Source organism: Eptesicus fuscus, chromosome 1 (genome assembly GCF_027574615.1).
Source record: "Eptesicus fuscus isolate TK198812 chromosome 1, DD_ASM_mEF_20220401, whole genome shotgun sequence".
In the NCBI taxonomy this organism is placed as follows: domain Eukaryota; kingdom Metazoa; phylum Chordata; class Mammalia; order Chiroptera; family Vespertilionidae; genus Eptesicus; species Eptesicus fuscus.
In genome coordinates this window covers 77,468,171-77,540,259 of record NC_072473.1, presented here as the reverse complement: position 1 = coordinate 77,540,259, position 72,089 = coordinate 77,468,171, and the positions used below count along the sequence as shown (strand labels likewise).

General features: G+C 39.8%; 3 protein-coding genes across 6 annotated transcripts in view; 1 reads left to right on the top strand and 2 right to left on the bottom strand.

Moving 5' to 3' along the window:
- The window catches only part of ATG4A (autophagy related 4A cysteine peptidase), a 78,608-nt gene extending 78,303 nt beyond the window's left edge, over window positions 1-305 (bottom strand). Inside the window, exon 1 of one of the 2 annotated variants that reach the window (XM_054722984.1) lies at window positions 253-305. The gene's annotated coding sequence lies outside the window, so the exon portion shown is untranslated. The remainder of the gene's footprint in view (window positions 1-252) is intronic. The other variant, XM_054722935.1, reaches the window with a different exon arrangement.
- Window positions 306-503: 198 nt separating this feature from the next.
- Window positions 504-7,890, top strand: PSMD10 (proteasome 26S subunit, non-ATPase 10). Of its 2 annotated transcripts, none has more exons than XM_008156304.3 (5): window positions 504-669; window positions 3,094-3,192; window positions 4,346-4,492; window positions 4,587-4,753; window positions 6,946-7,890. In XM_008156304.3, the coding sequence occupies exons 1-5, from the start codon at window positions 556-558 to the stop codon at window positions 7,097-7,099; spliced, it is 681 nt and encodes a 226-aa protein (XP_008154526.1). In that variant the 5' UTR covers window positions 504-555; the 3' UTR covers window positions 7,100-7,890. The 2 variants fall into 2 exon arrangements, with proteins under 2 accessions (XP_008154526.1, XP_054579037.1); XM_054723062.1 differs by having other exon boundaries at window positions 4,566-4,753.
- A 7,905-nt stretch (window positions 7,891-15,795) lies between these two features.
- VSIG1 (V-set and immunoglobulin domain containing 1) lies at window positions 15,796-53,052 on the bottom strand. Of its 2 annotated transcripts, XM_054717016.1 has the most exons (8): window positions 52,929-53,052; window positions 37,711-37,874; window positions 33,949-34,056; window positions 28,325-28,523; window positions 21,872-22,027; window positions 21,394-21,513; window positions 17,654-17,801; window positions 15,796-16,385 (listed from the first exon to the last, which is right to left on the bottom strand). In XM_054717016.1, exons 1-8 carry the CDS (start codon window positions 52,975-52,977, stop codon window positions 16,094-16,096), a joined length of 1,236 nt encoding a protein of 411 aa, XP_054572991.1. In that variant the 5' UTR covers window positions 52,978-53,052; the 3' UTR covers window positions 15,796-16,093. The 2 variants fall into 2 exon arrangements, with proteins under 2 accessions (XP_054572991.1, XP_027988148.1); XM_028132347.1 differs by lacking the exon at window positions 33,949-34,056.
- Between the last annotated feature and the right edge of the window lie 19,037 nt (window positions 53,053-72,089).

Sequence of the window (72,089 nt, the reverse complement as noted above, 5' to 3'; positions counted from 1 at the left end):
CACTTCTTTCCAGTCCTGTGCTAGCGGCAGGGAGGGGGAGGGTGGCCAAAGCCACCAGTAAGAGCTCAGGAGATAATACTCAGCTCCTACTGTTGTCCCTTCCGCCTGCCACTGCAGGTCAGGCTCCCCGTCCGACAGGACCTCTAGGCTCCCATAACTCTCTTGCCATGATTCTGCACCCGTTTCGCGCAGCCAACTCAATGCCCCACAGCGACCACCCACCCCGGTTCCCCACGAAGCGGGTCCCAGTACCTGACTCCATTCTCCAGCTGTCATCCTGGGCCAATTCCACTGGCCACTTGACTGTGGTGGCCGCAAGGGACCCTGGGACTTGTAGTTTTGTGCTGCTAGGGGCAGAGTTGATAAGAGCGGCAAAGGCGCCTCCCAGCCTGGAATCGAGCTCAAACTGCAACTCCCAGAGGCGCCCTGCGACGGGGAAAGGAGCGACGGAACGAGGTCGGTGATTGGTGGAGCTCTGTCAGTTCTTTTGATTGGCAATAGGAGGCGGCTACGTGAGGTCTAGGTCCTACTTTACGGAGATCCTGGGAAAACGAAATGGAGGGGTTTGTGTCTAACCTAATGGTCTGCAATCTGGCCTACAGCGGAAAGCTGCAGGAGTTGAAGGAGAAGATCCTGGCCGATAAATCCCTGGCTACTAGAACTGACCAGGTAAAGCAGCGCTGGGGCCTTTTCGCCGGCGGCAGCGGTGACGTAGAGACCAACGTGGCTGCCTGGCGCGGCCCAAGCGGAGGCAGATTTCCTGAGGGCCAGATCCCCGCCCCTGTCGCCCCATCCTCACCCTGGGTCACCTCAGGACTCAGAATCGGGCGGTTGGAACTAGTCCCGCAATCCTCAGATTTCTTTTCTTTTCTTTTATTTTTAGCCCAGTACTTAGCTCCCTGAATTTTGGATATTTCTAGAACGTTTACTGTGTTTCTCAGAAATGCCAAATCTTTTGAGATGTCCCTGAGGAGGAAAGCTTTAAAAATATATGGGTGCCTTTACTTTTACAAGTGATTTTATTCAACGAAACACGAGTAACCGAACGCCTCTTCAGTGCTAGACAGTTTGCTTAGAGTTGGGGAGACAGTGGAGTGGAAGAAGCGGAGATGCATATAGTACTCCCAAATCAAATGTCCAATTACAAATTGAGGTTAAAAACTCGGGAGAGAAGTTTACGTAGAACTTTCAGAACATGTAATGGGAGAACCTGCTTTAATCTCCCTTAGAAAAGCCGAACGTTGTAATTGAAAAGGCTTTGCAAAGGTTGTGAGGCCTTGCAGGATGAGTGGGATTTCCTTGGAGGATGAAATGGGCATTCTAGGCAGAGGCAGAACAAAAGTGAATGGACTTTGGGAAGTGTTTCTTTCTGCCCTCCTGCTCAAAGGATCCTCATGCATTCACCCTGAGTTTCCAAGCAAGATTCACAGTGCCCTTAGTAAGCCAATAATATTTATAGATTGCCTCCTATTTGACAGGCACCATGCTAAGCACTAGTGAGACAGTGTCACGTACTTAGAGATCTCTCCTTTTTGTGTCTTTGGGAAGAGAATTAGTAGTCAGGAGACCTTTTTCTCCTGGAACTTTCCTTTATTGCTTAACCTGAAAATGGTTTTACCTTTGTCTAATTTATCTTCATATGGTCTGGCAATATTTAATATTTTAACTTAATTTAATAATATTAAATTAAGGTCAAATAATACTTCCAACCATTTTCATCAAGTCAGTGGCATAAAAAGGGGGAAGCTATTCAAGATCAAGAGACCTAAGAAACATAGCCAAATGCAACTTGTGGACCTTGTATGGATCCTGATTGCAACAAGCCAACTTTGAAAAGACATTTGGGGGCCCTAGTCGGTTTGCTCAGTGGATAGAGCATTGGCATGCAGACCAAAGGGTCCCGGGATTCAGGTCAAGGGCACATATCTCGGTTGCAGGCTCCTCCCAGGCCTGGCCCTGGTCGGGGCACTTGCAGGAGGCAACCAATTGATGTGTTTCTCTCACATTGATATTTCTCTGTCTTTCCCTCTCTCTTCCACTTTCTCTAAAAATCAATGGAAAAACATCCTCGAGTGAGGATTAACAACAACAACAAAAAAAAGACATTTGGGGGACAATTGAATACAGACTGGGTATTGCATGTTATAAAGGAGTTAGTGTTAATTTTTTAATTTTTTAGAGTTAGTGCTAATTTTAATAGGTATAATAACGGTCTCAGAGCTATGTAGGAAAGTATCTGTTTTTTAGATATTGAAATACTTAGGGATGAAAAATTATGATATTTAGGATTTTTTTTTTAAATAGCAAGGAAAACATTTGATGACGCAAATATGGCAAAATATTAAATCTAGGTGATAGGCATATGGGTTGCTATTATATTCCCTCTATTTTTATGTATTGGAACTTCTTGCTATAAAGTTTAAAATACCATTATATTTTACCTAGGGCTAAAAAATATAGCAGTCAATGCAAAAAGGGATTCCCTTACAAAAATATGACTATCAACTTATTATTTTTTTTGAAAAAATAAATTCTGTGTGTGGTGTGTGTTTTTAGATGGATATGCAGAAAACCTCAACTATTTATTAACATTTCTTCCCCACAAGATACATTTGTTCTTTCTAGAAAATCTAGAAATTTCAGATTCAGACAGCAATTTGTATCCCACTTTCACCATTTACTAGCTGTGTGACCTTGGATTAGTTGCTTACCCTGAGGAGTCTTAGTTTCTTCATCTGTAAAATGGGGATAATATCCACTGTATAGGATCGTGAGGATTAAATGAGACATGTACATCTAGCAGTGTCTGACATAAAAGTGTACATAAATGATTAAATAGTAAACAGCCAAAGCTCTATTTCTGCCACAAGCATTCAAATCAGTTTCTCCCCATGTTAACTAAAAACTTGGTCTCTCTTATATTAGTAATAATATGGTTTAAGGTTACCTACCTGAGGATCCAGTGATCTCCACTTCTAGTTTCCAAACTATAGATTTGCTGGGCCCAATCTTACCGTTTTCTGCTTTCTTACCTTAATTCTTCTATTTCTCTTCAAGAATGTTGATCTTATTGCTTCTCTCTTTCCCATGTAGGATAGCAGAACTGCATTGCATTGGGCATGCTCAGCGGGACATACAGAAATTGTTGAATTCTTGCTGCAACTTGAAGTGCCAGTGAATGATAAAGATGATGTGAGTACTAGATAGAGTTGGTAAATTCCCAGTTATCTGTAGACTTCAGACTATTGTTTACTGAAGCCTGAGTATTAAGCTTACAAACAAAATTGTAACCTTTGTTACTAGAAAATTACAATATGGCCCTGGTGACTAAGCACAGGACTGGTAGTTGCATTATTTTAAAATATTAGTTTTGCTACTAATACCCTGTAATTTAAGGTAAACATGCAGATCAAGGCTTATTACAATGACTTCTAATAGACTACAGACCGTTTTTATTATGTTGGGAATTTCTGGGGGGTAAATATTGCCTGAATTATGAGGACCTAGATATCTTTTTTGTTATGTAGAGATTTATGTAATGATTTTGGTTATCTATATGTATATATAAAAGCCAAGCGACTGGAACAACTGGAATGACCGGTCACTATGATGCGCACTTCGGCCGGCCAACCAGCCCAATGGGGACAGGGATGGCCAACCTTCCATGGCCCCTCCCCCTGGCCGGCTGGCCCCAATTGGGGTGAGCTGGCCAGATCCCACCTATGCACAAATTCGTGTACCAGGCCTGATATTAGGATAAGACTTGTGAATAATAAGGATGCAAGCTTTTTTGTAGGCAGAAATTCCTTTTCAAGGATGCTACCTGAAGTAATTCTTATATTAGCAAAGAAATAAGAACAATTTAATAAAGGAACAGTTGGATGCTGTAGGTATGTCCATATGATAAAATAATATGTAACCAATAAAGTTATGATTCTAAAGAATGACAGAAAAATTCTCACAACAAAATGATAAGTGGAAATTTTGGAAAATGCAACTCACAGAACTTGATATTCTATGATCCCAATTTGAAAATACATTATAATTATTGAGTATCATCACCTCTATATTATGGGATTATGGGTGGTTTTTCTTTTTTTGTGTGTGTGTGTGTACATCTGCTTTCCACATTTTCTACAGTGCTTAATGAGGGGAAAAGGAAGAATGTTATTGTTTGCTTGTTTGTTTTTTGTCATTACATGGTTGTTTTATTAAATTAATTTGGGTTTATCCCACCCATAATTTTTTTATATTGTCTTTCAGCTCTTTGTAAACCCTGCCCAAATGTTAGTATTAATCCTTGTGCCTTTCTCCCCTGGTTTTGTATGGCCCACCTCTTTTACAGGCTGGTTGGTCTCCTCTTCATATTGCCGCTTCTGCTGGCCGGGATGAGATTGTAAGAGCCCTTCTGGGAAGAGGTGCTCAAGTGAATGCTGTCAATCAAAATGGCTGTACTCCCCTACATTATGCAGCTTCCAAAAACAGGCACGAGGTAGGGTTTTGTTCCTAGGCAACTTCTTTTGAGTTCTGAACCTCTATGCAAACACAAATATATCTCTGCATAGTTTTCTTCTCCTTCTTTCCAGATCGCTGTCATGTTACTGGAAGGGGGGGCTAATCCAGATGCTAAGGACCATTATGAGGCTACAGCTATGCACCGGGCGGCAGCCAAGGGTAACTTGAAGATGATTCATATCCTTCTGTACTACAAAGCATCCACAAACATCCAAGACACTGAGGGTAACACTCCTCTGTAAGTAACAAGTAACAATCATTTGTATTCTACCTGATATTAGCCCTCTTGCACTAATTATTACACATCGTTTCCTTTTATTTATTGTGTTTGTAAATGTAATACATGTTTATGGCAAAAACATTTGAAAGTACACAAAAATATAAAGATAAGATTTAAAAATGCCTATCATCTTGCCACCCAGAATCCACCACTGATAACATTTTTATGTATTTCCACCCAGTCTTTTATATGCAATTGCATATTTTACTTTTTTTTTTCATTGGGATCATACTGTGCATGTAATTTTATATCTTGTTCTTTTCACCTAATGTTATTAAGTATTTTTAAAACATGTTTGAATGACTATGTACAGTTCAATTTTATGGATGTTCATAACTTAATCATTCCTATATTACTGTATATTTAAAGGGTGTTTTTTTTTAGTTTTCCACTGTTATAAATAATGCTACATTGACCAACTATATACAAAAGTTTTTGGCCATATTGCTGATTATTGCCTTAGTATAGACTCCTAGAAGTATAATTTCTGGGTCAACAAATACATAAGTTTTAAGATTATTGCTATATATTGCTAAATTGCTTCCAGAGGAATATCATTGTACCTTCCCAATAGCAGGTTGAGAGTGCCTATTACCCCCTCACCAACACTGAAAATATCCTTTTTTTGTATGAAAAATGGTGTTTCATTGTTTACAAACTCAGCCACTTACCAATTATATTAAATACATTTTTATTAACAGTGAATAGAAACATTTTTAATGCCTACAACTAATGCCATTTCTCTTATAAGTTATAACTTTGTGTCCCTTTTTATTTCCTTTTGGGGAATTAAATTTTTTTACTGGTTTTTTTAAGTACCTTTGACTTGACATAGTAAAAATATGCCTTCTCTGCCATGTTAGTTGAAAATATTTTTCCAGTTTGTCTTTTCATGTTGTTCATGATTTTTTTTAAATAACAGAAGTCACTATGTAGTCAAACCTATTTATCTTTCCTCATGACTAGAAAGTCTTTCCTCACCCTGAAATTAGTTAAATATTCACCTGTATTTTATTGTACCATAGGTTGTAGTTGATATTTATTGTCACTGTTTTTCATTTAACTCAAATCCATTTGGAACTGATTTATGTTTAAGGCCTGAAGCCATCATCTACCTTGATATTTTTTTCTGCATTCTTGTCCATTTTTCTTCTTCTTTATTGAATGGTGACTTTTTTTGAACCAGAAATGTCCTATTTTTAGTCCAAAGTGAGACTCAACCTTTTCAAATTTGACTTTAAAGCAACTTATAAAAAATAATGTTTTCTTAACTCTTAGTTTTAAAAATATTTTCTGTAGTTCTGAGTGACTCCATTTAGAAATACTTGCATATAGCTCTTTTCTCCATAACTAGAAAGGCACAGTGGCCTGGAGAAATCTAGAAGTCAAGCAGTATAGGGTCTGGGAACAGCCTAGGATTTACAAACACGGCCACTTACCAGCTATATTAAATACTTATATTAAGTAACTTCAAGTAGTTACTTAACCTTCCTGAGTCTTTAACTTCCTCATCTATAATATGAGGATAATAATTCCTTTCTCAGTAGATTGTTGTGAGGTTTAAATAAAATAACATGTAAAGTGTCTAATACCCTGCCTGGCAAACTATAAATGCCAAGAAAAGTTCTTTCAGTTACTCCTCAGTCATGTCATCATAGGCAAGGACTTTAACTACTATCACAATTCAACTGTAAAATGTTAATAGTAATACCAAGGTAGTTATAAGGATCAAATGAGATAAACTCTTTCAAAATGCTTTTCCAAAATATAAACCATATGAAATCCTTTTAAGAAGATTATGAATGGGGACTTTTCTAAATTCCAACCATGAATGTGATTGCATGTGTTTGATGAAAATTACTTCTAATCTCAGTAGAATAAGGAAGTTGTTTCTTAGGCTGGCATTTAGATCCCTTCTTTTATTGCCTTAGGACCAGAATTATGATTTATGATCTGGTATTCTAAGGCCATTTTACTCTATTTTAACTTATAAACACTCTTCCCCATGCAAGTTGATTTTGCTTTCCTGATTAAATAGCTTCCTAATATCATACTACCTAATAATATGCGCTATAGAATACCCATCAGCAAGCCCTAGCATTATGTAGAAGTAGTAGTGATTTATCAGTCTTTGTGGTCCTCAATTTCAGACACTTAGCCTGTGATGAGGAGAGAGTGGAAGAAGCAAAACTGCTGGTGTCCCATGGAGCAAGTATTTACATTGAGAATAAAGAAGAAAAGACACCCCTGCAAGTGGCCAAAGGTGGGCTGGGTTTAACACTCAAGGGAATGGTTGAAGGTTAAACAGCTTGGATTTATTCTTACTTTGTATGTTTTGTGGTTGTCCCCAGTGTCCTGGCAACAAATGTTCTTTGTGCATAAGACATCATCTATGAATGATGACTTTTTTTCACCTTCAAAGTCTTATAAACATTTTGAATATTGTTCCTGCTGAGATATTTGTTCTTCTGAGTTTACAATTTGCTTTCCAGGCATTTAATAACTGTTGAAATTGTTCTACTGTTGTTGTATAGTCTATATAGAATTTTGGTTAATTTTGAGTAAGTGATTCTGTGGCTATTGTGAGACTTTAGCACTATCACGTGCACCCTCTGTCCCCCTCTGAGGCAGAACAACCCCAGTAGCCTCAGGCCAGTTGTTCTGCCAAATGTTTTAAGGTGGATTCTAGAATGTTCCTTCTGTCCAGTTGAAACACATCGTAACTTGTTTTGCAAGCTCACTCAGAGGCCTATACCAAAAATTGCTGTTTTTTCAGCAGTACGTTTAATTTATTTTTGTTATGGGAGAATACTTATATATTTTAGAGGACCAAATTTTCAGTTGGAGGACCTGTTATTCCAAGTTTGGTATTCAGAAGCACTAAAATAATAAAATGGTAGCTTGTGTACCCATGTATCTTTTAATAAACTGTTTCCCTCCTTAAAATGTGTTATTTTTAAAAAGGAAGTTTTAAAGTACCTATATTAAGTCATCCTGTATTGAAAAGAATGTAAAGCTTGTTAACATGCTTTGTTACAAAAAATGTACTTTGATTTGTATTTCAGAAACTAAAAAAATAAAATGTTGAGAGAATCTCCCAATTTTCTTTCAAATCAGTTAAACATCCACTAAAACCTTAAAGTCCTTCATAAAAAACATTTCTCAGTTTTTGGTAGCTCTAAAGTTAATAAAATTAGTGAAGCTTGAACTGAGGCATTTTAAAATCTTTAAAAAACAGTAATTTTCTGAATTGCTAATTAAATGTGGAGTCAAAGGAAATTAATAAGTGTAAACTTAATCTCAATTTAGGGAAATGCTTTTAAATTATTACTAGTCATAAAATCTAATGACCTCCAAGTGACTCTTCAAATTATTTTTTTAATTTTGAACTTTGTGCTTCAAATATTGCTTAAAGTAAGTGAGCCCACAAACTTACATTAATTTGGGGTCATAGACTTCATGACCAGTAGCTAAAATGACTTTTATAAACACAAACTGTTGTTAATTTGCAAACCCTTTTTACATAAATATTTTGAGTGCTAATCTTTACAAATATTAATCAGAGAAGCATCTTCTTCATGGAAGTAAACTTTGTTGAATACCAGGGATAGAATTGATGATAGGGGAAGTAATTTCTTTCCAATATTTTTTAGCATGATTAAAGTTGTACCTAATACAGCCTGTTAGGACTGAAGGAAATTACTCTTCATAAATATAGTCAAACCTCAGTTCTCGAATGTCTCCCATCTTGCAGAACTTGTTTCTGGACTAAGTTGTTCAAGAGAAAAAAATGTCTTGGTTGTCAAACAAAACTTCAGTTATTGAGCCTACAACCCTTTCACGCTGATACCTGTATGAACAGTCAGACATCTCTCAGGTGACAAAAGAGAGAATGCATGAGTATGAGTTTACTGCTAAACTTCACATTGTTCATTTAATATCTTAGGAACTTGTGCTGTGAATATTTTTGTGTGTTTTTGCTTTTGTTGTTGCTTATTATTATTAAACTAGAAGCCCGGTGCACAAAAATTTGTGCACTGGGCGGGGGGGGGGCGGGGGGTCCCTCAGCCGGGCTTGCGCCCTCTCGCAGTCTGGGACTCCTCAGGGGATGTCTACCTGCTGGTTTAGGCCTGCTCCCTGGGGGATCGGGCCTAAGCTGGCAGTCAGATATCCCTCTGGTAGCCCAGGAGCCCTCGGGGGATGTCCAACTAATGGGGAGTTAGCCTAACCCGCAGTTGGACATCCTTAGCGCTGCCTCGGAGGCAGGAGAGGCTTCCGCCACTGCCACTGTGCTCACAGCACCCTACTTGTGGCTGAGCGGAGCTCCCCTTGTGGGAGCACACTGACCACCAAGGGGTAGCTCTTGTATTGAGCGTCTGCCCCCTGGTGGTCAGTGCACGTCATAGTGACCAGTCATTCCCAGTTGTTCTGCTGTTAGGGTCAATTTGCATATTACCCTTTTATCATATAGGATACATACAGTAAGTCATCATGGGTTAGTGATAGCAGCAAAGTGAAAAGAAAAGTTGTGAGAACGATAGAGCTTTAAAAATAAATAATTGCAAAATATAATAGAGGTGGTCTGGCTACCGAGTATGGCATGGCGAAATGTACAATTAGCTCAATTTTAAAACATAAAGAGGCCATCAAGAGTGCTGATATTGCTAATGGTGTGAAAGTGCTCACAAAACAATGATCACAGGCAATTGAAGAGGTAGAAAAAATGTTGATTTGGATAAACAAAAAGCAGTTAGTTGGTGATAGCATTTCGGAGGCAATGATATGTGAAAAAGTTAAAATGCTGCATCTGACCTAAAAGACACCCTGGAATGAGTGATGAGAGTGATTTACTGTACATTTCATTTCCTTGTTGTTATATTTTCATTTACATTTTATGTCCTTTTTGTTTTTAAAATGTTTACAGATTAAACAGTGCATTAGACATGTACTGTATATAAGAAAGGTAAAAACAGAGTCATTTGGGGGTCTGGAACAGATTAATTCAATTTACATTATTTCTAGTGAGAAAAAATGTTTGGGTTTTTGAACAAATCACTTCTCGAACAGCATTCCAGGACAAAGTTTGAGAACCAAGGTTCCACTATATTAAGTTCATTGTCTGTAGTAAAAGAAAATTCATCCTAGTTCTTTAATAAGCAATACAGCTGGAACTAAACCTCAGACAATTTGTAGGCCATTGCCATTTTAAATGAAGTGGCTTGTTAACAACATGTAAATCACTGATATGTATAAACTAATAATATTGATGACCTTGAATATTGATCAGATTGCCTTCATTATCATCTCTGAATTCTTTGTTTTTAAACCAAAGCTTCAAAGACAAGTGGGATTATTGAGTCTTTATTGATTGGTTTGAACGTTTTATAAGACCTGTTTTCCAGCACATAGACATTGTAAAACAACTATTTATTACTAAAAGTTGGGTTTGTTTCATTGGAATTAGTAGTTTGGTGCAGTTGAAAGAACATTACACTGGGAATCAGAATTTGGGGTCTAGTCTTGACTTTACATAATCTCAGGCAAATTATTTTATCTCTCTTCACTCAGAGATTCTCCTCTGGAGATTGGCTGGATGTATTTAGTCGTGACCTAGCTTTTTAAAACTACATTTACCCCTTCCTGTCTCCCCCACCAAGAATGTAATTCTGCATTTTCTCCTGCTTCCACCCCATCATTTTCAGGAGTGAGCCAATGTGTATGTTATCACCCTCAGGTGCTCTGGGTTTGGAATAGGTTGAGTACTGTTGATATCAAATCTCCCTTCAAGCTCTTTTAGCTCTTTTTACTGGAAGTTCATCAAACTTGAGTTACACACAGGCCCGTATAAGAACTGCAAATTTTAACTTCTCAACTTACAATATTGAGAGGATAGGTCACCTGGTACTCTAAAAGGACATAGGAGCTATCAATATACAGGGGTGGGCAAAAGTAAGTTTACAGTTGTTCATATAGAAAATAATGCAATAATAATAATACAAGAATATATTCTGTTTAATGTACTCACAACTATAAACCTACTTTTGCTCACACCTGTACATTGTTTCTTAGCCCGAGCATTACTATGTTTTAGTCCTTTTTCATTACAAATCACTATGATTTGCAGTACAAATCCAGCCTTTCTCCCCTAGAGTCAACACACCACTGTTGATAACATACAAGAACTTGTTACAGCAAAGCCTTTTTAAACGTATATATTTTATTGTTCAAAGAGAAAGGGAGAGGGGGAGAGAGAGAAACATCAATGATGAGAGAGAATCATCCATCAGCTGCCTCCTGCACCCCTCTCACCGGGGATTGAGTCCCCAACCTGGGCATATGCCCTGACCAGGAATCGAACCCTGACCTCCTGGTTCATAGGTCAATGCTCAACCACTGAGCCACCCCAGCTAGGCAACATAGCAAAGCTTTATATGTACTAGAGCTAGCTCTGAATTTGCTCACCATTGTATCACTAGCCATAATACCTAGTTCATAGTAGCCATTCAATAAATATCCCATGGGTGACTAAATAAAAAGATGAATTTAGGAGAATAGGGACCTACAGCCAAGAAGCTTTTCTGTTGACTTTAGCATATCCTAGTTGCTAAATGCAGAAACAAAGAGAGGAGAGAAGTTTGGGGAAATATTTTTGGGTGGTAAGAAGTGAATAATTAAGAAGCCCAAGGCTGGTTTTTAATTTGGTTGGGACTGCTCACTTAAACTTTAACTACCTATGGCAAAATAAATCAGGTAGTACCTTCTCTGAATAAGAATTATGCTGACATAATTTGGTTGAAGTTTAATCAGAATATTCAAGTAATGACCTATTCCATTACTTATTTTCTGAGCCACTGATAAGCAGAAAAAAATGTTCACGTATTGCAAGGCTCTTTTAACATGAGTCCATTTTCTGTCCAAGTTAAGATTTAGTGAAAATGTTACTATTACATATATTATAGGGTCTCAGGACTCATTGAAAACATAAATATATGGTATATTATGGATATACTAAACAGAAGGCTAAGGAGACTGAGATGAAAGTCACACTGACCCAGGGTGGCCTTGTGGTAAAGTAGATTGTAACCCATGTGGTTTGACTTGGAAGGGGCTGAGAAGTCTCCTTTTCCCAAAAATAACCCCCCTCTGGATTTTTCCAATTCTTGAAAACCACCATTTAGACTCTGGATTAAGGAATTGTCTGTGTTCCAGAGTCAGTCCTCTGTTTAAAGGTAAATACACCTAAGAGAGCTAAGTCCTTAACAACCTGAATGACATCACTGGATGATGAAAAATCATGTTCACTGGACAAAACCAGGTTACAGAATGGCTACCTTTTGAAAAGATGGCAAGGGTCCTGAGCACTGAATCCTGTCTGAGGAATGCAGACCTGAGTGTGTCACTGAACTAAAAGACACATGAGAATCCTGGATGTTTGGAAAATAAGACACCAGAAAGCCAGGAAGGGCACTGAGAGATCCAAAAATACCACTTTGGATTAACATTACCTACTTTCCAACCTTGCCCAGGTAGGGTTTCTGCATGGGCAACATGTACTCTATTTTTAAATGCAGACCTCTCCTTCTAGTCTTGTTAAATTCATTATGTTATTTTCAGCTCAGCTTCCAGGCTATCAAGATCATTTTTGTCATGATTCATACAACATAATAGTCATTCCCTCTAGGGATTGCACAAAGGGGTATAAGAAAAGTTTTGGGATGATGTAAATGCTCTAGATTGTTGTGGTGGTGTCCTGGGTATATACATATGTCAAAACACATAGATTTATTGTGTGCCTTCCATGTTTTTATCAAAGTCATTGGTTCTTAATCTTGGGTTCAGGCTGTGTGTAATTTATCTAAAACTGTATATAACATTTTTTGTGTATAAGAATTTCTCTATAGAGAAGAGGGGTCCAGAGTTTTTAGCAGGTTCTCAAGGTGATCCATAACCTCAAAAAAGGTTAAAAAACACTGATCCAACTATTTAATATTTTGAACAGAACAGTGCTAATAAGACAGAGTTCTGTAAGATCACCAAGAGTGCTTTTCATCTTGTTTGGCACTGATCCACCAGAAATTTTGAGGTGTAGTGGTTGACTATTACATATCAGTCTCTTGTGATTTGCCTTTGTCATAAAAGTGGAAGGGAGAAGTGAATTCCACCTACTTTGGCATTCTGATTGTTGAAATTTTCATACTGCTGGTATTTAGTTTTTAATCTCTAAATATTAGGTCATTCTTAAGACCATCATTTGCTTCTTATACACATAAGGCACCATATATCATAATATATTTAGCCTGAATATAATTATAGATACTTCAAGAACCCATGTGATTAGCTAAAATTAACACACATCAAATAAAATACATAAGTTATAGCTTGCTATCTGTTCTCTACATGGCTCTGAACAAGTATAATGTGAATTCAATGTCAATCTATCTTAAAACCTAGGGTCTCAGTTATTGTACAGGAAGAATATATAGAGAAAGGGTTCCACAGTTTAAGAAAATCCTCTACATGAAAATCTGGATATTATTAGTAGATATTCATTACTTCACTTAAAAAGGATTCAAAAGGGAACCCTAGTACACTGCTGATGAGAATGCAGATTGGTGCAGCCACTATGGAAAACAGTATGGCGTTTCCTCAAAAAATTAAAAATGGAACTTCCATTTGACCCACTTATCCCACTTCTAGGAAGAATATATCCTAAGAAACCTGAAACACCAATCAGAAAGAATATATGTGCCTCTATGTTCATAGAAGCATTATCTACAATAGCTAAGATCTGGAAACAGCCCAAGTGCCCATCAGTAGATGAGTGGATAAAAAAAGATGTGTATATTTACACATTGGAATTCTATGCAGCTGTAAAAAAGAAGGATCTCTTACCCTTTGAGACAGCATAGAGGGACCTGGAGCTTATTATGCTAAGTGAAATAAGCCAGTCAGAGAAAGGTAAGTATCACATGATCTCACTCATATGTGGAATCTAATGAACCAAATAAACTGATGGACAAAAATAGATCCAGAGACTCAGAAGCATGAACAAACTGTTGACCCTCAGGGGGAAGGCAGGGAGGGTGGGTAGGAAGAGATCAACCAATGAACTTCTAATCATACATCCATAACCCATGGACACAGACAATAGTGAGATGAAGGCAGAAAAGGGGTAGAGAGGGTCAATGCGGGGTGGGAGAGAAAGGGATGTCTGTAATAATTTCAACAATAAATATAAATTTAAAAAAAAGAAAAATAACTCAACTTGGAAGGAAGTCAGACACAAAAATTCCTATTGAATGATCCCATTTACTAGTATATGAAGGTCAGGAAGAGGCAAAGTTAATCTCTAGGTTATGGAAAACAAATTACTGATAGTCTAGGTCCAGGATGTTGGTGGGATTGCACAAAGGGGTATAAGAAAAGTTTTGGGATGATGGAAATGCTCTAGATTGTTGTGGTGGTGTCCTGGGTATATACATATGTCAAAACACATCAACATATCAAACTGTATACTTGAAATAGGTGCAGTTTATTCTACATAAAGTAAATGTCAGTAAAGTTTCTTATAGAAGACTAGAGGCCCGATGCATGAAATTTGTGCACTGGGTGGTGGGTATTCCTCAGCCCAGCCTGCACCTTCTCCAATCTGGGACCCCTCGGGGGATGTCCAACTAAACCAGCACTTGGACATCCCTCTCACAATCCGGGACTGCAGGCTCCCAACTGCTCACCTGTCTGCCAGCCTGATCACCCCCTAACCGCTCCCCTGCCAGCCTGATCGATGCCTAACTGCTCCCCTGCCAACCCGATTGCCCCCAACTGCCCTCCCCTGCTGGCCTGTCACCCCTAACTGCCCTACCCTGCCGACCTGGTTGCCCCTAACTGCCCTCCCCTACAGGCCTGGTTGCCCCAACTGCCCTCCCCTGTCAGCCCGGTCGCCTCTAATTGCCCTCCCCTGCTGGCCTGGTCGCCCCCAACTGCCCTCCCCTGCTGGTCTGATTGCCCACAACTACCCTCCCCTGCCAGCCATCTTGTGGCAGCCATCTTTGACCACATGGGGGCGGCCATCTTGTGCGAGGGAGTGAGGGTCAATTTTCATATTACCTCTTTATTATATAAGATTATTATATAGTATTTACCTTATGATCATTAAAATAAGATGTTGAATATTATTTATTGAACCTTAAAATATGATTCATTACACAACTGAAAAAGTCTACCTGTAAATTTCTTCAAGGTGGGATGTAGGTGAAATATAATCAATGGACAAGCTTTTTAACTGGTGAAGAGGTGATATCAATGCATTTTAGTTACTATTTAACATACAAGAATGATATCTCCATTAATGTGGAATACCCCAACAATAAAACAATTTAAATAATTAGTTTGAATTATCTAAAATTGATTTTGAGTGTTCATTTAGAGCAGTTTCCTAAACTGGCCTTTCCAAAGTAGATAGCGTGAGACATAGTGATAGCACAATAGCTCATTTAAAGCTACATGTTACATCACCTATGATATCAACATTTTGTATACACTAAAGGAACATTGTATTGGGAATTGTTTGCCTCTACATTACTTTACATTTAAAAATTGGGTTATTTTTAAAAAATGCTATGCTCAGATAGTGAATAACAGTGTGGTTCCTTTGGAAATCTAATATGATAAATGAAGCATTAATTTTAAGACCTAGTTTTAAATGCTATGTACCAATCAATATGAACCCTTTAAATAATCTTCTCTGGAATTTTTTAAGATTATTTTCCCTATCTGGGATATGGTAATGGTGAATTCTTTTCTTAGTGGTTAATGTGAAGATGGGAAGCATTGAACTAATCCTAGAAATAATATTGAATCCAATTAAAGCCACCTTGTCATGTGTGCATGTGAAATGTAACAAAGAGTAGCTAAAAATACAGAAATAAGATTTTCTGAAATACTACACAAGTGTTAGTTGTATATACAGATGTCAAAACATATCAACACATCAAACTGTATACTTGAAATAGGTGCAGTTTATTCAACTGAATTAGAAATCACTTGCTTTTATAATTAGTTAGGTTTATGTGTTAGTAAAATTTTAAGTACATTTTACTGGTAAGGCAGGAACCCTTGCATTTATTTAGTAGTTATCTTGACCTGTTTATTTTGGATTGATAGTAGGAGCACCTTGTTAGAAGAGGGTTGGTCAGAATGGAGGGAGGTAGTGGGTGATCGGTTAGGTCAACTGAATTCTAAGTGCCAGTAGTGGGTTCCTTAGTGATAAACACTGCAGTTAGGCTACCAGCCTATGACTTATTCTGGTTTTTCCTCATCACACAAGGCTTCAATTGCAATCCCGGGCTCTGGCTTTGGCTCGGGTTTGGGCTCGGGTTCCAGCTGGATCTCAAGCTCAGGCACCGGGGCAGGCTCAGGTCCTGGAGCAGGCTCCAGGGAAGGCTCAGGAATAGTGATAGGCCCATGATCTGCCCCCAGGATGGTATCGGGTTCAGTCTCAGGGACGGAAGTTGGTGTTGCTTCCAGTTGAATAACATCTTCAGATGGCATTGTCTCGAACTCTGTAACTCTGTTTGTCGTTGTCATTGGTCTGCAGGAAGAAGGCCCAGAGAAGACCAAATTAGGGTTTGACATTTCATGTGGAGCCACAGGTTTCAGTGACCATAGGTCCCAGTCTGTTTAAGACCTCTGTGATTTCTGATATTCTGATTCACTCTTAGACCACGTGTCTCAATTTTGGGTGCAGAAAGGTTATGTCTCAACAATATCATTAGAGTTCAAGAGAGAAAAACCAGTGTTCCAAATGTGGGAAAACATCAAGGTGAAAGGATCTATTCATCTAGTGCAGTGGTCGGCAAACTCATTAGTCAACAGAGCCAAATATCAACAGTACAACGATTGAAATTTCTTTTGAGAGCCAAATTTTTTAAACTTAAACTTCTTCTAACGCCACTTCTTCAAAATAGACTCTCCCAGGCCGTGGTATTTTGTGGAAGAGCCACACTCAAGGGGCCAAAGAGCCGCATGTGGCTCACGAGTCGCAGTTTGCTGACCACGGATCTAGTAAAGTCTTTGAGGGCCAAATCCATGCCTCGGGTGTATCTCTAGCTCACACTTCATCTAGCATAATACTTGGCATCTGGTTGGTGCCCAATACACAGTTGTGGAAGCATAGAAATGGCAAGATGAACAAATGAACGAGTGTGATATACATTCAAGAAGAAATGGCAGAGTGGTCAAGAGCATAGCCAGTGATGGGCAACCTTTTGAGCTTGGTGTGTCAAACTTCGCCAAAAAACTGAGTATAACTCACGTGCTTACTTTAAGGAAAAAACATTATTTCGCAAATGTTTCATCCTCAGGAGCAGCAAATGTTTCATCCTCGGCATGCGGCCGCCTCAGCGGCTGTGTGTCATCAGAAATGGCTACGCGTGTCAGTGCTGACACGCGTGTCATAGGTTCGCCATCACTGGCATAAGCTGTGGGCCCAGTCACATTGTGACTTCTGTAGGCCATACGCACTTATGCCTTAGTGGGCCCCTTGTTCCAAAAAAATATTGAAAATTATATTTTATGACTGTTTGGTAGAAAGACAAGTATACTAATATGATAAATCATTTTCTTAGACCTAAAATGGTTATTGTGGTTAAATAAGTTGATATAAAGTGCTCAGAACACTCTGAAACACAGCACTCAGTAAACAGTACCCAACATGATTCTTTTATACAAGTCGTGAGAATGAACAGAAAGATACCCCTGATATCTTATGCTAAAAGGAGTGCTTAGGAAGAGCTGACTGAAAGAGATATGCCAGAGAAATGAATATATTCAAGTAAAGACAACAAATTAAGGTCTTACTCAAGTTCTGTGGTAGTTTTAGAATTTCTCTTCCTTTCCTTCCCCTTTGCCTTTGCCTTGCTCCTTGCGAAGCACACAGCAAAGGTGATAATGGCAGCACCCACTAGGGTACCCACCAAGGCCCCAACAATGATTCCAACTTCTGGATCTAGAGGATACAAGCAGCTGGTTAGTAAAGTGGAATATATTGTCTCTGCCTCATACATGTACTTTTGTGACGGGGGGAATATTTGGGGCATTCATAGATTGGGAAATATTGGACTTGCAAAGGCTGGGAGTATGATCCCCTAGAACTCTGCCAGTTGGACTCAGGGGGGAAGAATGATGGCTGGTTCAACTATGTAGCTTACCCATTCACATCTACACACATAAATAAAAAAATATGCCAACTTGGGGGAGGTGGCATCGCTTTCAAAATGGGGCATCATACTATGCACCAAGAGGTCGCTGGTTTGATTCCTGGTCAGGGCACATGCCCTGGTTGCAGGCTCGATCCTCAGTAGGAGGCATGCAGGAGGCAGCCAATCATTTTTTCTCTCATTAATGTTTCAATCTCTCTCTTTCCCTCTCCCTTCCTCTCTCTAAAATCAATAAAAACATATTTTTTAAACTTTATATTTTAAAAATGGAGTTTATAGGAGTCATCAATGTGCATTTGCTTGGTGAGTGAAAGAGACAACATGGAGCTGCACTCTGGTGACCAGAGAAATGACCTCTCTTACAGGCAGGTACATTTCAGCAGGTTTTCCCAGAGAATAGGTCAAGTGGGTCCCTACATTCTTTCTCATAGTTTCCATGCTCACTGTGGAGTCTCATGCATTCTGGCTACTGGAAAGGGATATGCCCATTCCATAAACTGGTTTATTAGATCAGTCTATAGAGAAACTTATTGTGTGGATGATTCAGCTGAGCATGAGACTTTATTGTCCCCAAGAGGCCATGTCTGTGTTCCAGGAAGGCTCATGCCCATCCACCTCCCTTCAAATAAGAATGGACATCTTATATTTTGAGATTAAAGGCTAGTTGAATTGCTGGATTATTCCTTCAACATTTTATGATTAAAGGAATACATGTGCATAATTTAGAAAGTCAAACATTTCCACTAGGCATCTAACAAAAACAAACCAAAACAAAAATCACCAGTCCCCCATCTCTCAGTCCCATTCACTAGAAACAATCATTTTTAAGTATTTTGTAATCTTCTAAAATGTGCCCCCATGTTTCTATTATGCTTGTTCTAATATGTTATACTTTTTCCAATTTTGGTTATTTTCTATTGACTTCCTACTCTGGAAGTTGAAGTTTTAACTCTCTTATACCATTCCCCTCACACCCTACCACATTCTCCTTATATATTTATAGCACAAGTTGTAGTTACTAGTAAATCCAAGTTTGCAATATTATGACTATGTAAATATTGTCCACAGCTGCAGAACATAGTATTAGTATGATTGTCTCTTGTACATTTTAAAATTTTCTGAGGTAAATAATTGCCTCATTTGGTGATTTTTAAAAATGTATTATTGCTAATCCCCCAAATTTCCAGTAAAACTATTGAACTCCTTTCAATAGATTCAAACACATAGAATAATCTATATGTTTCTTATGTTGTTGTTTTATTTTCTTCAGAGACATCCTTGCTGGAATCCTCCATCCTCCTCCCCCAGCATGGACTGGCTGTTCTCCTGCTCTATTGTCATGCTTCAACCTCTTTTCACCTTTATCCTTATTTTATAGATAAAGAAAGTTCCTTAAAGATACAGCTCAAATAGCACTTTATTGGTAAAGCTGGCCCTGGTTGTATAAGCATAATTAATTATTTCTTCTTTAATGTCCTATAGACCCTGTGCAGACCTTTATTATAGCATTTAACACATTTTAGTATCTGTTTGTCTCTCTAGCTAAACTGTGAGCTCTTTGATTGTAAGACACATACCTTATTAATCTATGTTTCTCCATCATCTAGGACAGTCCCTGTCATATAGTAGCTATTCAGTGAATATTTGAGGAAGGCAGAGAGGCAGGTAGGCAGGAAAGAAGGAAAGGAGGAAGGGAGGAAGGGAAGAAGGAAAAAGGAAGGAAGAGATGGAGGGAGGGAGGGAGGGAGGGAGGAAGGAAGGAAGGAAGGAAGGAAGGAAGGAAGGAAGGAAGGAAGGAAGGAAGGAAGGAAGGAAGGAAGGAAGGAAGAAAGGAAGGAAGGAAGGAATCCAAGTGTCAACATCACTGGAAAGAGGATTCAAAAGGAAGAGAGGTTCAAGTATAAATCCTAGGTGTCTCTACATCTGCTGTATGACTTTACCTCTGGAAAGGTAAAATGGGATTGGGGAAGATCCAGAGAAAAACAGTAGAAATGGATCAAGGGATTGGGGTAGAATGGTACCACAGAAAGGACAGACCAAAAAGATGAATTTTCTTCACTTTGAATAAAAATAGCTGAAAGTGATATAAGAATGAAGGGGTATCCAGGAGTTGGAAAAATGTTTGGATCAGGGCAAATAAAAGGAAGAAAGCTCAGCTTCATAGGAAAGTAATGGAACTGGCCACCTGTATATTGTATGTATTAAAACCACAGATTCAAAGTAAGTTAGGAAAAAGGAATAGATGACATGATCCTAAGTGTTAAGTGATCTTTGAAAGGTATAGCAAGATATCCTTTATGGAGGCTTGCCATTGATGGGTCCAATTTGACAATTCCAAGCCCTCAAATCTATGATTAGTAACTAAGCACCTTTGAACTGGAAAGTTGAGGTTTAGAGGCATCCAGACACTGCCAGTTACTAACTGGATTACCTTGGGCATATAACTTACCTCCCTGAACTTCAGTTCTTTCAGTAAAATGAGACTAACATACCCTGCCTCCTAGATAGGGTATTTGGAGGACTGAGTGAAGTAATGCTCACAGTACCTGGCTGTGTGTCTGGCACATAATTTGTGCTCCACAAATGGTAGCTACTGTGACTGTAGGTGTGAGTGTTCTTATTACTATTATTATCAGGGGCATATCCTAACAAATTAGTTAAGAACTGGAAAGTTTGTGAGCTCCATGTTTCACATAGATTGCTACAGTTTCACCTTGATTTACCAACAGCACAACAAAAAAAATTTAGCCTAGTACTATCAATGAGGCTGTTGTTCTATTTATTAAATAATAATTCCTACTTTCTAGAGATTTTGTGAGGGTTAAACAAATTTATTTTTATAAACATTTTAGGGCAGTGTGCGGTGCCTATTAGGTATTGTGTGAACAGTAGATATTATGATAGTAATGCATCATATTCTATATAATAAAAGGGTAATATGCAAATAGACCAAACAGTCTCTATGACGCGCACTGACCACCATGGAACAGACGCTCAGCGCAGGAGCTGTTCCCTGGTGGTCAGTGCGCTCCCACAGCGGGAGCACTGCTCAGCCACACACCTGCTGACAGCTGGTGAACGCAGTGGTGGTGGCGGGAGCCTCTCCTGCCTCCACAGCAGCACTAAGAATGTCCAACTAAGCCGTCAGTCGGACATCCCCCACAGGCTCCTGGACTGCGAAAGGGTGCATGCCCGGCTGAGGACACCCCCCACACACACACAAGTGCACGAATGTCGTGCACAGGGCCTCTAGTTAACCTATAAAGCAACAAATCTCCAGAGAAACAGGAAGGACTAACCAGGACTAATTAATTTACTTGATTGTCAGCCCCAGGATACTTGACTTAAGGAGAAACTGTTAAAGTTGTATGATCAACTCACGTGAAATAGTTAGATCGATTTCACAGGAGCTATTTCCAAGGTTGTTGATTGCGGTGCACTTGTAATAACCTTGTTCAAAATTGGTCAGATTTCCAATAACCAAAGTCCCGGTGGCTGGGTCTGTCAAAACCAGGAAATAGACTTTTGAAATCTCTTATGTAGGTAGATCATTCAATGCCAACCCACTCCCTCACATTAGCCTCCCTTTCTTGAGGTGTGCAGGGTCCAACTAGACCCCTTCAGACTATTCCAAAGGTAGCCCCATCCCACCACCTCTGAGCCCAAACCAGGTTTGATTTCTAGAAGTTGGGGATAAGAACAGACCACAATCATTTTGTTAGAAGATAGATGTTCTTTTTACACCCCCTCCCAGAAAAATAGAAGATTGATCTGGAAGATGAACAGTCAGCCACACACACAAACTATCAGCTACCACACACACCATACCTTGCCAGGGGCTGCTGAGGGATATACTTACTAAAGCTTTCTTTCACTGGGATTATGTCTTTTCCTTCAAGTTTATACCAGTGGTACACAGGGGAAGGCATTCCAAGCACCGAATGGCAAGAAAGAGATATTGGTCGGCCAGTTTCTGCTATTCCTTGAATGCTGCAAAAGGGCTTAGAAGGTTTGACTGTAAAGTAATGACAAACAGTAAAAATCCTGTTGAATGAATGACAGTCTATAACAATTACAGTCACTTCCTCACTTTCATTTTGTGGAACGTCTGTTGCTTTTTTTTAATCTTTAAAACTTATTTTGACACTTTTCTATTTATACCACCAGGTGGGAGTAGAGCACCTCAGATGCAAGAACCTTTCAGTCTTCTAATTAGCACATCTTCCATTTGCCTCTTTCCCAGATCTATAACCAGGAATTTCCACTTTGTGTGTTAAAATATGGCTTTATTAAAACTACCAAATGTAAGCAAACACTGAACAACTAGGAGTATAGTTTATACTCTTGAAGCACAGTTTCAAAGGAAAATATAACCCTTAAATACTTTGAGATAACCTATTATTTTTCTTTTAAAATTGTTATATTAATGCCATATTTTAATTTTTCCTTTTACTTCATGAGTTATTTTTGGCATTTATTTTTCTTGGGTGGCACAAAATGGTTGGAGGGTTTGAATTTGCCTGTGTCACTCATTGGTAAAGGAAGCCCATTTTTGGGGGGTGGTGCTACAGACTGTTGAAATCTTTATTCATTTTTCACTCCATAAGCCAATACTTGAGGGCCTTCTGACACAGTTCTGAAGTGGGGTGGGGAGAGTAGTGAAAGAGGGCTTTGTATTTCATGTATTTTGTACTGAGAGCAGGAGGACCACGGGAGGAATTTAAGTAGGGGAGGGATGATGGTCATTTTTAAATTTTACTTAAATCACTCTTACTCTTGGGTGCCTGAACCAAGGGAGAGGAGGAGACAAATTCAAGAGGTACTACAAGTCAACAGGATTTGATGACCAAGTGGATATGGGGCATGAGGAAGAAGGTGGGGTCAGTGATGTCTCCCAGATTTCTGATTTGAATATCTGGGTACATGAGCTTGCCATCATCCCCTGAGATAAAGAACACAGGAGGAGGCTCAAGTTTTCAGGTAAAGAGTGGGAAGGAGGGAGGGTTGAGGATGAGGTCAGTTGGGGACATACTGAATTTTAGCTGCTTATGAAACACCTCAATGGAGAAGTCCTGTGGGAAATTGAAAATCTGAATCTCCTCACTCATCTTATAGCTCACAGCTTTTCCTAACCTTAGTCTGACAGAAAGATAAGTGCCTGAATGTGGAAACTTTCCAACTCATCTTCCTTATCTTAATTTGGATTTAAAGTCCTCCAAAGACGTAGGTTCTCTACCTTAGGCTAGTCAGACCTTAATGCTCCAGACTTCCCAGCTTTCTGCTCTTGCTTGAAAGGTAGCAGTTAAGAATAGAGCTCTGGATCGACACAGAATACTGGCTCTGCAACTTTACCCTAGATGTGTTTAGGAAAGTAACCTAACATAGCCAAACCTCAGTTGACTCATCTGTAAAATGTAAACAAGTGATTATCTGAGCTCTGGCTAATCCGAATATATTGTATTTATATAAATGAAGCCATATTTATAGAGCCTAGCACACGGAATTGCTGTTGGCCTCGAGCAGAACTAATTCCAGCAGCTGCACTTTATAGCTTGCTACTGAAGTTAATCTTCCAATCTTAGATTCTAACCCACTGTACACATGAGCAAGTAAACAGATGGATATAGCTGTAGCCCTTTGAAACACTTCACCATCCCTATCTTTTAAACAGGTGTCTTTTCATTAAGATAAGTATTTTTTCTATATACCTCTTCATTCTCTCTTCCTTTCCACTGATTTTCTCAGGTGGGGACAATTCATTGGCTATGCCTACCCTAAACAAGACTATTTAACCAGAAGTCCATTGCAACTATCAAAGTCCATTGCAACTATCATTAGATTTAGATAATGCATTTTTTTAAACATGGTGATTTTACAGCCTTTACAGCAGAATAGAGCAATTTGAAAAGAAAATTAAATGGGGTATTTTATCACAGTCAGATACCAGGACTTGAATTAAATGATGGACAAAAACCTCAATGACTTGTATTCATTTCTTGAGCCCAGAATCAAATCTAGATAGGCATTTTATTTATTGTATGGCCGGACACATTTTCTCCTTTTATTTTTTATTAATAAAACACTTAGTGAATCACTTTGAACCATGTCCCAAACCTATATATTTTCTAAAATTACTGCATCGCTATTGAATTGGCACTTCATCAGTTAAAGCCCACAGTTTACTGCCAAAGCCATTGACCTACCATTTAACTTTTTTGCTTTCAATAGAATCAGGGTGAGAGGAAGAGGATCACCTCAGAAAACAAAAGAAAATGCTTCAGCAATATCTCAAACCTTCTGTAAATATATCATTTTCTTTTATAAGCCAAATTGCATAAGGAAGATGATGCTCATTCCAAATGCATACAAAATACTTATTCAAACCTCCGCTGGGTATTTTTCAGCGATTTGTTTTTCAAGGCTATCATACTTAATGGAGCTCTCCTAATTGAATGGTGTCCAAACCACCTGGGCCTTTGCTCATTGCTGTTTTCTTCACCTAAACTGTGTCCTGCTACCTCAGCCCCTTTTCTACCTTACACACTCTTACACATACTTCAATATTCAGTGCAAAAGTCATCTTTTCCAGGAAATCTTCATTTCCCAAGACAGCTTTTAGTCCTTTCCACTCACTCTCCCAGATCTCCTCTCCTACCTCCACTGTAAGTTTTTAAATTATATATCGGCCTCCCTCACTAGATTCTGAACTTTTGCAGGGCTCAGACCCTATCTTTTACATCTTTCCATCACCATTGCCTAGCACAGTAACTGGGCATGTGTTCGGGGTTTATTGAATGAATTTATGCATGAACAAGTAAATGCATGGGATCAATCAATGTCCATCACTGGGTAATAAAATGACTCTAAATGGTGCATTGCTAGGAGGATTGATCTTTAAGGAAATATTGGCACTTCTTCCCACCATTGGACTGCCCCACCATGCCCCATCCCTCAGTCAGGGTAAGCAGAACAGGCATTCATATACAATGGAATTTGGGAACTGTAACCAGCTGCTTCAATTTTTAGAGAAAATTATCAATTTCAAAATATTCAAAAGCATTAACTTGTAGAATGCTTTTGTTTTGAGCCCAATTAATAAAAATAGAATTTTTGAGAGCTCCCAAATAAACAAAGAAATCCACAGACCCTCTGCCTCTTACCTTTTCTGAATCCCAGATGCTTAAGGAAAAGTCATGACATGCCCTAACTGGTTTGGCTCAGTGGATAGAGCGTTGGCCTGTGGACTGATAGGTCCCAGGTTCGATTCTGGTCAAGGGCATGTACCTTGGTTGTGGGCACATCTCCAGTAGGAGGTGTGCAGGAGGCAGCTGATCGATGTTTCTAACTCTCTATCCCTCTCCCTTCCTCTCTGTAAACAATCAATAAAATACATTTTTTTAAAAAGTCATGACACAGTCATTGCAAAAACAACTAACCCAAAGACTCATGGGAAAGAACAACTCAGAGATAAAATTATCCTCAGCTTCTTATGGAAGTTGATTAGGGATTCTCTGAGCTTTAAATTTAAGAATATTAACCTTTCTCCATTAGAGGACTAATCCATCAAATTCTTTGAACATGGACAGTATATCATTTAATACTCATAGTAAACTTGTAAAAACAGGGTAGGCGTCATAACTCCATCTCAAAATGGCCAGAGCAAGGTGGACTGACTTGCCTGATGCCACAGAGTAGCCAAGTAAGAGAACCTAGGTCTTCTGACTCAGAGCCTAAGGTGCTATCATCTATATCAGACCATTTAGTTTCCATGTAAATGACTAATCTTCCAAACTAGAACATCAACTTCACCAGGAAAGAGATTGTGTATACTTATCTTGTCTTTTCTTGTACCCCAATGCCTAGCCCAGGGCTCAGCAAAATAAAAACAGGATTGAGCTACGCCACTCTTAAAAATCAGTGCTTGATTACCAGGTGTGTAGATGCAGTAGCAAACCTCACAGTATATACATGGTGTATTTCTGGCATCACTTGAATGGCAAGCTCAGACAACTCTGGACATTTCTCCTAGGTGTTCACCTTGTTACCAATTGCTGCTTTTTCAAGCTACTCTACTATCAAGTCACTGGTTTGATCTAGTTCTTCCTTTCCTGTAATGGATGTACTCAGCTTGAAAAGAACAACAACTAGATCAGCTCCATTTGGGGATACTTAGAAGTGGGAAAGCCCTTAGTTCAAATGGTTAGTTGGTCAGTGTTTACAGCCCTTGCATCCCTCCCTTCAGTACATCTGAAGGTTTGCACACAAGACCTGCTAGGCTGAAAGACAGGAGTAAAACTCCCATTGTCTTCTCAAATGGAGGTTGAAAGGAGCCGTAGAAATCTCTAAAGTTATGAATTTCGCAAAAGCAATAACCATGCCTCCAATGCTGTAAACTTTATGGCTCCTAGCACAAAGCAAGCACGCAATAAATACTGCATAAATGAACCACTCCAAATTCATTTGAAGAATAGATATGACTTGCCCAGTGTCACATAATGCATATTTGTATTAAAGTCATTCTCAACTCTGGCTTAACATGTGGCTCTTTTTCTAAATGGTGTTAACATTTAAATTTTTTGTTAAAGTATAGTTAGCATACAATAGTATATTAGTTTCAGGTATATAAAAATTATTTGATATGTATATACCTTATTATGTGATCACTACACTTAGTTTTGTAACCAACTGTCACCATGCCAAGTTATTACAATGCTAGAGGCCCGGTGCACAAAATTCATGCAGGGGGGGGGGGAGGGTCCTTCAGCCTGGCCTGTGCCCTCAGGGGATGTCCGCAGGAATCAGGCCTAAACTGGCAGTCGGACATCCCTCTCGCAATCTGGAATGCCACGTGCACCAGTGACCATACTTTTCATACAGGTTAAAGGCATCTTGCTGTTGTATGGGCAGCTACATTTTTTGCCCTGATTATAAAAAGTAGTACATAATATGATCCTTCTGAGGCAGTAGTGCCATTTTCCCCATCTTATGGGTGGAAAAACTGAAGCAAAGAGAAGTTAAGTAATTGGCTTTTTCACATAGTTATGTCAGTATCAGGGCTGACCACAAAATGTGCAAGCCAGAGTCCATGCATGTCATTGCTGCATCATCCTGTTTTTTCAGTGTTAGAGTAGCCTTGCCAGGTTTTAATTTTTAAATCTAAGAGACTGTTCCCAATGTATAGGGTAGGGTCCCTAGGCTTGGCTGGCGATCAGAGCCAATATGGGGGGCAACCGGCAGGCTGGGCAACCGGGGAGCCCCCGCTGGCACCCACCTTGGCTGGCGGCCTGGCACCACCCACTCGCCTGCCCCACCTCCCAATCGCCACTGCCAGTCACCTCCCAACCAGGGCAGTTCCTGCATTGAGTGTCTTCCCACTGGTGGTCAGTGTGCGTCATAGCGACCAGTAGTTCTGCTGGTCATTCCGCCCTTTGGTTGATTGCATATTATGGTTTTATTATGTAAGATTATTGACTATATTCCCTGTGCTGTACACTACATATCCACAGCTTATTCATTTTATAACTGGAATTTTGTACCTTTTATTCCCCATTCACCTTTTTCACACACACACCCTCCTCTCTGGCAAACAAGAGTTTGTTCTCTGTACCTATGGGTCTATTCTTGTTTTGGTCCATCAATAGATGAATTAAAGAAGATGTGGTGTTTATACACACAGTGAAATATTACTTAGCAATAAAAAAGAATGAAATCTTGCCACTTGCAACAACATGGGTGTACCTAGAGGGTATTATGCTAAGTGGAATAAGTCAGACAGAGAGAGTCAAATACCATATGATTTCACTTATATGTGGAATCTAGAAAAACAATACAAATGGTGTTAACATATTTAAAAAGGGAACCTCCTGCCTTTATTCAAAATAATGGTTTAATGGTGGAAATTGTGGCTGGCTTAGGAGAGGTAATAAATTGGAAGCTGTCTCCCCCAGGTAGGACTGGCTGTAATTGGAAGTCCCCAATGAAAGAGCTGCTAATGATCATTTAGTGGGACTATGCATTGTCCCATCTGTTCTCACTTTATCCTTCGGAAAAAGGAATCCTTGGAGGTTGGGTCATCTACTCCTGTCTGTCATTTTGGCAGCCCTTTTGGTTTGGCAATTGTTTCAACATGTTTTATGAGTGATTTCTCACTGTTTCTATATGGGTTGGGTTAGGGGATGTGTCTCTAATTCCGTGATAATCAAAGGAGCAGGGAGGATATTTCTCCTTGGGACTTAATTGGCACCATAATCCATGCCCCGGCTTACTCAAGTCCTAAGTTACTCCAAGAAAACCCATAAAAACGTGTCCATACCTAACACATTGACTGTGAGAATGCCTTGATTGTTGCCACTAAAATCTGGGGGGTTGTTAACATCGCAGGTGTAGGTGCCACTATCTTCTGGTTGCATGTGCAAAATAGTGATGGATGCATTATCTGGCTCATTGGATGCAACAATTCGATCTTTAAATCGCCCGATGGATGCAGCTTGTCCACCTTCATAATAGTAAATCTAGGACAAAAAAAAAATGAGAAAAATGAGAACCGGAGAATGTCCAGGGCTAGGATAAACAACCTGGGAGCTCCCTCGATCCAAGGTTATCTTCTTTGATATACAGTAGCATTTTACCCCCATTAGGGAACAGGTCCCTGTGGCAAAAGTTTTTCAACTCAGTAGAATATGTCAGCTTCCTCACAGCTTTGCACAGCCATTACCTCATTTGTTCTCAAAGCAGCTTTGTGATATCATTAGAGCAGCAAGGTATGATGGTCTTACATACAGTAGACAGCTGGAGCTGATGGGATTCAACTCTTAAGCTTAAGTTAAGAGATCAAGATACTCACCTGATGAGTCTACTTGGATGAAACTCATTTTATAGGACACAAATGCCTGATGGGAAATCCAAAACCAGCACATTCCCCCCACCTCCATCTCATATACACACACACTTTATAAGCTTTTTAAAAATAGAGTTTATTTTACTCAGTGGGACTATCTGGACTATCTGGTTTCCCTGAAAGTTAGAATATTCATGCTCCTTTCAAACACACATACTCCTTTGGATAAGCAAACTTGGGTTCACCATGTTAGAATACCATTTCAGAGGAGAAAGGCTTCTGAGAAATCATCTAGTCCCATTTCCTCGTAATGGTGGTATGGGGGTGGAACAATATAATCCAGAAAAGGGTCTAGGAAGTGCTTAGTCAATGGAGCTACTACCTTTCTCCCCATATGGCAGGAAGCAGAACTGGAATTATCATTTCAGTAAGGGTATTCAAATCCAGAGAAGTTAAATGACTCATCTAAAGCCACAGGATTTTTATTATTATAATTTAGTACACTTAAGAAATATCTGGATTCTAGTCCCAACTTTATTTAATAACATGGATATTTATATCATAATGGCAACTGTTGGAGCAGCATGGTGAGGTAGAAAGAGGCCTGGGTTTTAGCTATAGCTCTGCCTCTGACTAACTGTGACAATGTCAAGGGAGGTGGCCTCTGGTCATGTCTCCATGGAAACCTCCTTTGTGATAAATAACAAAATTATTTAATCTTTCCAACCTTTAAAAGTTTCCACATCTGAATATCCAGAGCAATATTCTCCTAAGTATGATATGTATTCCCCAAGTATAGGCACATAAGTTGATTTTAGGTATTATATAAATGAAAACTTTTCAGAAAGAGACATATATAGCACATTAAATCTGTTAGTTCATGAATATTATTGCTTAGGCTGAATCTAAGATAGATATTTTAAAAATTTTAAGAAACCAAGTTAGTATAGAAAACATTAAATAATACTGCTTGTGTATACAAATATGACAAAAATCATAAAGACAAGACATGACTGACTGAAACTTTGGAATCACTGATCCCTGGGGTTTCACAATATACACAGTCTATGTACACACTTTGTATACAAATGTGTGCAATTGAAATATTTATTATTCAATGAACGGTTACTGCCCTAGTCCAGTGGAACTAATTAATATTTTCATAAAATCTACTTGAAGAGCTTTATGGTTCATTTAATTCACTCTCCTCACTTTATAGTAAAAATTGAAGCACAGAGAAGTTTATAGTTGGGACAGTTCTAGAACCCAGTTCTAATTTCTTGTGCAATGCTCCTACCTTAATAGGCTAATGAGAGCAGGAAGGTGACCAGCAAGCTGAAATATGTTGTCTAGATAAATTCAAAAGCACTGTCCTTAATGCTAAAAAGCCAATATATTTTAAAACTAAGGCAGAAAGGTAGATTTTGAGGGAAAAAATCAAAGGAAAAAGCATATTTTAAAAGATAACTTGTCTTTCTCCTCTGGTTCTCTAATATCACCTAGCTTTCTTTTCCTGCCCTAAAATGAGTCACTTATAATTCAATTCATCCATTCATACCTACTGAAATTACTAACTTTTGCCCCAGACGGGTGCTGTTTTACTGATAAATCAGAAAGCCAGTGTTAAGGTATTCAAGTGGGCCAAGAGGAAGTTCAACTCCTCAAATGTCTATCCCCTTCATTTGCGTTGACACCTAAGATATCTAGCTTTTCATTTCACTAGCCAATATTGGGCTTATTTACTTTCTAATCAACGATTTGAGATCCTGTGAATTCTTACCTGGGACACATACTGCAGTCCATGAAGGAAGCCCTTTACAACTTCAACATCTGGCCTATTCCCCTGCTCCCAGGAAGACTGGGGGTAGGACAGCCTGTTTTATATTGAGGTTTGAAGACACCACAATGAGATATGACACCAGTTTTGCCTATGACCCACAGTAAGTCTCAGAGGATCTAGGTGAAAGGGCTTTGTTGCTGCAGAGATCAGGGGGCGAAGAGAGTGTTTTATGCCAAGACTAGGACATGAAAATAAGTCACTGTAAAATTCTCACAGTTATGCATGAATCAAGGTGAAATGATCAAATAATCATGAAGCCCTGAACTTGTAACTTCCTTATGAAAAGGACCTTCACCAACCCTTCTAACCCAGCTCCTCACACTGGAGCTTATATTTTGCCCGCTCACAAATAATACTAACGGGTGTCAGGGACAGGATGGGGTAAGTAGAGTGAACAATTGAGACCTAAAAGGGAAAGGACTTGGTTTCGGGATGCTGTGAAAGAAGGAACGTGCCCAGGGCAGACACATAGATAGACGGACTTCCTGTTAGGGGAAGTCCACACTGTCACACTGACCTTAGAAAGAAAAAAAATAAAATGTTTTCCTAAACCTGCTTATCTAATCATGCAGGAAGGACTGCAACTTGATACCATTTTCCACAAAAGAATAATTCTTTTAAAAATCAAAGCTGAACAATGATCAAGGCCTGGTCATTACCCTGTGAAGCTTGTACACTTTTCAAAGAAAATATATGGTCAATTTAGAGATCAAAGCAATTGAGGTCCAGGAAAAGCCATGGATGTTCAATAAACTACATCCTTGGTGGGGAGGGGTGGCTCCTTAAGTGGTGCTTGTTAATTTTATGCCCACTTGCCCTTTGTTGTTGTGTTTATGGAAGACTTTCCTACTTTGCCTCCAGGGTCCTCTCTGCCTGTCCATTGGTGATGCTAGAGGCTGAATGTGGAATCATAATACCATATTTGTTATGCGACCCCTGAGAGATCACTTAGTCATGGCTTCTAAGGTTGAGGAACCGTAAGGAGCCAGATGGATATAAGAAATATAGTAAATGTCTGGGAGGGGCTGATGGATGGTGGTAAGATCAGAGAGAATAGTGGGGCTTATGGTGAAGTGGGGATCCAATACAAACAATGCTTTCAAAGTGTGGAAACAAACAAAACACTGGGCTGGCCATCCAACATGCATCCACTGGCCAAATCAGGCCCCAAGTCCTCCAGTTTGTAACCTCTGATTCATCCTCCTATATTACAGAAAAGGACACTGAAACCCCTCCAGGAAGTACTTTTTCCCAAGGTCACACAATTTATAGTCAGACATGGAATTCAGACCTCCCAATTCTCACTGAACATATTGAAATGGCACTTATAGTCCTGACTTAGGCAAGGAAGATGATTTACAGGCAACATTCTCCTTTTGGGGCCATTCCATCTCCTACTCCAGCCTGACTCTTCTTTTGCCAATTGATGTTATTTATTGGCATGATGTTTCTTCCCATGCTCAGTAGGTTCACCACTGCCTTCAATATCTGCCAGCTGCAATAACTACCTTTCCCCTCCTACTATGCCAAGTTCCTATTCACATGAAGCCATGCAGCTAGGAGTCAGATTTATCCAAAAAAGATTCTTTTATCAGCTTTGTGATGCTGCTCTCTAACTAGAGGTTGGAATATAAACAAGAGGGTTGAAAGAATTCAGTCTACTTTCTGTTTGAGTCTAAGTTGCCGTTAATAAATGTGTTTAGCCTCCAGAGCTGATTTTGTGGGTTCCTTTTGGAAATGTGGAAGCAGTAGAAGTCCACAGCAAACCATTCATTCATTCCCTTCCAGCCTCTTGCTTTCCTGCACTGTTCATAAAGGGGTGGGCCACAGAAAGGGGGAGTGAGTGTTAGGTAGCAATGGTCTCAAGCCCAGAATTTTCTCTGGACTGTACTAGGGGAACTGGAATTGCACATAGAAGTGATGTAACACCAAAAGGAAGGCTTTCTTTCCCACACCTTCCCTTCCCAGCCTGCAATTTGCCTGAAATTCCTAGTATTTAAGTAGCTTTTGGGGAGTGGAGACTGCTTATTTTCTTTGGGAAATAACAAAATAAATTGCTACCAGTCCATAACACCTTAACATATGATTAATTTATCAAACTTAGAAAATATAGACTCCTGAGGGAATGGGACACAGAATAGGTAACCTTTGATGGGAGGGGGCAGTGGGAAGGGAAGAACTTAGAGAGCTTCTCAATGAGTGTTACACTGGTATTTTGGACAGAAAACTCTTATATGAGTCTATTCTATGTATTGCAAGACATTTAGCATCTCCTGCCACCAACCACCAAGTGCCAGTATTGGCTCTCATTTATAACAATTAAACCAACATCCTTCCCCCTCATTTTAAAATGTCCCTGAGGAGATGGACACCTCTACTCTGCCAACATTTGAAAAGCATTTTATGTAATGCTATCTGTTGAGGACAGGGTAGGTTGGGGGAATCTAGCAGCCAGAGAATATGAAGACACTAGGTTCTGGAAAGAAATTGTCCACACTCTATGTGTGTTGGGGAGATGAGGATGGCAAAGGGTTTCTTCCACTATGGTTATTTTAGAAGAGTAAGTATTATCTGAGAGACCCATGCTAAGTAGGATCAAAGCCTGTTCTGTTCCCAGGCAGCTGAGGTCTCTGAAATTTACCAGTGACTGGATGGATGAAAGAGGAGGCCACTGTTGTGATCAGAGGGGCACCAGACCACCTGAAACTTCCATGCTAGTCTGACTGTCCCAGGACCTAGAGTCTTCGGGTAAGAGTTCCTACTGAGCAAATGATCAACTGAAGCTGTTCATGTCTTCCAAGAAGAGGGATTTTCTAAGAGGAGGACCATGCTAATGAATATCCTGGCCTTCCTGGTCAGAAGACTTGTGGGATACTTCTGTAGACCCTATTTGGCAAAGGAATCCCTTAGAGGAGATAGTCAGTAAGAGATAACATCCTCCCATGGGTATTGAAAAACACTAGGCCTTGGAGTCAACTGCTCCTTTAAAACACAATGATCTTGGTGGTGGGAGAATATGAGTCTATGGCAAGATTTGGCCACTGCCCTGCCCAATGGGGCAGCAATAAGGCCCTGACCTTTAGGAGGAGGCTGAAAAGAACTCCAGACATCATTATGAGAAGGCTGTCTCAGTTTTGTCCAGGGTTTGTGCTGATCTGGATTGTTATCAAACTCAGACCCTCCCTGAAAAGCTAGTGCCATTGCCTTAGAAACTCCAAACAATGAAGGGGTCCAGTAGTACACCAATAGGTATTCTTACCTGAGAGGTCCAGCTACATCTTCCCCGAGCGTCTCTTGCATGCGCCATTTTTAGACACTGACTGACTGCCTTTTCCTCCATACCCTCAGTATTGAGGCACGGGCTGTGCTGTGTTTGAGCAGAAATGGGTGGATCTGAGAGCCGAATGGTATACAGGCATATCAACCCAGGAGTTGAATTGAATCATTCAGTGGTCAGTCTGGCAACATCTTACTCCCATAAATCACAGAATTGTCTAATAGCATATCAGTCTCCTTTTATCACCCCCCAAAAGTCCCACCAGCCATTCCTATATTAACATACAACATGCTCTACAGAATTCTGAATGCATGGAAGTGCTCAAAGAGGAAACATTTGAAATAGAAGCCAAATTTTATTTTGGAAAAATACATCTCAAAGGAAGATATCTACAACCTCTTTGTTGAGCAGGTCTCTGTTCAAGGTAAGGAGCAGGCAGAGAAGGGGCCTACCCCCTCTCTTTAGCCAAAGGCACCTGGAAGACAGCAGAACTGGAAACCAATTCTGGGCCAGGATACCCCCAAGAGTTCTGCCCCAGCTGTCCAGCTATACTAAGTGTATCTTGTTGGGCTGGATTTTCTAGTGCCCATGACCCAGGGATATGGATGGAATAGGGATTTTGCAAAATAACCATTTTATGGGTAGTGTTGCTGATAATAATTCAGCATTCACTGAATGGTTACTATGTGGAAAGCTTCCTAGTGCTTCACAAACATTATCTCATTAAATCTTGCAGCATTATTCACAGTGGCTAGGACATGGAGACAACCAAAGTGTCCTGCGATAGAGGATTGGCTAAAGAAGATGTGGTACATAAGCACAATGGAATACTACTCAGCCATAAGAAAAGACTAAATACTGTCATTTGCTACAACATGAATAGACCATGAAGATATTCTGCTAAGTGAAATAAGTCAGAAAAAGCTAAGAACCATATGATTTCACTCATATATTGGATATAAAACTGAAAATTGTGGACACAAAACAGAAGTGTCGTGGTTGCCAGAGGGAAGAGGGTGGGGTGTGGGGGTGAAGGGCACCTAATATATAGTGATGGAAAATGATTTGACTTTGGGTGGTGGGCACACAGTGCAATATACAGATCTTGTATCATAGACATCTACACCTGAAACCTATATGATCTTATTAACCAATGTCATCCCAATAAATTTAATAAAAACTTAAGCATTAAAAAAATCTTCACAGTAAACCTATGAGGTAGGTAAGTAACCCAATTTTACAGATAGGAAAACTGAACCTCTGAAAGGTCAAATGACTTGTCTAAGGTCATCCAGCCAGCAAGTAAGTGGAAGAATAATGAGTAGAACTGACATCCATTAGGAGGTTTCCACTGGGGCTCCAAAACAGAGAGCCCCTTCATCTGGAAAAGCAGAGAGAAGAATATGCCTGCAGTGTATGGAGGAAAATAGGGAAGAACTCAACTTCTCTAGATGTAGAAACCTAAGAATAGTTATAATGGAGCTCTTGCTGGGACAAAGAGGAGGAAAAGAAAGCCTGCTTTTTTGAGGGTGATTTTCACTGTCTCCAAGCCAAGAGCTGGCCCTACTCCACCCTGTCTTCTATGTGGCCAACGCACAAAAATAGGACAGGTCTCATGCTCTTCAAGAAATACCTAGAATGTTTTATGATCAAGCAGCATATTCTCATTGATCAAGTGGTTCAGAGCAGAAGAATTCCTTTGATTTGGACATCCTAAAAGAATAAATTATTTAAATTACTTGCTCTCCCTGTACCAGACATTTTGAAGACTGAGGTAAACGGCAAGTAAATAAGCTACTTAATAAATACTTATTTGTTAATAGATTTTCTTTCTCAAGTTGCTCTAAGAGATGTCCTTAAGCTCAAGTCACACTCAGTTCAATACTTATACCTTCTTCCTCTGCATTTCTAGGTCTAGAAAAAACTCATTGTTGGTCACAAAATCCTTTGACCGTGCATCTCCAAGCTCCTCACCAGCCATATAATTCAACCAAGAAGTGACCTTGTAAATTCCAGTGTCAGAAGAGGCATACAGAAGAATTTGTGTTTTTAAAATCAGACTGGTATAGCCTGGCATCCAAACAATTGAGTACATCTTTATTTGAGAACCAAGCATAAAAAACATTTCAAAATATATTGGCAAGGCCTCTCTAAATTCAGCCCCTATTGGCAAAATGAGAAGGACTTAATACCTATAGAGAAAGAATATATTGAAAAGGCTAGTTGGGAATGTAAATTTTAAAAAGGAAGAAACATTGTGTGATTATTGTCGCCCACAATTAAGAGAGTAGCCTTCTCTCTTAGTTGACTGCAACATGTGAGGTCTTAGGTCAGGACATTTTGGATGCTGGAAACTGGTGGACTTACTGTTGCTGCTGATGCTGATGTTGATAACAGTGTTTACAAGGGTGAAAACTTACAGAATTTATATTCTTTTCAAGTATTTTACATACATTATGTCAGTTGATTCCCCATGCAACCTATAGAAATCTATTACCATTCTACCATATTTTAAGCAAGGCACAGAGTGATTCAGATATATGTCTAAGGTAACCAGCACTGAGCAAAATTGTTGAACTTTGACTAGAGGGTGAAATTGATGAAATCTCCTCTTGAATGGTATTTTCTGCTAAACAAGTATTCAGGACCTCTGGTGAAGAGCTAATTCAGCACCTCCAAAAGACTAGTAATGGTTGAAGCAACTCTGGCCCAGGTGTAGCTTCTTCAAGATAATGTCCTTCTTCTTCTTCACCTCTCCCCTGGGCCTTCTATAGCCCACTCAGCTGGCTCTCCCTCTATATTTCTACTAATCAAAACCCTTCATTTCCTTCAAGGCCCAACTCAGCTACATCCAGCTATTCTAAACCACATTGATTTATCTCTTCTCTAAACTTCTTGTTTTGGATTATACATAGTTGTTAAAAATCTGATGAAAGCTATGGACCTTGTCTCTCAAGAGATATCTGTCAGCATAAGTGCTTGCACACTAATGCATACACACACACACACACACACACACACACACACACACATGCACACACCTTGAGTATACAATTTTAATACGTGGGTTAATTTAAGCATGCAATTACCCTTTAGGTCAGATGGAGAAAACCTTGGAATAGACAGCTTGCTGGTAAAATCATCCTCCTCATTTGATTTTCATACACCTTCATCTGGCAACATCTTCCCCCAGACTCTAACCTACCCTCCATATTCTCTAGCTTCATGCTGTTTTTGATTACCAGAGTTCTTCACTACCTTGGCCCTTCTCCACCCATCTCAGATTCTCATTCCACCAGGACTCAGTCTGACTCAATGAGCTAGCTCACTTAACAGGCAGATCCCAGATATTAAGTTTGACAGAGATCTACAAATCAATTAGGACATGAATTTGAACTAGGGTCTTCTGGAAATAACTGTGAGGATGATTTTGATGGGTGGAAGAAAACTCTTTCAGAACTGTTTATTTCACCACTGAGAAGGACCATTCCTATCTACTCTAGAATACCTGATATACTCACTGTCAACTTAAACAGAATTATGATAACAAGCTATAACTAAATATGAAGAGAGGACAAAGGCCAAGTCACTTACATGATGGTATTCCCTAAACAGATACCTTCAAGTTTTTTGTATCTGATGTTCTACCACTGTTGTTACTAGTTTACTATTCCTTCACACACTGACTTCAACAGTTTATGCTAGAACTACCAAAGGGGAATAGTTTAGGAATAAAGTTCTTACAGTAATTGGCCGTGACTCCTTCTTATTGGAGAGTGACCACTGGATGGAAAGATTGTCCCTGGAGGCCACAGTGCTGGTGTAGGTGCAGATGAGAGTGACATTATAGCCAATAGTCACATTCACGACACGGTTTGGGATGGTCACTTGCACCACATTAACTTGACCTGAAAAGATAATCATAAAAAAGGTAATGGTAAACACTCACATTCTGATGATACTTATTAATTACAAAGCACTTCCAATGACATCTTATTTGAGGAATCAAAGGTGAAGAGGAGAAGGTAGAAGAAATCATATAGAATGAGCAAGCAATTGGCATGGGGTAGGATAATTTTTAACAAATTACTATGTGAAGGTACTCAAATCCTATGTGATGGTGAGGTGATAGCTCTGAACTAGGAATGTTTTCTGTGTAAGGATGGCCTTGAACAGAGGTTCTTAAAATGTTGTTTGGGGATCCACAAAGGTCCTTGAGTATGGAGAACAATGAATCCAGTTTTCCCAGATCTGAAGGGTCCCTAGTATATGGGACTTTCCATTTTAAAACCAGGTAAGAAAAATAAATAAATAAAACCAGGTAAGTCTCAAGCAAACCATACTGGTTTGCTAGGACTTTCAGTGCTTAAACCAGAAAAGTCCCAGGAAAACTAGGACGAGTTTGTTGTCCTATCTCTAAGACCATTTTGTTAGGCCAAAAGATCAAAATTATATTTATGATAATATTAAGATGTTATTTTTCAGTCTCACCCTCTCATGAGTGTACAATGAAGTGTTCTAGAAGCTACATGCTAGATAATGATGTCATTGCTCTGGTAATTAATGGAATGTGTGCTTGAGTATTTTTGTGTTTACCTTTTTTGTTTTGTTTGCTAATACATTAAGTATAGATTGAAATAACCCACACAGCAAAAATTATTTGGGGTCCCCAATAATTTTAATTGAAAATTGTATAGAATTAAATTCATATACATACACACAAGTACAAGTAAAAATGAAGAAATATAAATAAGATAGGTGGATTGTATTAATGTCAGTGTCCTGGTTGTGATATTATACTATAGTTTTACAAAATGTTACCATGGGGTGAGATTGTCTAAAGTGTACATGGTATCTCTGTCTTCTTAAAAAATATTTAATGACTACAGAATCTATAGTGATATCCCATATTGCATTACTGATATTTGTGATTTATATCTTACCTGTTTTTATTTTTACCAGTCTTGATAGAGGTTTGTCATTTTTGTTTATTGATTTTTTCCAAAGAACCAATTTTTTATTTCATTTAATTTTCTCTATAGTTTTCTTATTTTAACTCCACTGACTTCAGCTTTTAATTATTTCCTTCTTTATGCTTGCTTTGGGATTGTTTTGTCCTTCTTTTTCTAGATCCTTGATGTAGAAACTTCAATTACTAACTTGAGACATTTCTTCATTTCAAATGTAAGTATTTAGTATTATAAATTTCTCTCTCGGCAATGCTTTAGTTGCATGTTACATATTCCTATTTTTATTCAGTTTATATTTTTAAATATTTTTAAATTTTTCTTTGAAACTTCACCTTTGATCCATAGATTATTTAGAAGTGTGTTGTATAACTTTCAAGTGTTTAAAGACTTATTTCTGTTCTTGATTTCTAGTTTGATATTTGGGCTGAGAGAACAAACCCTGTATGATTTCAATTTTTAAAAATATTTTTATGTCTATTTTATGGCCAACTACATGGTCTATCTTGGTAAATGTTCTGTGGGTCCTTGGGAGAGGGAGAAAATGTATTCTACTGTTATGGAGTGAAGTATTCCATAAAGAGATGTACTTTAAAACATTATGAATATTCACCAAGATAGACCAAGTTATGGGCCATAAAACAAACCTTAATGAATTTAAAAGAATAGAAGTCATACAATGTCTGCTGTTAGACCACAATGAAATTAAAGTAGAAATCAATAACAAAGAAATTACCAGAAGGACCCAAAATACATGGTGATTAAATAACATACTTTTAAATAAAAAACAGGTCAAGAAAAAATTCTTAATAGAAATTTTAAAAAATATTTTGAACTAAAATAAAAATACCATTTATCAAAATTTATAGCATGTGTCAAAAGTAGTCCTTATAGGGAAATTTATACAATTGAATACATATAATAGAAAAGAAGCATGACCTAAAATCAATAAAGCTTAGGAAACTAAAAAAAGAGAGAGAGAGATGATTAAATCCAAAGTAGGCAGAAAAAAAAAGAAATAATGAAAACTAGAGCAGAAATCAATGAAATTGAAAAATAAGAAATCAATCAAGAAAACTAAAATGGGCTAATCACAAAAATCAATAATATTGATAAGACTAGCTAAGCTAACTAAGAAAAAATATACAGAGGACACAAATTACTAATATCAGAAATGCAAAAGGGCCATCACTGCAGATTCTATGGACATTAAAATCATAGAAATACAGGAACAATTCTATGCCCACAAATTCAGTAACCTAGATGAAATGGATTGATTTCCTGAAAGACATCATATTCCAAAACTTACACAAGAAGTAAACAATTTGAACAGTCCTATATCTATTCTATATCTATGAAAGAAATCAAATCAATAACAAATAACCTTCCAAAATGGAAAGCACCAGGCCCAGATGGGTTCATTGGTGAAATCTACCAAATATTTAAGGAAGAAATTATACCAATTATCTACAATCTCTTTCAAAAGATAGAACAGCGGAAGAATACTTCCTTACTCATCCTATGATGGCCACATCACCCTAATACTACAACTAGATTAAGACAATACAAGAAAAGAAATCAAATACATCTCATGAACATAGATGCAAAAATCCTCAATAAATTCAACAATGTATAAAAATAATTCTACCCCATTACTAAGTGAAATTTATCCTGGGTATGCAAGCCTGGTTCAACATTTGAAAACCAATTAATGTAATCCATCACAACAGGCTAAAAAAATCACATGATCATATCAATAGATGCAGAAAAAGCATTTGACAAAATCTAACACCCATTTGTGATTTTAAGAACTCTCAGTAAACTAGGAATAAAAATAGAGGAAAACATCCTAAACATGATAAAGGACATCTATAAATACCTACAGCCAACATTGTACTTAATGATGAAAAACTAGAAGCTTTCTTAACTAAGATCAGGAAGAAGGCAAGGATGTCCTCCCCACCACTCCTTTTCTACCTCACAGTGGAAGTCTTAGCTACTACAGTAAAACATGAAAAGGAAATAAAAGATAAACAGATTGTGAAAGAAATTGCAAATAATATAGTTGCCTATGTAGAAAAGCCAAAAGAATCAACAAAGAAACTCCTGGAACTAATAAGTGATTATAGAAAGATTTCAGGATATAAGGTTAATACACAAAAGATTATTGTTTTCCTACATACCAACAATGAACAATTGGAGTTTGAAATTAAAAACACAATACAATTTACATCATCAAACTCCAAAATGAAAGACTTAAGTATAAATCTAACAAAATCTGCATGATATCTGTATGAGGAAAACTAAACACTCTGATGAAAGAAATTGAATGAAAAAACTAAGTAAATGGAGAGCTATTCGATTTTATAGATTGGAGGACTCAATATTGTCAAGATGACAGTTCTTCCAAACCTAAACATAGACTTAATGTAACCCCAATAAAAATTCCAGAAGTTATTTTGTGAATATTGACAAATTTATTCTAAAGTTTATATGGAAAGCCAACACAATATTGAAGGAGAAGAACAAAGTTGGAAGACTGACACTACCCAACTTCAAGACTTCCTATAAAGCTACAATATGATAATCAAGACTGTGTAGTATTGTTGAAAAATAGACAAATACATCAATGGAACAGAACAGAGAGCCAAGAGATAGACTCAAATAAATACAGTCAACTGATCTTTGACAAAGGAGCAAAGGCAATAATACAATGGAGCAAAGATAATCTTTTCAACAAATGCTGCTGGAACAACTTGATGTCCATGTGGGGGGAAAAAAACAAATCTAGACACAGACCTTACACCTTTCACATAAATTATCTCAAAATGGGTTACAGATCTAATGTAAAAAGAAAAACTATAGCCAAAACCGGTTTGGCTCAGTGAATAGAGCGTCGGCCTGCGGACTGAAAGGTCCCAGGTTCGATTCCGGTCAAGGGCATGTACATTGGTTGCGGGCACATCCCCGGTAAGGGGTGTGCAGGAGGCAGCTGGTCGATGTTTCTCTCCCATCGATGTTTCTAGCTCTCTATCCCTCTTCCTTCCTCTCTGTAAAAAATCAATAAAATATATTAAAAAAAGAAAAAAAGAAAAACTATAAAACTGCTAGAAGATAGTGTATAAAAAAATCTAGATGACCTTGGGTTTGATTATGACTTTAGATACAAAACCAAAGGCACAATACATGAAAGAAAATAATTGATAAGCTGGACTTCATTAAAATTTGAAAACTTCCCCTCTGAGAAAGATATTATCAAGAGAATGAAAAGATAAGCCACAGACTGGGTTAAACTATTTGTAAAAGACATACTCTGAGTGGCCAGATTATTATGATCTCTGAACACATAATAATCTGGCCACTCAGTGTATATCCTATATAATAAAAGGCTAATGTGCAAATTGTCCCCTTGACCAGGAGTTTGACCAGCAGGCAGGCTAGCCAACCACCCATGTCCCCTCCCCCTGGCCAGGCTGGCCGGACCCCACCCATGCACGAATTCATGCACTGGGCCTCTAATATATATATATTAGACTCTGCTCTCAGCACCTTGCTGGGAGACTGGGAAGCAATGTGCTTTGTTCTCAGCACCCAGCTGGGAGCCTGGGAGGCACTGAATCTGCTCTCACCACCCTACCGGGAGTCCGGAAGTCACTGACTCTGCTCTCAGAACCCTGCCGAGAGCTCGGGATGCACCGTGTTCTTCTCTCAGCACCCTGCCGGAAGCCCGGGAGGCACTGACTCTGCTCTCAGCACCCAACTGGGAGCCCGGGAGGCACTGAATCTGCTCTCAGCACTCAAACAGTACCCCGCAAGGCACTGACTCTGCTCTCATCACGCTGCCCAGAGCCCGTGAGTCACTGACTCTACTCTCAGCACCCTTCCAGGATCCTAAGAGGCAACATGCAATATATATATCGTACTTTCTGGTGTATAAGACGACTGGGCGTATAAGATTTTCCTGGGTTAAAAAGTCGTTTTATACGCCGGAAAATACGGTATATTGGACTATATTGATGGGATTAGATATAATGGATTAGATATATTGGACTACTGTATTTTCCGGTGTATAAAACGACTTTTTAACCCAGGAAAATCTCTGCATTCAGAGATCATAATAATCTGGCCACTCAGTGTATGTGATAAAGAACTGTTATCCAAAATATACAAAGAACTCTTAAACTCAATAATAGGTAAACAAGCAACCAGACTAAAAAATGGACCAAAGGCCTTAACAGACATCTCACCAAAGGTGATATATGTATGGCAAATAAGCAAATAAAAATATACTCCACATCATATGTCATCAGGGGAATGCAAATTAAAACAACAATAAGATACCACTACACACCCATTAGAATGGCCAAAATAAAAAACACTGACAACACCGAATACTGGAGAAAATGTGGAGCAACAGAAACTTCCATTCATTGCTGGTAGGAATGCAAAATGACTTCAGAAGACAGTTTAGTCGTTTCTTAAGAAACTAAACATGATCTTACCATACTATCCAGCAATAGCACTTCTTGATATTTACCCAAAGAAGTTGAAAATTTATGTCCACACAAAAATTTGCACAGATGTTTAGAGCAGCCTTAGTCATAATTGTCCAAATTTGGGCAACTAAGATGTCCTTCTGTAGTTGAATGGATTAACCATGGTATGTCCAGATAATGGAATATTATTCAGTGCTAAAAATAAATGAACTATAAAGACATGAAGGAACATTAAATGAATATTCTTAAGTCGAAGAAGCCAATTCAGAGTCTGCATACATGTGATTCCACTTCTATGACTTTCTGGAAAAGGCAAAACTATGGAGATAGTGGTTGTAAGGTGATGGAGAGAGGATGACAGTGGTGGGGACAGAGGATTTTTAGGGAAGTGAAAATAATCCTATATAATAAAAGCCTAATATGTTAAGTGTCTGGTCATCCAGTCATCCATTCAACCAATCAAAGCATAATGACGTGCACTGACCACCAGGGGGCAGACAGTCAACTGATCGACCAGTCACTATGATGTGCACTGACCACCAGGGGGCAGTCAACCAGTTGAACAGTCGCTATGATGTGCACTGACCACCAGGGGGAAGACACTCCAACTGGTAGGTTAGCTTGCTGCTGGGGTCCAGCTGATCGGGATGGAGGGAGACAGGCTGGACATGCCCTGGAGCCCTCCCACAGTCCCTCCCCGGCTGGCCAACCTCCCGTGTTCCTCCCTGGCCCTGATTGTGCACCAGTGGGGTCCCTCAGCCTGACCTGCACCCTCTTGCAATCCGGGACCCCTCAGGGGATTTCAGAGAGCCAGTTTCAGCCCAATCCTGCAGGCCAGACAGAGGGATCCCACTTGTGCACAAATTCATGCACTGGGCCTCTAGTCTGTATAATAATATAATGATGGGTACATGTCATTATATATTTGTCAAATCCCACAGATATTTTGTCTATTATGTTATCAAATTCCTATTTAATTTTTTTATTTTAGCAGTCTCTTTTATTTTATGTTTTCTTTAAGTTTTGTACACAGGCCTAAGCCTACTTTTGTGTGCTGTGGTTCTAAGGCTAGTTTACTTTTCAGTCTTTTTGGTGTTGTTGTGGTCTGTTTGGTTTATCTGGTATCACTAGGGCTTCAGTTTGTCTTTGATCATTTTGTCTGAGGGGGTAGAAGTGTTTCCCAGGTCATCCTCTGGGTGTCTCTCAGTGGGGGGTTGTTATGATGTAACACTCCTAGTGTCTCTGTTAGTGTGAGGGAGAGTCACAGACCCACAGAGACAAAGAGCCTTCTACTGCTGTGGCTTTATCCCTCTTGTCTGTTCCATCTTCCCACTTCAGTATCTTTATGTGAAAGTAGATAGTCTCAGACCCAGTGGAGAAGAAGCATGCTTTGTCTACTATTGTTGGTGGGACTCCTGATGATCCCCCCTTGCCAGGGGTATTGGGTTCATCTGATTTTATATGGACTCCCATTCCATCTGGGGCAAGAATGAGCCTCCCTGATTAGGATCAGGATATACCACAACTGGGTTCACTTCTGTTGGGTTAAGAGACATAAGACACCCTGCCTCTCTGCTGTTCCCCGGATCCCATGGTTTTTATTTTGTAATCATCTGTTGCATTATTTCCAGGGAGGGTTTGTACTTGTTCTTAGTAGGGGATGCAAGGAGAAACGAGTCCATACCATTTTGACCAAACCAGAAATATCCCTCAATTTTTAAGAGTGTAAAAGGGGCATGAGACCACAAATTTTGAGAACTGGTGGTCTTACAAAAGGGTGAGCTGCTTGTATGATTCCAACAAATACTGAAGAGTTCCCTACCCACAAATGCAACCTACCGCTGTACTTGAAATTCTCAGCACTACATAAGCAGTACTATTTTCCAAAAGGGATATTATAGGGGATGATTTGGATAACACTATAGAGGCTTTAGCTAGTCTAAATAATTGGTTATTCTCTATTGCAAAATCAGAGAGCACAGAACTTCTCCAGGATGGAACATAAGACTGTCAGGTAGGTGTTAGAAGAAAAAGTAAAGTTTAAGAGATGTTCTCCATGCTACAGGCAGGCTGGAATGAGGTGTAGGGGTGGTATAAGGATACAGAGATTGTAGGAAGATCAGAGGAAATAATACAGAAAGACAAATACCTGGCACCCTTCCCAATTTTGCACACCCAAAGAGTTCTTTAATTTCGTTTTCCTTAATGGCAGCAATTAGGCAAAAGGAACTCAGGGAAGTGACAAACACTTAGAAAAATTTAAAGAAAAGCAAACCATTGTACTGATTACCCTTGTTTCCTGCATTCAATAATTGTGTTCTCTTTCACAGCCAGGCCACTGGTCCAGCTGCTTCTCTGCCAGAGTTGGCTATTTACATGGCAACCCATATCTTAATGAATTGAGAGAAGTACTTTAGGGCACACACCAATGCAACACCTTCTAATTTCCATGCAGTTTCTTCCCAATGTTCTCCTCCCCACATTTTCCTGGTTCCCATAATGCCTCCTCAAAAAACAAAATTGGTCTGCAGAAAGCAGCTACTTTTTCCGATGGAAACTTAATTTGAGAAAGCTAAGTGGCACTCTTCTGCCCTCAAAAAGCCCATCTCATTTCTCTTGGAAGTTCGCCATATTAATCTCTGACTATGCCTAAATGTTTACTTCAAAATGTCTTCAAAATGTTCAAAATGAAATGGATAAAATGAAAATTTGATGGCCATTAAAGTTCCCAGAAACTTTCCCCTAAAAATAGAGATTTTGAAGATACTATATTTGGCCATCATTTTTGTCCTCTAGTGTGGATTCCAATATCTGCTATGGAATTGACTAATGGTGGGAACTTAGGAGCAGGTAAGGCTCAAAACAAACAAAAAAAAAACAAAACAAAACAAAAAATCTTTAAAGGCTGTTCTCAATGAAAGAGTTTGAAGGCAGAGTAAGCACAGGTCTCACACAAGGCAAGCCATGGAAGAGGCCATGGTGCCTATCAACAAATACGTGTTGAGCACCTTTTTGTGCCACAAACAAGACAGACACATCTCTGCCTGCCATCTCAATGCAGTAGGAAGCCACTTATAGCACAGAACAGAATGGAGGCACATGAAAATCAAGGATTTGGGAACTATAAATCTGATTTAAACATTTCAACATCTTCAAATTGACAACATCCTACCTAATAAAAGAGTAATATGCAAATTGACCGGACCTTCGCTACACCCAAGCCACGCCCACCAGCCAATCAGGGCGAGTATGCAAATTAACTCAACCAAGATAGCGGTTAATTTGCATTCATAGACGCCCTGAGTGGACCCCCTGGGATGGACCGCAGGAAGCTGGGGTCTGCTCTGGCACCAGGCCGAAAGCCTCCGCTGGAGGGAGCTGGGTGTCTGCTCCAGCCTGGTACAGGAGTGGACCCCTGCGATTGATCGCAGGGAGATGGGGGTTGCTTCAGCCTGGTGCACGAGCAGACCCCCTGCAATCGATCACAGGGAGCTGGGTGTCCGCTCCGGCACCAGGTGGAAAGCCTCCAGCAGAGGCTTTTGGCCTGGTCCCGAAGCAGACCCCCTACAATCGATCGCAGGGAGCTGGGGGTTGCTTCGGCCTAGTGCACGAGCGGACCCCCTGCAATCGATCACAGGGAGCTGGGTGTCCGCTCCTGCCCAAGAGGCTTTTGGTCTGGGCAGGCCTGGGCAGGGGCTGAGCCGGTGATCAGAGGGAGCTGGAGAGGCCTGCCCAGGCCTAAAGCTTCGGCCAGAGGTTTTAGGCCTGGGCAGGGCCCAGCCCTCCATTGGTGTGAACTATAGAGGAAACACCTTTTCTGACTGCACATTGGCTAAGCTTCCTGTATGCCACTGGTAATATTCTTAGTAACTTGGGTAATAAGAATTCAAAAAGGTGATCTAGGGTTTTTCCACCACTCTTTCTGGAGAAAAAAATGAAGGTCCGCTGCTGGACGGCTAAGAAATGTCATATCCTGCCCTAGCCAGTTTGACTCAGTGGATAATGCCTTGGCCTGCAGACAGCAGGGTCTGGGTTCGATTCTGATCAAGGCCATGTACCTAGGTTGCAGGCTCCTCCCTGGCCGGGCCCAGATCAGGGCTCATGCAGGAGGCAACCAATCAAAGTGTTCCTCTCACTTTGACGTTTCTCTCTGTCTTTCCCTTTCTCTTCCACATTCTCTAAAAGTCAATGGAAACATATCCTCAGGTGAGGATAAAAAATAAAGAAAGAAATGCATATCCTATGAAAGACACATCTTGAAAATGCCTAAAGAAAGTTGTCATTTTTTCTTGGTGAAGGCACTGGAGTCCGTGTTGATGAAAACACCTTAGTGGCTGCGGTGACTGACAGTGGCTGCAGCAGTGGAGTGATGGGGCTGGTGCCTTCCCCTGATCAGCCCGTGGGGCGCAGGCCCAAGCCATCAGTAGGACATCCCCTGAGGGCTCCCAGTATGTGAGAGGGGGCAGGTTAGGCTGAGGGACCCCCGACCCCCAGTTCATGAATTTCGTGCACCAGGCCCCTAGTATAATTATATAAATAATTTGAGATCTGTAAAAGCTCAACAATATCACCTTGGAATAAAGATGGTAACCTCCAAATCTACTGCAAGACTATATATTTTTAAAAATATGCGCTCTGTCATATAAATAAACAAAATTGGCAAGACAATATGCCCAGACAATTTTAATGTCCAGATTCCCAAAACTCAGGGCTATAATGAATTCTTAAATTCTGAAGAAAAGATGATTTTCAGAAATTGCCCATCCTTAATATAGTGACAGTATAATTCAAAGCTAAGAGCTATATTTTTCCAGATGAACTTTTAAAAAATGTTACATCATTCAACTAGTGTACATTACTTAAACCTCTGAGCTCATCCTCTAGCCCAGCACTGTGCACAGAACTTTTTGTGATGATGGAAATATTATATCTCTGTACTGTCTAATTCAGTAGCCATTACCCATATGTACTTACGGAGCACTTGAAATGAGGCTAGTGTGACTGAGGAACTGAATTTTTAAATTTTATTTAATTTGAATTTATTAAACTTAGCCACATGTAGATAGTGAACAGAAAAAATTTAGTCTTAAATTGATTCTGTGAGTGTCAGGCAAAAAAACTCTCCTTCCTTTGGATTAATTTTCTCTAAATTGAGAAATTGTTTAAAAATTGTAAAAAGGCAGAAAAAATTCTACATTAACAAAACTGTGAATAAAGAGCAAAATAAAGATAAGTACCCGAGGGGAGGGAGGTGGGGTGACTGGATAAAGAAGATGCCAAAACCGGTTTGGCTCAGTGGATAGAGCGTCGACCTGCAGACTGGGGGGTCCTGGGTTCGATTCCGGTCAAGGGCACATACATGGGTTGCGGGCGCATCCCCAGTGGGGGGCGTGCAGGAGGCAGCTGATCGTTTCTAACTCTCTATCCCTCTCCCTTTCGGTAAAAAATCAATAAAATATATTTTAAAAAAAAAAGAAGAAGATGAAGGGGTTAGCTAAAGAACATATATACATACGCCATGGACAATAGTTTGGTGAAGGCCAAGGGAGGGGGAGGGAGAGGGAGGTGGAGGTGGTCAAAGGGCACGGAAAAGGGTGACATCTGAACTTATGTCAACATGAAAAATTTTTAATTAAAAAAAATTAGTACCTGATTTAAACAAAATTTAGGATTTCAATTTCACTCATGACCTGATTGAATTACATAAAACACCAAAAAAATGCATATGGTTAAAATGTGTGACTGCTTTTAAAAAACCATTGTTATTATTAAAGGAAAATAATCCAAGGTGCATACACAAATTAATTAACATTCTAAAAAGATTTTAAATACTTGTGTTTTGGTTGTGATTGTTCATTTATTTATTTAACACCTGCATTGTGGCAGGCACTTTGCTTATGGGGTGTTATTCTCCTAATATACCACAACAAAAATATCCTCTAAATATTCATATTTAACCTGACACATTTTAAGTGATTTAATTTCCAGCAACTTCATGTATAATGGCATCATTTTTTAGTTAGAAGATAATATAACCAAATGATCACTCACTTTTTTTTTTACTGCAAAACCAAAGTTCAAATATATTACTGCATAAAACATCAACATACATTTCTAACAGGTGACTAATATATATTACAAGCACCTAACATGATATGCATAAACTTTTTGCCAAAGACATCTTTGATTAAAATTATTTTTCTAACATAGAATTTAGCCTAAGACTCCCTAAGGAGTCATCAGAAGGATTTTGATTAAAATAAAATCTGCCTTGCTTAGTTGTACAGAAAATTGTTTTTAAATATGTTGTGAAAATCATTTCTGGAACCATCACTAAGGCCCTACAGGGATTGACAACTTTAGCTCGTGAGTTAGCTAGTACCCTGAGATTGAGGATCCTTTCTCCGATTCACTAAAGCAATGGTTTGGAAAGTGAAAGGGAGCGATGGTATCCACATTCACCCCTTTGACTAGGAGCTACAGTGATGGGATGTTACATCATCCATGTATTATCCAAAGGTTAATTGAAACTGCATTGACCAAACAGCAAAATAGTCTTCTCCTAGACACTGTAGAGCATGAAAGTCAATGAATGTTAGCAGAATTTGAAGAAAAGAGTTTAAATAAAGAAAAGGGGAGAATTGTGAGAATAAACAAGTAATATTTTCTGTCAAAGAACAGTTTAGGCAGCTGCCATTTTGCACTGCGTAACTTGGCAGCCACCATTTTGGCCTGCATGACTTGCAGCTCCCCTGGGGGCTGCCATCTTGAAATGGCAAAGGTCAACCCCTTCCTTTGAATTAGCCAATCACAAAAGACTGTGAGCCTGAGCTCCAATCAAGAGTAAGGGATAGGTCACATGCATCAGAATTAAAAAGCCAAGCGGACCACCTGCTCAGTGTGCGCATGGTTCCAGACCATGTGCGTGCGCACCCTCCTGCAGGAGTAAAGATATGTGCCTTGCAAAAAAAAAAAAAGAAAGAAAAGAATTTCTGATTGTTTAGAGTTTGGGAAAGTAATTCACTTTTTTATTTTTCCAGCTTTATTGACATATAACGTTGTATAAATTTAACATGTACAAAAGGTTGATTTGATATACATATATATTGCAAAATGATTCCCACCATAGGGTTAATTAACACTTCCATCACATCACATAATTACCATTTACTTTTCTGGGTGTGAACACTTAAGATCTACCCTCTTAGCAACTTTTAGGTATGTAATATAGAATTGTTAACTATAGTCACCATGTTGTACATTATATCCCCAGAACATATTCATCTTATTAGTGGAAGTTGGTACCCTTTGACCAACAGCTCCTCATTTTCCTCACCCACCCACCCTGATAACCATCACTCTACTCTCTGTTTCTATTAATTCGGGTTTTTTAGATTCCACATAGAAGTTCAATCATACAGTATTGTCTTTATCTGACATTTCATTTAGCATAATGCTCTCAGGGTCCATTTATGTTACAAATGGCAGGATTTCAGAAGGTAATTCATTCTTTCAATAAATATTTCCTTTGTGCCCATTATGTGCCTGGCACCATGCTTGATACCAAAAACATGACATTTTTCCTGACCAGGAAACAAGTTCAGCTAGCCCATCTAATTACACATCTATGGAAACATTACCAGTTGCCTCTGGATCAACTGACGGACACTACTAATGTCAGGTATAGATTATTAAAGTCTTTCTCTGACTTCTATATATAGGTAAGCATGGCAATTAACAATATACTGTATTATACCACATTTCCATTCCATCTGCTAGATTGCCACTATCATATTTTGCTTGGGGCCAGCTAGACCGTGTATGTATAGATACATAGTATACACAATATGTAAGTTACAAACCAAATTTTTTAATGTAATATATACACTTGCAAAGGGGAAAAAAAAGAAATTTACCCAAATTTGTGGTAACAATTGCTGGTGATTTTTATTTTCTTATTTATATGTTTCTATATTTTCCAACTTTTCTACAATGACCACACATTATATTTATAATCAGTAAAAATTATATGTTACAGTAAAAAAAAAAAAAAAAAAGCAACACACTCTTACAACTGTTCCAAAACTGCTGTCTAGTATAAGCCAGATGAAGGCCTCACATAGAAAAATAGATGTTGACTACAGGTGTGATTTTAGAGGGATGGTGCCGGAGGCCCAGGGGTGACCCAATTAGCTAATGACTGTAAGATCTTTAAAGGAAACAAAGACTTTCACTGTGTAAAGTTAAGGTTTAAAATGAATATTCCTGAGGGAAAGGAAAAATAGTAACATCTGTTTTCAGCAAGATGGAAATTGAGAAAGGCGGCTTTTTCCAGCTCTAAGTCCTGGTTAGATCACTGGATAAATGCAGTATTCCCTTCTGGTGACTCCATAGAACATGTTGGTTTAAGCATTTCATAATGGACATTTAAATAACTATTACTAAAAAACATATAGTTTTAAAAAGTAATACTTTTATTCTGGTTACAAAAATACTATAATATTTTTTTAGAAACTCTGGAAAAAATTGGGGAATAAAATTAAAATCATCTATGACTTCATCACCCAGAGGTAATCACTATGAGCAGCAGTTTAGTATATAACCTTCTAGAAATTTATTCTAGGCATGTGTCTCTATCCTGCTTTTTCACGTAATATTTTATCCTGAGCATTTTCTTATATCATTAAATGTACTTGATAAACCTCATTCTAATGACTGCCTAATATTACTGATGGCTTAAAAATATCATTTTGGGAGAAGGAATATTATTGTATCTACCATGGATCTAATTTATCATAAGAGCAGATTCAAAATATATCTGGTATTTGAAAAAACTAGCCAAGGATTTTTCTGAATTAGTGATCTCTTATGGGTCTAACCAACATCGGGATTTTTTTACTCTAAAAATTATTTTGTTCTGCTCGAATCCCTGAAAATACTCATATTGTGCACAACAATAAATCACTCACATATTTTCCAAAATACAGGCTTAGCCTCAGAAAAGTACAAGTTCCTAAGAAATGTTAGATAGTAAAGCATGGCAGGCCCTCCCAGCCAGGCTCTGCCTGCTGTAGCAAATCAGGTCCATCACAGGGAGCTTAAAGGAAATAAAACATTAAAACTCAAGTAAAATAGAAAAAAATATCTTTAGCACAGGCTTGAGCTTCTAAGTTCATCTGTTCAACTTCCAAAGTAAAAAAAAAAATATAAAGAGAGAGAGAGAGAGAGAGAGAGAGAAGGAAGGAACTGTGATTTTTCATTTAAAATATTTTAAATTCAGAAGCTACATAAACCAATTCTTTTTACAGGCTTCCCTCCCAAATCAGCATGGCACATATTTGCTAAGTAAAATTTCTAAAATCTATTTTACTCAGCATACTAATCATATGTCCTTTCCAGTACAGGAGGGGAACATTCTATGTAAAAATGTACAATTTCAGTTCAAAATGAAAAACTCCATTCCCAATTTTCTTTGGTGGTTTGGAGATCCTTTCCTTACCTACAAGGCAGTTTAGGATCAGAAAGACCTTCCAAAATGCAAACACCATGGTGTCGAAGTTCGTTGAGCGCAGCTGGGGACCAGTAGCTTGCCTGGGCTAGGCTGAGTCTCAAACTGGCTTATTCAATCACAAGGAGGTTTGGCAGTCTTATCTACAGGCATCACCGAACAAACAAGCTTTTTCGGCTGACTTATTGGGTACAGACCTTTCGCAGAGCAGATTTCTGTTTCTTTGAAACACTTTTCATGGGGCGTGTTTCCTTGATATATTTGCTACTGTGTTAATAATAAACCCACGTATTTAAATTCTTCAAGCTCTTTGTACACAGATTCTCTCAGTTTTATTGTTTAAAATCAATCTTAATAAAAGTTATACTTGGGGGGGGATATAGTTGGAAGAGAGCCTATGCAAATAAAAGTTGGCAAGGCTAATTAATTTCAGATATTTCCATAAAGGTCTAAAAGCATTGATTCACTAACATCCTTTAACAAATTAGGACCATAAATTGGTGCTCTAAGATTTACTCAAGAGACAGGGTTCACAAGAAGGGCACAGGGGTTATGAAGCATTAATTTCAATGTGAACAAATTCTGGACATGTCACACTTTTTTGAAGCCCTGGTAGTCCTCATTACCCTCCATCAAAACTGGCAGTAAAATGAATTCCATGCTTGTCTTCTGGGTTAGAAACCTTACAGCATTTATTCACTCACCTAATTTTGAAAAATTGGATGAGTGAATAAACGCTTTAAGACTTCCATTGGATGAGTCTGAAATTTTGCAGAATTGGGTAACCGAATAGGTGCTACAGGACTTCCTTGGAAAGTGGGTTCACTAGGAGGGAATGGCAGGCTGCACAGGTGAGAAGCCTTCATATGAACATGAGCTTCTAACAGAGTTCCTCTTGTGCTTAAGTTACCTTCAGATACAAAAGCACCTCCTAGGATCTTCCCCTGAGGTCTCAAAGTCTTGCTGTTTCCATCTTTACAGTGGCTCTCAGATTTGTCCTTTCCCTAATCTGCAGTTTCCATCATGGTCCAAGTCCAGATCCTCAATCCCTGGCCTACTATAGCAGCTTCCTAAGTGGTATCCCTGACTTCTTCCTCCTTCATCATGTGTACCAACTACATGCTAATGTTCCAAACTTGATAAATTATCTTCAATAACAATATTATGGGCTATTTCATCAAGTATCAAGTCCAAAACCCTTAATCTGGATTCCCAGACTTCCCAAATCTTGTCCTTACCTCTTCTAAACTTTAGACACTTTTAAATTATCCACCTGAAAAATGCTGTCAAGATTTATTGCCTCAAAGTATTCATTCACATGAAATATGTACAAGTTTCAGAGATATGTTTTATGAACTATAAGTTATGGGAGATGTTTGACCCCCCCCCCCCCATCTCACATTAGCCAAGTCAATTTCCTACTGCTTCTCAGAAAGCCATTTTGCTTCCATCAGTCCTAATTTATTCTCACAACCTTCATGCTCATATTTGATGCCAAACCTTGGCTCCAGGTGACTTCCATCATTACTTAGAATTTTCTCCTTCCTGTTACTATCTAAACATATTCTTAGTGTAGATCAGTCACGCTGTCCTATGTGAAAATTTCATAATACTCCTCTCAGGGCTTCCCCTTGGATAAATTCACATTGTACATAAAGCCAATATCCAACAGTTGTCCCTGGGATAGCTAGGGTATGATTCAAGGCTATTGCCAAAATACATCTGTACCAGAATGTCTCAGACACTCTAGAATATTTAGGTAAAATGCCAACATTTATATTATGTGGGACCTAACTCAGACAGGTAGAATTATGTTAAAATAAACTCTCAGAGACAATCTAGATTTTCTGCTTCAGACTGAATTTTGATGTTTTACACTATTGCTCAAAAGAAGTGGGTCACTAACTGGCATATGAAATATTAAATATCTCATTTTTATAGGAATTTATAATTTTTAAACTGCTTTTTCATTTTATCTTAACAACTGACAATAAAATAAATAGGTCAGGTGTTATCTACATTCTTTCCATGAGAAAATGGAGGTTCAGAAACGTTGTGTCTCTCCCAAGGCCACATAGTACGCAATAGATGCTGTCCCTCCCATCGCACAGCACAGTGGCACAGTGTAAATGTAATGTAACAAACATTCTACTGCCTCCTTTGGGAACTTTCAGAAATTTGCTGTATCTGACTTATCCTTCATTTTTTAACTTAAAAATTACAAAAGTAATACATTTGATTGTAAAGAGATTTTAAAGAACAAAGAAGTAGTCACCGGGATGTAAAGTACAGCATAGGGAAAATAATCAATAGTATAGTAATAGCTATGTACATAGTTATGGTGCCAGATGGGCACTGGAAATATCAGGAGGAACACTTTGTAAGTATATGATTGTCTAACCACTGTGCTGTATACCAGAAACTAATACAGAATAATGTATGTAAACTGTCATTGAAAAATAAAAAATTAAAAAGAACAAAGAATTTGTAAAGAACAAAGATTTAGTCCAAATCTGCATTCCCTCAACAACATGTGTAATCCCATGCCATGCTCACAAGCAATGGGAGTTTCATATTTTTCTCAGACCTCTATAAATTTACACACACAGAGACATGTACACACACGGTGTTTTTTTCACATAAAGGTAATCATAATACACATATTGTTCTATAATTTGCTTTTTAACCTTCAAAAAGCATTTTTAATTATCTCTTTTACATCACCATGTACAACTACATCTATAGATCTACCTTATTCATTTTTAAAAAATATATTTTTATTGATTTTTTTACAGAGAGGAAGGGAGAGGGATAGAGAGCTAGAAACATCGATGAGAAACACCGATCAGCTGCCTCCTGCACACCCCCTACCGGGGATGTGCCTGCAACCAACATACATGCCCTTGACCGGAATCAAACCTGGGACCCTTCAGTCCACAGACCGATGCTCTATCCACCGAGCCAAACCAGTTTCGGCATATAGATCTACCTTATTCACTTTAAGGCTGCATGGTATTTCATAGTATGAATGTACCACAACTTATTTAACCATTCTCCTATTGATAAATTCTTAGGTCATTTCCAGTTTTTCACCATTATAAACATTGGTGAAGTGAACATCCTTTTGCCTATATCTCTGCCCACTTTGTATGATTATTTCTGTGCATTAGGTACATAGAAATAAAATTTCTGGATCAAAGGGTGTGAACATTTTAATTTTTGGTAGATTATGAAAAATTGTCCACGAGAAATTCTTTACAAATCTACACTTCCATTAAGAGTGTATAAGCATACCTGCTTTTCGACGGCCTTGTCAACAATAAAAATCATCAGTGTTTTATTGTTATTAGTATCATAGGTGAAAATTGTTGTTTTAATCTGTATTTCTCTAATGAGGTCAAACCTTTATTCATAGGTATACTGGCCTAATTGGTGTTCCTTTACCTGTGAATTGCCTGTTTGTGGCCTTAGAGCATTTTTCCATTGAGTTATCTTTTTTTAAAAACAGTTTTATTTATTTCAGAGAGGAAAGGAGAGAGAGAAAGAGAGAGAGAGAGAGAGAGAGAGAGAAAACATCAATGATGAGAATCATTGATTGGCTGCCTCCTGCATGCCCCCTATTGGGGATCAAGCCCGAAACCCAGGCATGTGCCCTTGACCTGAATCAAACCTGGGACCCTTCAGTCCGCAAGCCGACGCTCTATCCATTGAGCCAAACCAGCCAGGGCGAGTTATCTTTTAATATTTTAGAAATTTATAGTTTATGAATCTTAATATGAATTTGGTATATACATCATAAATACTTTCTTTTAGTCCATCACTTTTAAAAAATTATCTCCTTACCAGAGGGAAATGGGGGTGGGGGAGGCAGAAGAGGGTAAAGGGGAGTTAAATGATGATGTAAAGAGACATGACTTGGGATAGTGAACACACAATAAAATATAGAGATGACATATTATAGTACATCTTAAACCTATATAATTTTATTAACCAATGTCATCCCAATAAATTCAATAAAAATAACATTTTAAAAGTATGTTTTTTACCATAAAGAATTTTGCATTTTGTTGTAATTAAATCTAGCAACTTTTTTTATTTTGTAGCTTCTGAGTTTCATATCTTCCCTAAGAAAGCCTTTCCCAATCCAAGACTATAGAAGTACCATTATATATTATCATATCATTATATTCTTTCCAATGTTTCTATAATTATGTCCTGACTTGCAGTTATGGCAACTTTGTCCTTCCATTGCTCAGGCCAAAAGTCTTGTGTTATCCTTGACTCTTCTCCTCTCATGTACCACATTTAATTAATTCATCAGCAAATTCTTTGGGGTTTGTGTTCAAAATATATCCAGACTCTGACCACTTTCTCACTTCACTGCTAACACCCTGGTTTGAGCCACCAGCATCAGTTGCCTAGATCATTGAAATAGTTTCCTAACTGGTCTCTGTGCTTCCTCCATCTTCCCTTACAGTCTATTATTACAGCAGCCAGAATGATCCTTTTATATATAAGTCAGATAACATCTCACTTTTGCTCAAGATCCTCCAATAGTTCCCAATTCCTCTCAGAGTAAAAGCCACAAAGTCTTTAAAATATCTTAGAAGACCCTAAAATAATATGCCTCACCCACTCCACCACCTCTCTAGCCTCATCTCCTACCATTCTTCCCCTTCTCACTCGGCTCCAGCCACACTATTCTTGTAGATCCTTGAACTAACCAGGCATGCTCCCACTTTTTAATGCATTTGCACTGGCAGTTGCTTCTGTTTGTGACACTTTAACCCCAGATATCAATAGGGCCAACTCCCTCATCTTCCTCAAGTCTTTGCTTAAATGTCAGTTTTCAACTACACCTCCCTTGTTCACACATTTTAAAACAGCAGCTTTCTTTACTCCAGTCCTACCTTTCTCATTTTCCGTAGTACATATTACCTTATAACATATACAGTTTACTCGTTGTTTAGTTTTTCACTAGAATGAAGTTTCAAGGGGGCAGATATTTCTGTTTGTTTTATTCTCAGTTCATTCTAAGGGCCTAGAATAGTGCCTTTCACATAGCAGGTGCTTAATAAATATTTGTTAAGTGAATAAACTTGTGAATCTGGAATTGATTTATTTGGAATTTTTTTTGTATTGTATGAGATAGGGTGAAGTGCTTTTTAATGTTCTAATGTCCTAAATAGGAGAAAATTATTACCCATTGAGGGAATCTGCTCTTTGGAAATAACGAGGTCATTCATGGCTCATTCTAATGAATACGATAGGTGATTAAGTTCAGTAATGCTCTTTTGTGGTCAAGAAATGAGGCATAATTATAAAGTAATGAGCCTGCTGTCTTTGTGTGGCTTGGGAGCTGGCTCAGAAGGCAGTCTTGGGTTTCCAAGAGACAGGCCAAGGCTATTCTTATGGCACCAGAATCAGAGAGAGAGAGAGAGAGAGAGAGAGAGAGAGAGAGAGACAGAGACAGAGACAGAGATGAAGATCGACACAGAGATCTGGGAGTAATGCTTTTCATATGCAGTTTTTGATCATTGAAGTAGTCACCATGGAAAATCAGAATTTATTAGAATTCTTTATACATATTTGTATGATCTTTAAATTTTTGAATTACATATAGGAGGGTGCAATATAGTCGGTACTTAGAGTCTAAAGATTTTAATTAATTCTTGTTGGAATGGTTCCAAAGAAGGTATTTCAAAAGTTCTCTGTACAATCATAGAACCATTCGAGGTTCATTGCTTTTCCCAACTGCCTGCCTGGCATATTCACTTATATCTCTGTCTCTAAACCTGTGCTTCCAACCTCTGTTGCTCATGTCCCTATTATAATTCTTCACTGGGGTATTCTTGATTCCTACTTTTATTCACCCTGCCATGCCACTAGCATAAAATCCTACTGAAAGCTTCTCTTCAGTCCCTATTCTCCTTTCTATCTCCTGCCATAAATAGGTGTTAATAGAGACTAGTTCAGTCTCTATTAACTCCTATTTAGATGGTTTCAGCAGCATGCTAGTCTCCCTCCTGGCCTCCAATATTCCTCTCCCTCAGTTCGTTTAGAACCCTGCCATATACATTTTCCTAAAGTTCAATTTAATTGTGTCATTCTCATACTCAAAATGTTTCAATGACTCCCCATCACTTTTGGCTTACACATAAGCATTTTTATCTGGCATTCAATAAGCAACCAACCTACCTTTCCTGTCTATTTTTTGTTATTTGTAACACCAAAGAATGCCAGAGCTGGCTGAAGTTTTACAAGTGGTCAACAAACAAAACTGAATATTCCCTGTTCCCTGAACATATGCCTCACTTTTTCATCCCTGTGCTTTTACAAGGATATCCCCTCCTCCTAGATTGCCCACCCCACCAAGTCTAATTGTCCAAAATCTACTCAATTGTGGGAGCCTTGTCACAAAACTAAATCCTTCATATGTTGTCTCCTAATTCTCACATGATATGATCTCACCTTTACAGCTTCAGTTACAAAATACCTTTTTCACAGCACTTAAAGGATAACATAGCTATTTATATACCGGTCCTCTTCATGCCTCAAAGAATGCAAGCTCTTAAGGAGAATAAGTACTATGTTTAGGTGGAGAGAGAGAGAGAGAGAGAGAGAGAGAGAGAGAGAGAGACTGAGAGACACTTAATCCTCTTCACAGCCTGATGAGGTAGGTAGTATTATTATTCCTATTTCATAGGTGAAGAAACAGAAGCACAGGGAAAGTAAGCAATTTGCACAAATCTCATGTATAGCAATAGTAGACTCAGGACTCATATTCTCACCTCTCTCAGTTAACTTCAAATATTTCTATTGTATAAGCCACATCCTATTTCCATGCATAATTAGGTCGTTTTTCATTTTCTTTAGTGGCAGTACCTATTGGCTCCTGTTCCTCCTCCCTGTCCTTGATTGCCACATTTAGTGAGCAGCCATTTTTATTTTGCTTTACCATTTTCTTATTGGGAAATGACTGCCAGTGATCTTTTTCACAAGTAAGGCTGTTGCTGATCAAAGCCTCAGTCCCTGGTAACCACCTTATGGCTAAAAATTAGGCTCAGAGAGACTTTTTTGGAAGATCACATAAATGCCAGAAACAGGACCTCAGCCCAAGTCAGCTGGCACCAGGACATGTGCACTTAATTTATGGTATACTGTGACTTTAAGGACATGGCCTAATAATGTTTGGTGAATTCCCTTTTTCAAGTTCATGGTATAGCAAAGTGAGTATTTGAAAGGGTAACACTTATTTGAATATGCATTACCTGGTATATTTATTGAAAAACAAACCTAGAATAGCATTATCATCATAATCAACAACAAATTTCCTTATACCTAGTTATAACCAAGTTGCGTTGGAAGCAATTAAAAGAAGTGGCACAGCCTCGCCGGTGTAGCTCAGTAGTTGTGCATCAACCTATGAACTAGGAGGTCATGGTTCAATTCCAGGTCAGGGCACATGCCAGGGTTTGGGGGCGGGGGGCATGCAAGAGGAGCCAATCAATGATTCTCTCTCATCATTAATGTTTCTCTCTCTCTCCCTCTCCCTTCCTCTCTGAAATCAATAAAAATATATTTTAAGAAAAGAAGTGGCACATAATTCTACAATTCTCTAACCCAAAAGGCTGGGACTTCCAGACTAGGGATTCTAGAATAAGAAACTCTCAAGTGAACTCTGTGATGGGCTTATGCAGTGAAAAACTCTCCCTTCTCCCTCCCATCCCCATGTGTAAGAACTGGAATTTCTCCTGGAGACTAACCTGGTGTGAACACAAAGTCCCTAAATGTGCTGGACACCTTACTGGTATTCCTTCAGAATCTTCCAGAGAACTGCCAGAAGTGGCCTCCAGTAAGGCTGTGAAGCAAGGGCACTTCAGAAGTATATTTGGATAGAGCCATGGAGGTTTCTGTCCTCTTGAATTTTGGAAATGTTTGTTTCCTGTCCTGGAAGGAAGAATCATGCAGAAAGTCTCTTTTGAGAAGTCGTGTTTTAACATTAAGTATGAGTCAGCTTGTGTTAAGTAGCCTGGGATTGCTTACCTAGCGATAGTAGGGAGACTGGAAAGGGTTAGTACCAGGAACTTCATGTTAACCGATAGTGTGACTCAACCTACTGTGTACATTAAAATGTTTGAGGAAGCCTACCCCTAGGCAATTTGTGTTGACGCACTGTACAAACACATGTCATAGATTCTGCTTTGAAAAAACACATATGTGCAAGCACAAGCATGTGCATATGTACATGTGCGTGCCCACATGCACACACACACGTACATACCTATTTCACCTGAAGAGGTTCTAGACTCTCTAAATTCTTCTAATTGGGAGAAGCCAAGCTTGATTTGAAGGGGGAACAATCACATTCTAATTGTATACTTGCAGGACTCTGTATTTTTTTTTCAGCCAGTCCTATTTGACATGTCTAAAAATGTCATACCCGAGTGAAATTAATCATAAAAACCAGAGATCCTTTTGGATCCAAGAGATTGAAGAGTTTCACAGCTATTGAGCTGATTGATGGTACCTGTGACATAGTAATAAAAGCTGCCAAATGCTGAAGGCTCACTAAATGACAGGCCCTAGGTTAAGCATTTTATACGCATTATGTCTCATAATAATCCTATTAAAGAGGTATTAGTTATACTCCTCATTTTACATATGAAGAAAAAGTTCAAAGAATTAAAATTCATTTTTATTGGTCACACAGTTTGTAAGTGGTGGAGGCAGGGCTTGGACCCAAGTGTGACTGCTTCAAAGCCCATGCCCTTGCAGATTACATGATGTGACCTCTCGGCACTGAACAAAGGACAGTAAAATACATAGTCAACACAGTCCCAGCTTTCCTGGCTCACACTCTTGCTGTGAAGAAAAGACAAATACACACAAATCAGGGATTAATATTAAGAAATATCTATACTAATAACAGACTAGGGCTGTCACAACCAGACGGACAACTGGTCACCATGAGGAGACCCACCTGGATCGAGGGTGTGGCCTGCCTTCAAACCGCTGGTGGCCTCTAGCCCAGGCTGGCCTAGCACCCCAGAGGGGATCCCCACCACGATTGTGGGTACTACCGGCCTGCAAACTGCTGGCGGCCCCTCACCCAGGCCGGGGCAGCGCTGGGGGCCTGGCATGTGTGGTGCAGTCTTTTAAAAATAAAGAAAGGGCAGTTTCTTGAAGTGCAGTCAATGAGGCGTAACTCTGAGCAGGGACACTGGGCCCACCGCCAGGCACAGGAACGCAGAGTCCGGGCAGGAGGATCTGAATGCTTGTAGCCGGGCGGCCTCAGAGGGCCATGCAGATGGATGGACCACGCTGGACAGACTGCACTGGATGGCGCCGGCGGGCTGCGCAGAGGGCGGCAGAGTTATGGAGCTGTTAGGGCAGTGACCCGGGGGGTTAGCGAGGCTGGCGTGCCAGATGGGCCCCAGGTCCTTGGGTGCTGGAGCGCCAGCTTGGCCATCCCACACAGCCAGATGCCACCAGAAATCACAGAAATGCCAAAGGCCCAAAGGACCCCGCCGCAAAACAGACCCCAGTTCACATACTGGAGCAGAAACAAGAAAACAGTGGCACCTGTTGGACCTCAGCTGGGACTGTGCCCGCAGGCCTGTCTGCAGGGTTCCTGCACCCTGGCCATGGCCCTATGGCCGAGGAAGCTCTGAAGGCCTTGATTCTGGAGTTACTGATCTTAGCAAGTAGGCAGGTGCACAAAGGTGGAGTCAAAAATAGCAAGGTTAGACTGTGTGTGAGTGTGTGCATTTATACATATAGTAGAGGCCCGGTGCACGAAATTCGTGCATGGGGGTGTGTGTCCCTCAGCCGAGCCTGCACCCTCTCCAATCTGGGACCACTTGAGGGATGTCTGGTAGGATCAGGCCTAAACGGGTAGTCGGACAGCCCTCTCACAATCCAAGACTGCTGGCTCCCAACTGCTCGCCTGCCTGCCTTCCTGATTGCCCCTAACCGCTTCTGTCTGCCAGCCTGATCACCCCCTAACCACTCCCCTGCCAGCCTGATTGCCCCTAACTGCCCTCCCCTGCAGGCCTGGTCACCTCTAACTGCCCTCCATTGCAGGCCTGGTCACCCCTAACTGCCCTCCCCTGCAGGCTTGGTCCCCCCCAACTGCTCTCCCCTGCAGGCCTGGGTCCCCTGCAACTGCCCTTCCCTGCAGGCCCAGTCGCCCCCAACTTCCCTCCTCTGCTGGCCTGGTCACCCTTAACTGCCCTCCCCTGCAGGCTTGATTGCCTCCAACTGCCCTCCCTTGCAGGCCTGGTCCTTCCCAACTGCCCTCCCCTGCTGACCTGATTGCTCACAACTGCCCTCCCCTGCTGGCCATCTTGTGGTGGCCATCTTGTGTCTACATGGGGGCAGCCATCTTTGACTACATGGGGGCAGCCATCTTGTGTGTTGGAGTGATGGTCAATTTGCATATTACTCTTTTATCAGATAGGATATGCCCATTTCCCCCAGTCTTTTTCTGAGCTGTTTGAGAGCATGCTCTACACATGACAGGATGCCTGGATACCCCCTGTGTATTTCCCAAAAGCAGACACTCCTACATAACAATTCTCCACCTGACCACGTGAGGAAATCTCCATTTAAACGGTATTAAGGTTCAATCTGCAGACCCCCATTTGAATTCTGACAACTATGTCAACAATGTTCCCCACTCCCCACCCCCAGGATCCCATCCACCTAGGATGGGTCCTCTGTCATTCTTATCCCTGACAGTGTTTCAGTTTTAATTAAAAATCATAGACTTTTGCCCAAAAAGAAAATTAAATAAATAAAAATAAAGAAAGACCTGCTGGCACTCTGAGTTAGGAGCCAGCGGTCCCGAATTGTGAGAGGGATGTCCGACTGCTGATCCCACAGTCAGACTTCCCCTGATGGGTCCCAGATTGGAGAGGGTGCAGGCAGGACTGAGGGACACACACACCCCCGTGCACGAATTTCATGCCCCAGGCCACTAGTATGATTATAAAAGGCTGCCTTATGCAACACAGAAAACAAATAAATACATATACATAAAGGGGAATGTGGGCCATTGCAAGGCATGGCTATGAGCCCCAAAATCCTCATTGCAGAATGAGTTTCATGCACGGGTTCCAAATGGCAGAAGAGAGGGGTTCTGGGAGGATTGGGGCAGGATTTTTTTAAGGTAAAGCTCTAAAATGGACAATAAAAAGAGAGAGGTAGTATTTCAGAGGGCAAGAATGACACAAGGCAAACCATCCAGGTTGCTTTATAGAAGGGCTGGAAAGAAATCAGTGTTGGGAATATCTACAAAAGAGCATCATTAAAATGGGGGCCAGGTTTGAAGGAGTTTGTCTCCATAAAAGCAGGAGAAAATGTCAAAGGTGGAAAATTCTGTTGAATTTTGGTTTAAAACAGGGGAAGCATGCAAAAGACCTGTTTTATGTTTGCTTGTCTGCTTGGTTTTTGTCCTGTGCTTGGTTTTGTGTGTGCTTTGCTTTTGCTGTTTTTTTGTTTGCTAGTTAGCTAGGGTTTTTTTTTATGTTTTTTTAAAAAATTATTTTAGAGAGAGGAAGGAAGAGAGAGAAGAGAGAGAGAGAGAGAGAGAGAGAGAGAGAGAAACATTGATGAAAGAGAAACATTGATCTGCTGCCTCCTCCAGACCCCTACTTTTTGGATCAGCCTTCAACCCCAGCATATGCCCTGACCAGGAATCGAACCAGCCTTCCTCTTGGTACATGGGTCAATACTCAACCACTGAGCCACGCTGGCTGAGCTCGTTAGCTAGTTTTTATGAGGCAGCACAGCGTACTGACAAAGATCATTGACTACAATCAGTAAGCCTGGCTCTATAAACCAGGAGGTCACGGTTAGATTGCGGGTCAGGGCACATGGCCAGGTTGCAGGCTTGTCCCCCAGCGGGGGATGTGCAGGAGGCAGCCAATCAATGATTCTCTCTCATCATTGATGTTTCTATCTCTCTCTCCCTCTCCCTTCCTCTCTGAAATCAATAAAAATGTATTTTTAAAAGAATTAGGTAAGTTAATTATTTGCAAAGTGCTTAGAGTAGTGCCTTCACATAGTAAGCACAATAGACATGCTTGTTGTATAAATACAAATGTAATTCATCAACATTGAAACATGGGAAATTTCTAAAATCATTGTGTAAAGATCTTTCTCTTAAAAATAACTGGTGGTGCCCTAGCCAGTTGGTTCAGTGGATAGTGCATTGGCCTGCAGACCGAAGGGTCCCAGGTTCAATTCTGGTCAAGGCTCTTCCCCGGCCTAGGCCCTGGTCGGGGTTTGTGCAGGAGGCAACCAATCGATGTGTTTCTCTCACATTGATATTTCTCTCTGTCTGTCCCTCTCTCTAAAAATCAATGGAAAAATATCCTCAGGTAAGGTTTAAAACAAACAAACAAACTGGTGGATGGGGCCATCCAGGCAGATTGAAGCATGGCAGGAATTGAAGAGAGCTGAGGAGGGGTTGTTGCCTTCAAATGGGGTGTGTACCTTCTTGCTGCCACAGTCCCCACCACCCCTTGCTGCTTACTACTGGCTCACTTAACTTGATCTTGTGATTACTAGTTTTTTAAAAAAGGTACATCCTGGTTCCTAATATGCCCCTATATTTACAAAGAGAACTCATAAAAAAGCGATTTGGGCTTGGAAGCCAGACCTGACTGAGCTCACAGCATGCACTAAGCTTTAGAGTCTAAGGTAAGTATTTGTCCTCTTCCCTCACTCGGAGTCCCTCTTTGGTTCTCGGTGCTGGGTCACTGGGCTGCACCAGGACTCATTGTCCCCAAAGTATCCTCCACTCCCTCAAGTTGTCCTGTTCAGTTCACTACTTACGATGGGAAAGAGGACTTAGGGCTCCCATAAACCTCTGCAGCAGTAGCTCTTGGGAAAGCACAGACCTGAGATCAGCAAAGCAGGAATGTGCAGGCTTTCCCTGAGTTTTCAGGCCTTGAAAAATTGTGTCCTCCTCCTCTTGCACATTTAGGAGATTCAACAATGCCTTAAGATCTGAAAACTCCACAGCTGAGGAAGAATTTGCACAGCAGTTAGCCCAAAACCAAGCTGTGAGATCAACTAAGTTTCTCTTAAGAGCCACCATCCATTACAACATTCCCAGGCATTGAGCTTCCTAATTGCCCCTGGGTCTTTGTGCTCTGGAGCTGCTCAGGGCCACTCAGTAGTGAACCTGCCTGAATCTCCCCTGGCAGTTTTCTGACAGTCTCAGAACCTGTTTGTATGTCTCTCAGAAAAGATATTCTTTCTTTCTGTTTTCCAGGAGGATGATGAAGTCCTGCTTGGGTGCGGTGGGTGTGTGGGCCTGCTGGCTCCTAGATGTCACCCTTGGTGACGGCCTTTCACCTTTGCTTATGAGAAATGATTAATGGAATAGCAGGTAAAGGAGAAGCTGTGGGGGTGGAAACATTGGGAGAAGAGACCATGGGCTTCAGTCAAAAGCTATCCTGATCACTGTTCTGAATAAGCAACATAGCTATACTCACACCTGGGTGCAGCTATGTGAAGAGAGCCATAAGAGGCCCACTTCACATTTAGAAAGCAGGAGGCCCATCACACAGAAAGAGTCAAGACAGGCATAGTGTGACAGTGCTAAAACATCAAGTCCAAATTCTTCATTTTTAGGGCACCAAATTTGTCCTGGGTCTCACAACTCATTTTAGAGGTGTAGCAGAGTAGAGCATAGTTCTGACTCTTTTGGTATGCCTTCTTAGGACAGGAAAAAGTATAGAGGTAATAAACTCAAGACTAGTTCTAAATAGCAGTGTATCTGATGAATAACAGCTCCAGAGTTCTTTCCAACTGGGTGGAGGTATGCAGCCTGGTCCCAGCCCCAACCAGCAGGAAATAAGTTTGGCCAATCTCCACCAGTTCATGACCCTCCCAAGACAAACAGTGCCTGGTCTCCAGTAGGACCTGCATCTGAGAGCCTTGTGGTAACAACTCTGGATAGAGAGAGCACTAAAAGAAGCATATATATGGGGGGAAAGCTGTTTTGCCCTATGCATATCTTCCTGGCACTGCCATCACAGATCTTAGTAGGGCTGAACTTTCGTACTCCATTTTTCAACTAGGCTTTGCATTCAATGGGTGGTTGGGGGAGGAGGGTGATGATAACATGGTCTAGCCCTTCATTATCTCTCTGATCTCATCTCTCACCACTCTCCCCTTTGCTCATTCCTCTGTAGCTATTCTGGCCTCCCTGCCATTTCTCAAACATTCCCATTATGCTCCCACTTAAGGACCTTTACAATTACTATTCCTGCTATGCTCTTCTCCAGGTATCTGTATGGTTTGCTCCCTCCTTTCCGCAAATCTTTGCTCAAATGTCACCTTCCCCAAATATACTATCTGAAAATGCACTTGTCATTCTATAAGCCCTACCTACTTTTATTTTCTCCTCAAAGCATTTGTCACCATCCTACATTATATTACATATCTTTATTGTCATCTCACACTAAAATATGAGATATGTGAAGACAAGGACTTTGTCTGGCATGTTTATTCTTTTATCTCCATCACCTAGAAGAGCCCCTGATACATAATAGGTTCTGAACAAATATTTGCTGGATAAATGGATGAGTGGATAGAGAAGGGGACTTCTATGTTTTTCTTGGTGCATTATTCAATATAGCAAGTGGCAGTGTAAACATATATTCATTCTGTTTATTCATTTACCAAACAAATCTTTTTTGCATGCCCTTATGTCCCAGGCATAGTATATTCCAACTAGTGGAAAAGTAGACAGGGAATGACAATACAGTATAGTAAGTACTACCCAGGGGTTTTGGAATCACAGAGAAGGAGTTAGTGAAGGCTTCTCAAAAGAGATGGCTCTTAAAGAATAGGAGATGCTAGTCAGGAGAAGATAATTGAATTGAGGATGTGTAAAAGGGCACTTAAATAACACATTTACAAACATAGAGGCTCCTCTAGGCAACAATTTTATAGTGTTGGGCCAAAAATTGGCAGGGAAGGAGAGACATAGGGAGAAACAAGGCTGGAGATGAAGCAGAGGTGCCAGATGGAGGGTCTTGACTACTGTAATAAGTACAAAGTTAAGACAGTAAGCCAAAGGAGACAAACATGTCAAGTGCAGAGAGAACCAGCCAACAGATGTGTATAATCTGACTTATAAACTTATTCTTTGAAATTTAGTGGCTAATACTTTAAAAATTAAAACACTTCACATAAAATCCAGAATTTTAGCTTTTCTTGAAACATCAGAATATCACACCTGACTAACCCACTAGGCTATGACTACCAGCATCTGAGCACAAGTGTTTCCCTTAAACAGGGCTTTTGCTCTCCAATCCATTGGTCTCCACTCAGACTATTTCATTGATTATGTTATGTCTGATCCCCAACCCCAAGTATGGCCAGGAAGTGGCAAGGCTTGGAGTTTGAGTCTTTGTTCTCAAAACCCACACTCTTACCCAGTCAGTGTCTGACAACGTTTGGCACAAATAAGGCCCTTCATAATACTTTATTTGAAAAATGAACAAATTCAATACTATTGTTTCCTACTGGAAGGTCTTTCCTTCTCTTTCTGCCCAGGCAGATCCTGTCCAATCTATCAAGGCCCAGCTCAGATGCAGCCTCCCCCATGAAACCTTCTCTGATTTCATGCTCTGCATCCAACAGATATGACCTCTCCTGTGACTATGGGGTGAAGGATATGAAAGCAACAAAATTGGGGTGAAGAGGAGCACTGGGGGAAGCACTAGAATAATTAGAAATGGGTAGAGGGGAAACTCCAAGATTTGAACTTGAGAATTTGTGTACCTGAATGGAGAGTGCATAAATGGTGGAAGCTGAGAACAACTGTAAAATAATTAAATAGACACCAGATTTTCCTTGCTTGGAATATTGTCTTCTTTTTATTTCCTCTTATTGTTTTCCTTCTTTTCTAGCTCTATCCCTTGTACCTTAACTGGAATTAAACAGTTAACAAACAACCCACAGGCTTACAGAGATAGCTTTCAGAAGAGCTGTTCTGAGAGCAGCCAAAATGAGATTGCACCAACAATCCTGAGAGAGTTGTGATAAGCTGAAATAATTCTGACTGCAAGTTGTGCAGCATTTACAAATAAAGAAAACTGCAATTGAGACAAGACCATAGTCCTGTACCCCTCTCTTCTCTTTGTTCTATAAAAGACCCAGTCCTGCTTCGGCTCAGGGAGTTGCATATCGATGTGCTCCCAGAGCGCGTCACCTGAATAAAGCCTGTAACCTCTATTTGAGTCACTTTGACTGTTTCTGTCTTTGACAATCTGGCACTATGACTCAGACTGGGTCTGGAGAAGCCCTCTAGCTTACTAAGGTTTCAGATAAGGACAGAGCAAGTCCAGAAACCACTTCCTCCCTTCTTGGAGGCTCCTATTGGATCAAGTAGTAACTCTGGATGTGCTCCAGCTCTTTGTTGAAGCACACAAGTTGCAGGCTTTGCTTCTTTGAAAGGGTTAAATCTTTTGTCAGATTGAAATCATTGCCTCTATTTCCTTTTTGTCTTTTGGGGTTCTCTGGATTTTCAGGTTCTCTGAGAGCAGAGAATGAGATGACAATTCTAAGGTAAACAGAGTCCTGTCTCCCTTCCTCTATGTTGGATTTCTTATATTATGGGCTAAGTGGAGTGATTTTGAGGTAGGCAACTTTGCTTTTTAAAAAATCTTTACTGTGGAGAGTATTACAGATGTCCTCCTTTACTCCCCGCATTGCCCCTGTCACCTGAACTCAGCACTCTAGATGTGCCCCTGTGTGGGCTGTGTGCACAGTATTGTTGTAGTTGAGCCTTGATTGCTGTTGGTGTGAATGGGAGGAGTTGATCTCTAGGCCAATTGGCTGTAAAGAGTAGCTGGTGCTAGTGCCCGGGTCTTGGGCCTCTTATTGATAGATATGGGGCACACTGATGTCAGCTGCTGCTTGTTTGAGAGATTTTAGGAAAGTCTGAAGCCTAAACCAGGACAGGCCATTCATATGGGAAAACTGATGCAAACAGCTTGGGTAGGTCTGCAAATTGGATGGGGCGGGGTCTCAGGGAATCACCAGGGTGGAGCAAACAGTATGAGCCAGGCTGATAGAAACGCAGATGTGGCTGTTAGTCAGCTCTGCAACAGGGGAGGTCCCAGCACAGGAACAACGAACCCTGAGAGTACCTCCATCTCGGAGAAAGCTGCCCCTGTGTTCCTGCCCAAATGCCAGACAATCCAGTTCCTCCTTGTATATTCAATGCTGCTGCTCAGTGTTGGAGCTCAGAGGGAGTGAGCCCGTGTAAGTTCATGCACCAATACTTTAAGAGTAACTCACTGCAACTCCAGCAGCCTCGGTGTCACTCAGCCACAATCCCCACTGTTTTTTACAGCCCAAAGTTGCAGGGACATCTTTTCCCAGCACTGGAATCCTGGATCAAGGAGTCTGGTGTGAGGGTCAGACCCCTTGCCTCTCAATGAGGCCTCTGAAGTGGAGCTATCCCTCCCAATTTTTTTTTTTAAAAAGGCACACTTGGGTGTCAGACAAGCCCATTCAGCGCCTCTGAACCACCTACCAGTCTCAATGTACTTTCTTCTTTACTTCTCTAGGTGTAGGACTTCCTTTCAGCCAGATTTCAGGTGTTCTGAACGATGGTTTTTCTGTATTTTAGTTGTAATTTTGATGTGGTTGTGGGAGGCAGCAAGTACTGTGTTTACCTACGCCGCTAACTTGGTTCTCCAAATCACTTGAGAAAGACAATTTTGAATTGCAGTGGTCCATTTGAGACTCTTGGGACATGTCAAGACATATGCCTTAGAACAAAAAGGAAATAATATGGCTACCTAACAATGGACAACTTTAACTGGTATGGAGAAGATGAGAAAAGAAACATTTCAAAAAGATTTCAATCTATTGAGTCCTCTCTTAAAACAACCTCATCCTTCTCCTTCCCTAAAGACTTCCTCCTTTCTAACTCTGTGTCTGCCCCTTACAATTAGATTCGGTCCTGGCCTTCTTTCTCTCCTGTTCTCTGTCCTCTGCTATGTCCTCTTTCTCCTTATTTTCCCCTTTCTTAGCTCCCTCTCACCTTTAGATCCCTACCTTTATCTATCTCTGGATACACAGCCATAGAGATAGGAGAAAGTATCTTCAAAGTAATCCCTGAAGATTTTTTCCTCTTCCATTGATTGAGGAATAATCCAAACCTGTTAACAAGGGTATGATGAATCTGTCTCTAAATTTAGGGACTGATTAGAAACCACTTTAAAGTAGTACTCAGGGTTGGCCAAAACAATCTGGATATTTTTTGTTAATGGCCTTAGCCTGAAACATCAGGTGCTATTCTGAAGCACAAAATAGTTTGGCAGATCATACCCTTTCATGAGTTACAACATTTGGAGTCCAGACTTTTTAGTCTAGCATTTTGTGGAGAGAATAGTAAACAAGAGAAAACCACACACCACAAATTTGTCATTATAACTTAAACAGCTTGAAGGAAATATGAGACCCTCCACAAATACAACACAAAAAGATATGGATACTGGCAGATACTGCAGAGAACATGATACTGAGTCTGCAATTGTCCTGCTTTGGCCAGGCAACAACACTCAACTAGGTTTGCCAGATTTAGCAATATATATATATATATATATATATATATATATATATATATATTAATATAAATTTTTTAAAAATAAAAATTTTGAATTTAGATAAACAAGTAAGGCTAAGGCATAGTATAGTTCATAAAATATGTGGGACAGACACTAAAATATCATTCATTGCTTATTTAACATTGAAATGTAACTGAACTTCCTGTATTTTTATCTGGCAACCCTATACAGTTTGCTCAATCAGGAACAAAATTATTCCCTTCTTCCAAAAAAGGCATCCTACAATATTCCCAATTACCTTTGGATCAGCAAGGAGAGAAAACTATCTATCTAATCTAATAATAGACAAATATGCAAATTGACTGCACCTTCGCTGCACCTAAGCCACGCCCACCAGCCAAGCCACGCCCACCAACCAATCAGGACGAGTATGCAAATTACCCCAACAAAGATGGCGGCTAATTTGCATATCAAGACAGCTTCCAAAGAAGCCAAGAGCTGCAGAAGGGAGTAAAGCTTCGAAGAAGCAAGCAAGCCGGGGGGGGGG

Bases quoted from the DNA above. Each gene is read 5' to 3' on its own strand.
- PSMD10 (XM_054723062.1), top strand. From the start codon at position 556: ATGGAGGGGTTTGTGTCTAACCTAATGGTCTGCAATCTGGCCTACAGC. The intron at 670-3,093 runs GTAAAGCAGCGC...TTTCCCATGTAG, and splicing joins TGGCTACTAGAACTGACCAG to GATAGCAGAACTGCATTGCA. The intron at 4,493-4,565 runs GTAGGGTTTTGT...ATCTCTGCATAG, and splicing joins CTTCCAAAAACAGGCACGAG to TTTTCTTCTCCTTCTTTCCA.
- VSIG1 (XM_054717016.1), bottom strand. From the start codon at position 52,977: ATGGTGTTTGCATTTTGGAAGGTCTTTCTGATCCTAAACTGCCTTGTA. The intron at 28,524-33,948 runs GTAAGAATACCT...TTTTTGTCCTAG, and splicing joins GATGTAGCTGGACCTCTCAG to ATTTACTATTATGAAGGTGG. The intron at 22,028-28,324 runs GTATGGACACGT...ATTACTTTACAG, and splicing joins TCTCACAGTCAATGTGTTAG to TCAAACCTTCTAAGCCCTTT.